Source organism: Rosa rugosa, chromosome 4 (assembly GCF_958449725.1).
Source record: "Rosa rugosa chromosome 4, drRosRugo1.1, whole genome shotgun sequence".
Taxonomy (NCBI): domain Eukaryota; kingdom Viridiplantae; phylum Streptophyta; class Magnoliopsida; order Rosales; family Rosaceae; genus Rosa; species Rosa rugosa.
Window position 1 is genome coordinate 25,017 of NC_084823.1, and position 71,542 is coordinate 96,558.

Here is a 71,542-nt window from a genome sequence, read left to right on the forward strand (position 1 = left end):
ACTAGCTGTAATGCAGAGATAGATTGAGAGGCGGTGGGTCGTAGACGAACTAGCATAGCTGTATGCTATATTGCATAACCTCAAGTGAATATAAGAAGATTGGTGCGAATTACCAATGTCCGGGCTACCATCGTAGTAGTTTTCGCGAGACCAGTTGGGTGTGTACATGGGAATATGATGTCTAACATAAGTTCCAGTGCAATAACCATCGAAAGTCTTCGATGTAAACTCTCTAGCATTGTTAAGTCCAATTGACTTAATGGGATGATACGGGGAGTGAGCCCATCACCATATGATCTATGCTAGGAGTGTAGTATAAGCAGCATTACAAGTGGACAATGCGTTTTCGCATGGAATCCGTTGGCTCGAATGGCTCAATAGGGTTCAATTCGCCCTAGGAGCATAGAGAGTTTCTGTGACGGTAATCAAGGTGCCATTTGGCAAGTGGAATTTGGGCCATTCCATATCCTTGAACTAATACTGATGGCCCAGCCATCGTACTCACAAAGTAATATGCTCAGAATCAAAATGGAGTCATAATGAAAAGAACTCGAAATTTTATTCATAAGCCAACGGAGTACATTATTGTTTCTTAACCATTAAGAGAATCTAATCCAAATACTAGCTAATGCAAAACATTGGTAGTCGTTTGACTTCGTTCAGTAACTCCAAAATAAATATGACCAGGTGAGTAGAGAGATGTCGGTGGAGCAAAGCTCGCTGAAGTACCACTTATCTCAAAACCTTCCTAGACATCATACTCACTTTGGATGAGCCTAGTTGAAGAAAAACTAAACCAATGACATTTAGTACAAAATATATGGCAATTGCCTATTACATCTCTTGGAAAAATAAAGACTTAAACAGAATTGGCGATCTATTGATCCCAGCCAAATTTGAAGTCTTCAACCCTTCACTCTAGATCACCTTCTTGATCTTCTTATTCCACATTGTGAGTAACTCCAAAATAAATATGACCAGGTGAGTAGAGAGATGTCGGTGGAGCAAAGCTCGCTAAAGTACCACTTATCTCAAAACCTTCCTAGACATCATACTCACTTTGGATGAGCCTAGTTGAAGAAAAACTAAACCAATGACATTTAGTACAAAATATATGGCAATTGCCTATTACATCTCTTGGAAAAATAAAGACTTAAACAGAATTGGCGATCTATTGATCCCAGCCAAATTTGAAGTCTTCAACCCTTCACTCTAGATCACCTTCTTGATCTTCTTATTCCACATTGTGAGTTTCTCTTGCTTCACAATATGCTTTGTAGGCGGTGACAATATTCTCACAAGCTCTACAAATGTGTACCCAATGACTAGATGCTCCACATCGAGAACATACATTTCTGTGCTCAGACTCCATAGATTGAGGCACTTTGAAAGCGTCATTTGGATGACTCTCAGTGTTGGTGGCGCCACCAACATGGCCAAAGGCGTTGCCTCCCTCTCTCTTTCCACGTTGATCTCTTCGGTTTTGTACATACATAACTTGTAATCCCTTTAGGCCGCAAGGCCCAAACACATAGTTAAACATTTCAAGTGGACGTAGTCTCCCGCTAAGGCGGGAGGCGAACCACTATACTTCTTGTGTCTCATTCTCTTTTCTCTCTTTCTCTCTAACGTTAACTAGAGCCTTCGGTTCAAACTTTAACATTGGTGCCGTCTGTGGGAAGCCGATACAATGGCTTCGTCACTTACCATGCATTAAGTCAACTTAACAGAGCTTAAAAAAAAAAAATTCCCTCAGTTATTCAAATTCATCGCTCACTGAGCACCCATTTTCTTTAATCACTCATTCTTAAATCATCATTAGCTCCGTGGCAACTTATGCCCAACCATAATCAACATTACCCCAACGGTAAAAAAAAAAAAATTTGAGCTTCACTGCTAGCAAGGCTAGCGGTACCAGCCAACAGCCCAGCCCCTGCGGTAAACTCACTTAGCGGTAACAAAAAAAAATTTATTCGCTTATCTACACAAGAAGCTCACTCCGCCAGCTCAAATATCTTCCCATGAGAAGTTGGCTCTGTCAACGCCAAGCTGTAGTAGCAAATCACAACCAAAAAAAAAAAATCTACCGCTAGCGAGGCTAACCCAGCTCCAGCAGTACTAGCAGTCAGCGGCTCAGGGTGCACATCGCGTAGCAAGGCTAGAGTTCAGCGAGCTCCAACGCCAACCCGGCGCGCACAACACCTAGCTGCCATCGGCCCAGTAGTAGCGCCTAGCTGCCAGCGGTATAGAGGCTAGCGGTTAGCGACCGCCAACGTCAACCCAGCACGCACCAGCGCCTAGCGAGGCCAACGCTTGCGACTCCCAGCGGTAGCGGTAGCAAACGCTGACACCCAACCAGCTTTAGCGCCTAGCGAGGATAGCACTCCCCCAACGACAACACTCTTCACACCAAGATCTTCTCTTCACACCCTGACATTTTCTTTGGGCACCCACTCGTCCACAACTTTCCTCTTCAAACTCATAAGGCATTCTAAAGAGAATAACACATTTTGCTCTGAGCAGCAAATTCAACGAGCCAAAGTTGAGTTTCTCTATCATACTTTATCTTCTCACTGAACACTACACGAGCAATTAATAAACATTGATAATCTACCCATAAGTTGTGCCTGTGAGATGGCCGCTGCACATACTTATCAAGCTTTCTGTTATACACTGATACACATGGTTTGCAATGACATAACACCACGTATCAGCAACACCACACACCTACATGTCTCTGTTTTACACAACAACATGATAGATAGCTCTAATGCCATCTATTAAATAGCATGACATATTTGACGCCTTGCTCACCCGTGCAAATACCACGTATATTTATACTTCACACATGCTCCTCGGGCACAATTAGCTGCCGTCATTGGGTGCCACTCAAACTTGGACACCCAGAAATCTTCTTTGGGCACACCGCAAGCTCTTGCCTTCTCGGCACCCCCGAGCTTCACTCTCACGCATTCACAGCACCTCCGATCTTCGCGCTCTTGCCTTCACGGCACGTCCGAGCTTCATGCTCATAAGCTCTAACGCTCACGCCTCCGCAGCACCCCCGAGCTTCCCGCTCACCAGCGCTCACGCCTTCGCAGCATCCTTGAGCTTCACGCTCACGCCTTCCCGGCATCCCCGAGCTTCACGCTCACGCCTTCCCGGCATCCCCGAGCTTAACGCTCACGCCTTCCCGGCATCCCCGAGTTTCACGCTCACGCATTCCCGGCACCCCCGAGCTTCACGTTCACGCCTTCCCGACATTCCGAACTTCACGCTCACGTCTCCCCGGCATAATGCACATTAATGAAACATTGAATTCTTCTACCATTTGTCGTTTGCCACAAATCGAATTCTTTTCGCTTTCCATTAATACGAGCGAAAACCAAACAAACACAAGCGTTTGCGTAGTCATCGTTCATGAGTTACAAACTCTTGCCTTCACGACATTCATGCAACTTACACCTCACAAGCATAACCTCGTCAAACTTGACCTCGTTCATTTTCTTGCACGCATCACGCATTTATCATATGCAATCCGTATGCTCATTCTTAGTATGCTCACACAACCATATGCGTTCTTGAGTCTATACGTCATAATTGATCATACTCGGCGCCATTCGCATGTATATATCAACATGTATCATGCACCTCGTACATTCGTATATGCCAACGCATATCAATGCAACTCACATACGTTGCCCAATGCAACAAGCATTCTACATGTGCGCGCTTTTGTTTTTGTTGTGCAGGTTAAAGAGTCCCTTCTTGCTTAAGGAGTTCGGGGACTTATAGGGGCTGGGCGCCGCCCAGACGTCACTTATGCTTGATGACATCATGTGTATAACTCCCCAACCAAGAAGCTCCTCTTACTTGGGGACTTGTACATACCTCCAACAATATGAAGGATTTACTACATCACCAAGCATAAGTAACACCCTCTCTGTGGGTCCGCAAGCCATGGTGGGACCTAACAGCGATATACATCTCATAACCCGACATCCAACCTACCCCGTGGTAGTCGGAAGCGGCCAAGACCTGGCCGAAAAGAAACCTTCCTGGCCCTGCCAAGTTACCTTCACAAACATGCTTTCTAAGACTAGAATAGTGGTTTTGCATCCCACATTGAAGAAAATGTAAAGGAAAGGGGTTCCCTTACCTATAAAAGGGACCCCTCCTCCCACTTAAACATCCATCCCATTACATCTCTTGTAATCCCTTTCCGCAAGGCCCAAACACAAAGTTAAACATTTCAAGTGGACGTAGTCTCCCGCTAAGGCGGGAGGCGAACCATTATACTTCTTGTGTCTCATTCTCTTCTCTCTCTTTCTCTCTAACGTTAACTAGAGCCTTCGGTTCAAACGTTAACAGGTTCCGTGTTCGCCTATTTTGGCGGTTACCTTCCTCATTAGAGCGAGAATATGTACCAAAACGTCTAGAAATGTCCATAGATTTAGGGTTTCACTCTTTGTGCCCTCCCTTAGGGACGCGACTATAATTGGACTTCGAAATATGCTCTGTTCCCACGGGCCTCGAATTATAGTTCTTCACAAGGATGTTGTCATGCTTTTCAGTAACATTCATAGTTCCAATGAGCTCATGAAACCTTGTGATTCGTCCTGTAGTAACATCGATTCGATAGTTCTTAGCAACCATCAAAACAGAGACGGGGATGGTACAGAGAGTCTTCTCAATCAACATCACATCAGTGATATCTTTTCCACATAATTTCATCAAGGATTTAATGCAAAGTGCTTCCAAGTTGTAGTCAAGAACTGTCTTGAAATCACAGAAGCAGAGGCTATGCCATCTCACTTCTAGGTTAGGAAGTAGGGAGTCACGGACGTTGCCAAATCTTTCTTCGAATGAGACCCACAACCTTCTGGGGTCTTCTTCATTCAGATACTCGTACTAGAGCGAATCATCCATATGACGAGTCATTAGGATGACGATTTTCGCCTTATTTGCCTCCAAGGCTGCTCTATTTGCTTCCAAAGCTTGAGTTTGCTCAATAGTTAGCACGTCCTGGCTAGGCTCATAAATCGTTTACAGGATTCCTTGGGCCTTGAGATGCTGGCGGACATCACGAACCCACTTGTGATATCCAGAGCCAGTTGTCCTCAATGGATCAAAGTCCAATTTGTTCAAGTTACTCATCCTGAAAAGGAACAAGAAAAAAAGGACTGGTTTCGGAGCAAAGGCTACCACGATAACAATAGAAATTTCTGAGCGTAATCACTCCCAAGAAATTAGGAATTTCTGAGCGTGATCGCTCCCAAGGAAATTCAATTCCAAGAGATATTGGATTAGATCGAAATAACGATGTGTATGGTCGATTATATCTTCTCAACAAACTCTAAGTTTGGAGGTCTCAACAAGCTCTAAGCTTAAAGATAGCACGAACCCCACAGTTCGACTTAGGTCTCCCAATGAAAGAAGAAAGGGGGTAGAAGAATGGAGGTTGCAAGTCCCCAAGAAAAAGAAAAGAAATTGAAAGTACGGAAAGCGGGAACTTTAATGAAAAATTACCTTGAAAAGGACAAATGGGGGTTGTCGGAACTTTTGGTTGAAAGTTGGTCGAAAAAAGTTGCTTCTGGCTGGTGGTGGCCGGAATTGCCCTAAATGGCTTCTGTCCAGTTTTCTGCTTGCGGTTCAGTCACTTAAGAGGCTGGTTCGGTGGCTTTTAGACCGGTTCTTGAGGTTCTGCTTCCGGTTCCTGAATCCTGGGATCGAGACGCTGCTGCTGACAAAATTTAGTGGCAATCAGAGGTCAGGAAGACGGTGAATCAGTGAAGAATCTAATTCTGATTTTGGGGGCCGGTTCGGTACTTTTCGGGCCTGTTCTTGGGATTCCGCCACCGGTTCTGGACTCCTAGGATCAAGGTTTTTAAGGTGTGCGCCGGAGGTAGAAAGGGTTTCAAGGTATTGTATTCGGATTTAGGTTTTGGCTATTTGTTTCAGGGTTAGAGCTTTGTGCTAATAACGTGTTATAGGGGTCTCTGTATATAAAAGATTACAAGCATAGAATCAGAGTCTTACAAGGAACCATAATCATACAATGATTTGGAGTAGAGAGAATTGGGAGAATGAGTTGTGCTTTCATTGTTAATAGGGGTCTCAGTATATCCTATGCATAGATTCAGAGTCTTACAAGGAAACATAATCGTACAATGATTTGAATATCTACGAAGATATCTCCAAGAATATCTGTAAGATAACTCTATTACAACTCAGACAAGTAACTACACTTTGGGAGTAGTAGAATTGGGAGAATGAGTTGTGCTTTCATTGATAATAGAGGTCTCAGTACGTATATAGAGGATTGCATGCATAGATTCAGAGTCTTACAAGGAAACATAATCGTACAATGATTTGGATATCTACGAAGATATCTCCAAGAATATCTGTAAGACTAACCCTATTACAACTCAAACAAGTAACTACACTTTGGGCTAGACACACAATCTAGGTGTCCTTAAACAGTTTTTTCACAGTCTCGATATTTAATTAACATATCAACAAATTATCATGCGAAAATTCCAAACTTCGGCCCAAATTTGAAAATTTTGGATAAGGTAAAAAATTGAGGTGATTCAAACCTTGGTTGCCCAAGGCATGTAAAAAACATCCCAACCATCCCTGTTGGAATGTTATTTGGTTATTTTGTATACATTTATTATATATATATATATATATATATATATATATATATATATATATAATTCCTGCTGGGATGTTATTTGGTTATTTTATATACATTTTTACATGGGTGCGGCTATTGCCACCCTATCATTTTCTTTGTTCACTCTATTTGCTCATTACACTCTATATTTTAATTATAATTATTAAATTTACTTATTTAACCCATTTCTCTTTCCAAGAATATCCTTATATGACATATCCAATTAAAAAATAAATATTTTTAGCAACAATCTCTCATTTAATTTAGGATTAAATTCTGCTTACTACCTTGTACTTTTAAGGGTTCATCAGTTCAGTCCCTGCATTTCTAATTTAATCAGAAAAGTCCTTCCACTCTCCAATTTCATCAAATTAATCCAATCCGTCACTATTCCGTCAATTTTCGTTGTTAAAATGCTGACGTGGGACCTTCTCACAGAGAAAATTCCCAAACTACCTATCGCTAGGCAGTCCGTCGATGCGTTAGTGTTGTGAATGCAGATGAGTAGTTTGAAAATTTTGCCCGAAAATTGACGAAGTGGTGACGGATTGGATTGATTTGATGAAATTGGAAAGTGCAAGGACTTTTCTGATTAAATTATAAGTGCAGGGACTGAATTGATGAACCCTTGAAAGTACAGGGTAGTAAGCAGAATTTAGTCCTTTAATTTATACTCATAAAAAAAATTAAATTTATTAAAGTTTCCTAATAAAATCATAATCTGATTTACTCCCTTTTTTTAATTTTTTCTTTCAATTTCAATGTTCTCTATTTCAATTTATGTAAAAAGATTAGTAAATTTACAACTATGATCAATGAAGAAGAGATTAATTTTTTTCTTCGTGTTTTAAATTTTTACTTTCAATGTTCACAAAGAATATTGCAAAGATTTTGATGAAGTTAAAGGTAATGGTTTTGTGAATTGAATAATGAATTAACGATGAGGAGGCAACAAAAAGACAAAAAAATAGTAATAAATTCAAATTTGGGTGGAGAAGATAAAGATTAATGTTATCCAATGAGAAATTAAGTAGTCATTGTATTTAATTAATTACTTATATATTTATTTTTTCTTACATATTTGGATTTTAGAAAATTAGTGTACTTATTAGTCATTTTGCACTTGGGTAATGTAGTCTTTCAATAATTCAAATGTTTGTAGGGTGAACTAAGAAAATGGTAGGGTGGCAATAGCCGCACCATTTTTACATTTATACCTTCTACATATATCTCACCCTCTTTTCATTATTCCTTTTGAAAATTTATCAAAATCAGTACTTTCTCGACATATCTATTTTTTAGACTGTCAAAATTTCCTCGATAGTCGATATTTTGGTTATTGAACGGATTGACACCCCATCAATTACTCGAAAAAATATTTGGAATGTGTAATTTTCTATTTTTTATTAGTGAACGTGTAATTCTCTATTTTTTAGTTAACCTGCCTCTGTGAAGTTTCCGGTATTCGACACATGCTACTGCTTTCAGCCTCTATAGGGTTTTCGAGGTTCTTCCTCGCTGCTCTTATGGTTTTTGGTCTGATAGCTGTTTTGTGGTTGGCTTCTTCATTTATCGAATATATAGCACCGGAAAAATCCTTATCAATTTCAGAGTGAGGGTCTCCGATTAATTAATAGTAAGGAAAGCATGGTTTGGGGTTTCTTCCCCGCCGACCCCCTCTCAGGTAAGTAGTCTGTCTATTTTGTTTCTTTGCGCCGCTAGGAAACCCAGGAAATTGAATATCCTCATCCGAAAAGATTTTGATTACTTATTCTCTAGTATGGTGGAGTCTGATTCAAGTTAATTACTGTAACCGTGAATTATAATTTTCATGGGATATGTTAGGAGCTTTCAAACCTTTAGATTCATGCGAATCGTTAAATGTTTCTACCCTCCTAAAGCACATTTTGCATTGCGTATCTACCCTCGATGCTTTAGGTTCTTACAATTTGTCATGTGTTAAATGTGCTGGAAAGGATTTAGGTCTAACTGGTTAGCATAACATGGCAGGTGAGGATACATACTATATCTTTGCTACAGGAACTTACAAAGTGGGTCGGAAAGGTATGTACACTCTACATTACAAACATTTGACATGCACTAGTTACTTTTCTGTTCAGTACGTTTTGAAGGAAGTAGCTCCGATGCTGATTGGAAAATGTGTCGAACAGGGTGTTTCTTAATACAAAAGGGTGTGGGGATTTCTGGGTAAAAAGAAATACAAAGAACCACTTAACTAGCTTGGATTTTTCCCGATCACATTTCTTTTTTCTCCTGTGGGTATCAATTCCTTTTTGCTTCCTTCCCCTCTAGTAATGCTTATGTTACAAAAGTTGTTTGTTTTCTCTACGTATATTGACTCACTGACCTTATGTAAATGTAGGTTGTGATGTAAATATTGCAAAAGACAAAGGAGTTTCTAGGGTCCATGCAGAAATAATTGTTGATTCAATGATATCAGCTCTCCCTCGGCAAACTAAATATTCTGTTTTATCCTCCAAAGTCCGAATTAGAGATTGCTCAAAATATGGAACGTATATTAACAAGAACCTTACATCAGTGGAGAAGATTCATGAGTTACCGAATAAAGAAACATCATTGAGAGATGGGGACATGGTTTCATTTGGAACTGGTACTGCTGTCTTCAGGTAATTTAACTAGGTTTCCAAGGTTTAGTATCTGCTTATGTAGCATTGGCAAGAAGCATAAAGTAATACAGTAGTTTTTGGACAACATGTTTTTATATGGTGGCATCTTTCAGAACTCAGATTGTTATGTATGTTTATAAAAATCTAACTGCTGCTGGTTGATGCCAGGAGCAGCTCTTTCTGCTGATTAGGAATTCTATCACATAAGACAATGCACTGCTATCACATAAGACTTGCACATTTGCACTGCTACAATTTTTTTCTTTTCTTTTAGTACTGATATGCTTATGTCTTTTAATCCAACTATGGCAGATTTTCCTTTGTTCCCCTTATTTTGTTTGCATGCTGCCCGGAAAAATCTCAAGTGAATCATCCTCTTCAAGAGAAAATTTCATCAATCGGTTAGTGGCTAGTGAGAAGCATATTTATTATATACCTGTTGATTTCCATGTTTACTTGCCCGCATGTTAACTTTAATTGTTATAGTTTCATTTGTAATATCTCTTGTTTTCATATGTGTGCTTCCTAATACATATTAAAGTGAAACTCTATATCTAATAGATATTGATGCGGTCTTATTATGTTCTTGAAAAAAGAAAATGATTACAGTATCAGCCTCATTTTTTTTTTTCTGAAAGGAAACTGAGATGCTTTAGATAAGTAGGTACACAACACAAAGAAAATGAACCAACTATCTACGAAACCGACACTGAAGCAAGACAGACTGCAATAATCTTAAAACAAAGACTGAAACAATGTATGCGTAGACACCCAAGCAACAAATGCACCAACCAGAAGTAATTAAAAGATAAAAGCTTAAGAAATAACTGCTTATCAATCCACGTTCAGGAGGAAGATAGGACACCTAATATCAGAATTGACCTATTCCCCAAAAGCGAGGCCCAAAATTTGGCTTTGACCACGACTAAGTCACTGCTTTTCCTGTAAGCATTTGTTCAAGAAAGAAATTGACCTAGGAGGTACTTAGCCTTCCATATTGTGAAGGATGCCTCGAAAAGGAGGGAAGGTGATCATCAATTAATATACTGAAAAGACTTCTAAGAGAATGTACGTAATGACTCACAAGACCTTTTGTCTAATCTTGAAGAAGGGAAGTATTTTCAATCAAAGATAGGAGAAAAGAAATCTCCTCAACCTCAAATTTTCCAAATATTAAAATCCCACTCTGAGAATGGAAATGAAGTATTAGACATGTTTACGGACATGTTATAAGTGAAAGAAACCCTACACAATCAGGGAAAAGAGACACATAATAGAGCATTCCCTGTCCGTTTCTGAAATTCAAACATGGATGGAAGAAAACATAATATAGCCCTGAGAAATATCTCTCTATGGAGTGGTGTTGAACCTCTAACCATTATTTTAGAGTCTCACCCATGTAATTTGTATTCACTCCGGATGACTGATGCCGAAGAGTATTAGACTCTGCCAGGAATATCTAGTAACCACTAACCAAAAGGAATTACGTTCTTATGTGTTCTCAGGTTATTTCACTTAGAAGATGTTGTCATTTGGGGTTTTTCCTTCCTAGAATGTAATTCATTTGTAGTGCTGCACCTTGGAGTGTTTTTAATTCTTATGGTTGATGACTTACAGAAATTGGGGAAGGAGGGGGGGTGGCTGGGGTTGGTTGCTTGTGATCAATGTTTTAATGCAAATGTGTAAATGTGTATACCAAAGCGTTTTTGTTTCATCTTCTGCCTCCAAATTTAAGCGTTGAGGCATGAGCCTTCAGTGACAAGGATTTATTATGTTTATAATGTAGTTAAGAAGTTCAATAACAGGTACACTTTGCATCTGTCAAATATATTTCATGGGTGTCCTCCAATCTAATGATTTTAGTTTGTTTGTTTGTTGTTCTTTTTTTTTTTTTTTTGGGGGGGGGGGGGGTGATGTGAAAGACTTAGGCATATTTCGCTGAGGAAGCAAAGGTGTTTGTAATTGAGAAACACACTTGAAACAACATCGTTTCCTGTCCCCTCGATGACACATATGTCTCTCGTGCCTTTATGACAGAGCAATCCCTATGGTTATTTCCTTTTGCCTCACAATGAATGGCACCTATAGCACTATCTTGTTGCTTAATGTTCTCAGGTTTAGTTAAGGATGTGATTTTGGGTTTAGGAATGGAATGGTGGTGTTGTTTGAAGGCCAAAGAGACGTTTGGGGGGCTGTTCCTTTCTCCAATTTCTGGTGTGGTTTGACTGGAACTGGAGGGCTTTAGAGTTATAGACTGTTCTATGTCAGACTTAGATATCAGTTTCTGATATCTTTATTTGAATACACTCAGAGGCATATTTAGTAAAATACAAGACTGTATAATACAGGAAATATACTTGCATGTATTATTTGGGGTACTTCATCTAATAGTTCTTTCAAAAGCTCAGCAAAGCATTCTTAATTAATCATTTACTTTATTTTTAAATTCTCAAATATTCATCTATTCATTTTTGTTCAACAATGTGTAAAATACGGAAAAAAAAAACGTAAAGCTGTGTATAAACGTGTATAATACTTTTGGATGCAAAAGTACGGGAAATTTAACGAGTCCCTTTCAGAGGAGATGCTCACACATTATTGTTTTTTCTGTGACGGTTTTCATTGCTCTCTTGCATGCTTAGGATGCATCCCCTTGGGTGCTTTGGATTTAGTTTTACTTATTCACCAGAAAAGAAAACTAATCATCAGTTGGAAACATCATAGGTTTTGGTTGGGCAGTTTCTTAATCTAGTTGGAGAGTTATACTTACTTGTTGCTAAGTGATGTGTGCTTCTGATGTTAATTGAGTGTTTCTGTAATGTTTACTAACTATAATGGTTTCATTAGGTGCTCGCATCACCTATCATTGGAGTCAGGAGTGCACGCATGTGCTTGTTGACCAAGTCATGCCAATGAAAGAAGATCTACTGGATGGTATTATGGAGAAGAAACCTTTCGTAGTTGGAAGTTGGGTTGAGGTAGGTGAAGTAGTTGAATTTTTATTTATTTATTATAATAATAATAATAATAATAATAATAATAATTATTATTATTATTATTATTTTATTTTACTTTTTTTGTTATTTTTGTTGGTGTGATGTGATGCATATGCAGTATTGTTTGGTTGAACTGGTGAGGGTTGATTCCTTCAAGGACCTCTGATTTCTGTTTTGTTTTAATTTTAGTTTTTTAATTTTTCCCAGGATATCTTGTTTTCTTTCCATGCGGTCAGGGAACTGTTCTTCATGGGCCTTTCCCCCCCATGTTTACTGCAATGCAATACTTTCCCAAAAGATTATTGCAATGGCGTGATTAATATTGCAAGTACAATAATTTTCTGATTTTGGAAGTTTTTTTTTTCATGCCAATATTGAGCATATTTTCCTTCCTACATCCATTCCTTGCATTTTTCTACTTATAGCATGCTCCTAAGAAAAAAAAAAATATTTAGCTAGAAACAAGTCGATACTCAATATTGTTGCACTGCTACATTACTGCTGTACAGTAAAGTAACTGCATGGGAAAGAAAAGTGCTGACCTCAATGGGAAAAAGTCTGCAGAAATGACCTTATGGTTTATTTTCTCAACTTGGTAGATCTTATTAATGTTTCAATGGTCTGCAAGTTCTTGGTTTTTCTACTTCTCCTAAGTTTCATCTCTTCTCATATATGTGGCTTTTACTGAAGTTTAAATGAGAAAGAGAGGGAATAATAAAAAGATATAGCAGTGTCCTCTGTGTGACATAGCCAATTGTGCAATGTTGTTCATTGAGAAACTATAATATCCAATTGTAAAATCAAAGCTTCTATCTAGGAAGAACGAAAAGCTGGAACAGATGGTCAACTTCAGACATACTTTGAAAAATGACTCATCTTAGTTTTAATCATGGTGAATTATGGGTGCTTTATACATGAAGGCTGAATCAAGTTCAATAAATCTTAAGGTTAATGTGACTCATTAATTTCCAATATCTTTGGATTACAACACAGAAAAGGAAGATACGTAGGAACAAATTATTCCCAATTGCCAGTTTGTGAAAGGAATTGGAAGGGTGATGGTATAGATGCAGATCTTTGAGGTTTCATGCAGTAATATCAAGACACTCCATGAAGTGTGATTCTAACGGATACTTACATGTGTCACTTAAGAGTTAAGACGTCCCAGGACTCATGGTTGCTTTAAAGGGAAAAAAAATTTCGACGTGGAAACAGTTGGTACGATGTTGCCCTTATTATATAATTTTATGACACGTGGGAAATAATGTGATCAAATTCGTAATTCTTTATTTTTATTTTTATTGAAATGGTAATTTATTAACTCAAAGGGATTACATCAAGATGTGGATACCCTGTTCTCCAAACGGGAACCCCCAAAACTCAACCAACCTAGTTACCATTATTCATGGAGCCACTAAGGCTCCTGATCCTTGCAATTCATAGCTTGTGCTAATGACAATGCAGATCTAGCAAGCTTGTATTCAAATTCGTAATTCTAATCCCAATTTAGAAGGACCAGTTATTAGGTTTTAAAAAAAAAAACATAATTGCTTGGAATATAGCTGGATTGAGGTATGCTTTTTTAAACTTTTGAATGTATCTTGTTTTTTTGTTCCTTTGATTGACCACAATCTGTCATCAGAGATCTTGCTTTCACTATTTGCCTGGTTGTTTCAATGTTGTTTTGTAGAGTTTATGTATTCTTTTTTTCTTTCCTTTTTTTTTTTATAGTTTTCTTTTGAATAATATCATATCTTGTTTGCATTTGAAAATGAACACATGTATCACAGCATGATGACAAAGTATGTTTAATTCTGCTATTATAACTATTTATTACTACTTTGATGGGAATTTTGACTGAAACATTTGTTCTGTTATTGTTCCATGACTCTATTGTTAGTGATTGCTGTGGTTTATTTAGTTTGTTGCAGAGAAGAACATTCTCACTGAGTTTCCTAGTTACACACCGTGAGTGTTAATTCTTAATCTTGTTTTTGATATATTTCTTTTTGATTATCAATGGTTGTATTGATACAAATATGTTTTCTTTTATCCCTTAATCAGCTTTTCTCCAACAATGACCGTGGAAGGAATATCGGTCAAACTTGCGGACCCAAGAAGTCGAGAAAACTGTTTAAAAGGATATACATTTTTGTTGGACTCAACACTAGTGGTAATGTTGCATTCCTTTAATTCCTCAGAAGATTTAGTATCGTTCTTTTTTCTTTACCCACAGGAGTTTAATTTTATTTGTCATGGCATTGCAAAAAGGAAATAAAATTTTATGAATGTTTGTTCTACGTATGTTAGTTTGCATCTGTGCATTCAGCTTTAGGTAAATTTACACCCAAAGACAGTTCAGTCCTCTGCACTAAAGTATGATTGTAGAATTGTAACTTGTCTTGGGCTGATGTAATGAGTAGTTTAGTTTTGTTTCCAATCGTGATGTTATGTTTGAGAGCTCAAAATCCTCATTGTGTCTTTGCACTGTATGCTAATGTATTGTACTCTTGCTCTTTCAGTATAAATTCGGTGATCGGTTGCAGTCCTTACTAGAAGTCAGTGGTGCAGAGATTCTTTTAATTGAAGGATTTAAATCAAAAAGCCAAGTATGATCCTCTGTCTTATAATATGTGCACATACTTGCAAGATATATCTTCTTAGGGTTGTTGTTTCCGGCGAACTTTTTGTCCGCCTTCCTACAGAGGTTGCTTAGTTTCAAAAAAAAAAAAAAAACAAACAATAACAAAAGTTGATTGTAGCTTGTGGAACTCTTTTTACCTGGCCAGTCAAAACTTTGTAAAGTCTTGAATAATACTTGTTAATGAGTCAAATTTACACGTAGATATTATAATCCTGAAGACTTAATATTTCACGGTCTGATTTTTAGTGAAAATTCAAATGCCACCCTTCGATTTACTCTTAAATTGAAACCCAGTAAATTTCAAGCCTTATTCTGTGGATGTACCGAACTGCGCATTCTCTTTCCTAGTGTAGCAAGTGAATGTGTCCTCAAAGCAAGTGATATCAAAATAGATTTGCAATTCTTATTCTCAATATGTTATTTTTCTTTGTCTTTCCTTTTAGTAAAAATGTTGTAGCTGTTGGTGAATTTGGTTGCTTCCCTGTATTTTGAACATCAGCTGTCATATCATGGTTCATACTACATTTTCAAGGCATACAATATATTTGTTTAGGGCTAATTACATTTCACTGCCCTATGTTTTAGGGTCGATTACATTCCAGTTACTGTAGGATTTAGGGTTTACACTTTGCTACCTACTGTTTCAAAGAAATAACAGTTTTGTGCCTCCATCAGTTTACAAGTTAATTGACCATCAACTGTGTTGTGTGGGGTTACGATCTAGCCCATTTTGATTACTGTATGTATTCCGCAGAAGACCAGGAGTCTACCCACCTACAGAATTGGATTCCTTCTGATGGAGGTTATTGATGCAATCCCATTTTGGTCCAATAAGTAAAGACTAATTGATAAAAGTACTTGTTGGTTATAGAGAATGACAGGCAGTTGCCTACAACCAAAAGGAATTAGGTTATTTTTGTGCCTATATAAAGGTGTTGGGCTCTTTATGTCAGTGGCAAGCAATTGCTAGCAGGAGGGGCTGGCAGGCAGCTGTTAGCAAGCATACTACACCAATGAGAGTGAGGGAATTACACTCCAAGGAGAGTCAGAAATACCACTGAAGAAGAGAGTGAGGGATAATAGTGGAGGGAAGAGTGTGAGAGAGAAGAACCTTATTCTTGATCTGTCTACTATTCTACTTGTTCATCGAGTCTTGTGTTAAAGGGTTGTTAAGATTGTTATCCCCATTATAGGTATAGTCCCAGGGATGTAGGCACACACTGAACCACACTATTTCTGGTTTGTTTAATTTGTTTTGATTTTCTGTTCTAATCAATTCCAACAAACTGATGATATGGCATCAAAAGTGACCACAAAATCAATATACAAATTACATTTTGTCACCTCCTGAGTTCACAGTGGTCCTCAATGTGCTCATGAGACTCCACTGAGCACATCAAAACATAGAAGGTATGCCATGTTTGTGGTTTCTGCAAGATCGGGTTTGTAGAAGGTATGCCATGTCATTATTAGTGCTTAGACTGAGGATAAAGTGACGGAAGTATGAATTGTTGGAGTTTAAAAACAGTAGGTTGCATTGTGTTAGAAAGATAGGGGCGAAAATGAAATGTTCTCAAGACCCATGGTAGTGAAATGTAATTAGCCCACATGCCCAATATATCATAGTTTCAAGTCTCATATGCTTGGTCTCCGGGTAAAGAGATTATAATGAAGTAGGATTAAATATCAATGCGTCTCTGTTCCTGTTTGCTTTTTTCCTCCTAGTTTGTTTTGAGGACTTCTTGTCCTCCGTTGTTTCTTTGTGATTTTTTTAGCTAAAATAAAATTCAGTTTCTGTCTCAAGGAAAAAAAATGCATTCTGGTCAAGGTAATTTAAGCATGCATTCCCTATAAAACCAAAAACTGTGTTTGCAATTCTTGTGCTTAGGGTAGAATCTAGATGAATTACTCTTTTTTCAGTATCATATTGTCCCTCCTTTATCCGTTTGCCCCTTTTGACAAACTGCTTGGCTTAAAGCAGCCAAGTTTGCTTGTGCCAGAGCAAAAGGGTCTAAACCCGCATTTCTCAAGTAAGATATTGCCATGGAAACAAGCCCAGCCTTTTCTCAAGGTTTTCCAATGGGGCAATGGTCCTACCCTTTTTTACTTTAATGCCAGCTTCATCACAAATTTTCTTGAATTATCCACCTCTTTCATGAAACAATGGAGTGAATTGCAATTCGGTGTGTACTGCATGTACAGAGAACTGCGTGTATAGACACGTGACAAATGTACATTTACCTATCATTCTATGGGGCAAATGCCAATTATGGTACCTGGAGTATTAAGGATTGAACAAATTAGTATCCAAATGAAAAACGTGGATACTTGGGTAGTGTAAGATATCAACTTTGAACAATTGAGGACATCTGTCCAACTTCTGTTAAAATCAGGTGCAAAATTGATGCAGGACCAATAAAGCAGAACTCTAGAACTAGGATTTCTTTGCAGCAGTCTCGATTGTAGAAAGAAAAGGGATTTAGAGTAAGGGAAATTAAGAAAGGGATAGGGCTACTAGCATCACACCAGTAGGGTTTCTAGGCATCACACCCAGAGGTTTTAGGCATCACACCTAAGATTAAGTTGCATCACACACACCTGGAGAGAAGCAAAAGCTTTCAATTTTATTAATCTTCAATCTGAAAATAAAAGACTACAAAGGCCTCTATATATAGGGAGGATAAGATAATTCTAGAATAACTAGGAATATCCTTAAAGAATCCTAATAATTATAAGAATCCTAATAATAAAAGCCTAGATTTATTTGAACTACTTTCCAAATCCTGACTTAAAATAGTCCGCTTGTATTCTTCATCAAAAATCATCAAACAAACTCTTGCCAACCGAAATGTTATACTACCCAATAAAAAGCCGTCATGTGTAATCTTTTCCCATATAACATTAAAATATTCAAAATCATGTTCCTCACTATGCATTCAAATCTTACGGCAATTATCATTCTTATTACTATTATTTTTAATTGCCATTTCTTCATGTCTTCTCTCTTCTGCTCCATCTGCTCTTCAAATATATGCAGTGGCAATAAAGCAACAATCATATTCTAGTTAGGAATGGTTATTATAACCATCATATTGCAATTATGGTTGTGAGAGGGGAGTGATTGATGTGCGGAGCAAAGCCAACATGATATGAACTAGGCACATGCTTATACCATCCGTCGATGGATTGAAGAAAAAGAAAAATGTTGGGCAAACCTTATTTGATTTGCCCAGAGTCCCAGACCCACCAATTGGCCTTTAGGATCTATCTTCTGTTTGTATCTGCAACCATATGAAAAATTCTGAAAGAGATGCAAACCTTTTATGAAGCAATCAAACATCAGTTCTGGTGAGAGGAAGAAAGTTTGGGTGGACAACGAGATGGTGGAGGAATTTTTTTTTTTTTAGATGTGGAGAGAAGGGAGGAGAATAAAAGAAAGAGGGGGAGAAGGGGACAGGTTTAGGTACCAAGTTTTCTGATGTGTGATACTACTCCATGTACCATATTTGGATTTTACCCTCTTTCTATACATATGTATCCTGATAACTTGCCTAACTACTTTGTTTCCTCATCGACATCTGTGATCTCATGTTGGGTCCTGCTCTGAGTCTGCTGACTACAAATTGCTTGGTTGTATTTATTACCTGATTCTGAAATGAAAGCTATAAAAAAGCTTACATTGCTGATTTGTCCGGTGATTTATGTAAAAATTGTACACCAAAGCTGTTTTTATAGGGTACAGATAATTAAGAAAGTTATTGCTTGATGGTAAGTTGATTTTATAGCAAATTATTTATTTTGAACATTAGGTCAGCAAATTGAGTATGTAGTTTACTTTCTAAATCTTTTTTAATGTCAGATCCCAGATTGCGCAGTCAGTGATCGTGTTGTGTGTGTTGTCCCAGAACGGGTGTCCGATGATTGCTCTGATAAGCTTGGTTCACTATTACGAGTAAATGAACTGGGCTTATTATGTGCCATATTGAATGGACGGCTGGATCCATGTCTGTTAAAATCACCTTGCGGTGAGTACTCTTATTACCTTTTGCATAGATTTGCAAAACTTGTCAAAAGTGATCGACGTAAATAACATTATGTATTCTGTTGTGATGAACAATTGCATATACTCTTTTTTTTAATTTTTTTTAAATATTTTTTATTAATACAATTTTAGAGGTTTCATATACTTACAGTTGCCATGTATTAACAACTAAATCAACTTTAAAACCTCATATTTTGAAAGCCACTTGAAGGTCTTATTGACTCAAAACATGTGCCTTGCTTCAGAGTCTCAGATTGTGAGTCAAACAGATCTCAACATCTGACCCACCAAAGGCAGATTGCATTTGCCTTAAAAACAATTTTAGAGCTTACATATACTTACATTGTCCTCATGGATTAACAACTAAATCAACTTAAAAACCTAAATATTTGAAGGAAAAATGATCAGTCTTGTTGACTCAAAACATGTGCCTTGCTTCAGAGTCTTAGATTGTAAGTACAACAGATCTACCAACATCTGACCCACCAAAAGCAGTGAGAAGACATGTTAGATTGTAGTCCTCAAAAAGATAAACCAAACAAAGTCTCAAATGCTAAAGAGTCTCCTAAATTTTCAATCAAGAAAGGATTTCGGTCCTCTGGAGAGGTGAACAAGTCAGCGTGATGACAGTATGCTTGCTGACATGAGGAAAGGCTTGCTTGGATTTCTAAGAAGACCCAAAGAAATAGGAGAAAAGAGATGGAAATCATCAACTTTGATATCAAGGTCAAATTTCCAAAATTTTCTTCTTTGTGTTTGAAAAAAGGTTCTAGAAAGTTATAACATTAGCATGCACTTGGGCCCAGTAATAATTATAAATGGGAGTCCAACATACAATGATACCCAATAGCAAATAGAGAGTAATAAAAATGTCTATAATTCCAACAGGTTAGATTTAGCCGCTAGACTTGTAAGAAGCTAGATCTTTTCAAACTAAAAGTTTATTTGATGGACTACTTTATTTGCTCTACAAAATACATTGGTTTCTGTCCTCTCAAGCTAAGCTATCAAGCTGGACTTGCATCATCATAACGAAGACTTCCTAATACATCTATGTTTTGTAATCAAGGACATATCTGTTTTTGCTCTTAGTGGTTAGTTTATATATGTTATTTACCAAAAGATTCAAATACTTGAGTCAATAATACTTGTGGATACAAGCTCTTTGGATTGAAATTCGAATCCTTCTAACTGAACTGACTCTCATCTCAATTATAGCAGACTTATTACTAAAATATAACTTCTTTAGTAGTTTGCTTGTTGTTGTTGTCGTTCTCCTTTTTTTCTTGCATTTATTCTTTTTATCGATTCTAAACTTGTTTGGTTTTGGCTTTCTTTTTTCGGTTAGTCATATTTTTTCTGTTAGTCATACAAACTCTTTTGCTTTTCCATTGAAGTGAGGGAGAATATTTATCCACTACTTTCTTTTTGCAGTAGTTGTCTCATCTTCATGCTCCACAGATGAAACTGTGGTAGCTGATTCTGATGTAGAAGAAACAGCCACATCAGTTCTGGCAACTGCAACTGTTGGCACTGGAGTTGTTGAAAATGTGCCCCATGCAGTTACCAAATCGGAGAATAACTTTGTCATGAGCTCTAGACGCAGTAGTGACATATCCACCATAAGAGGCAAGCTTGATGATTCTGAAAGTGGGATTGCTGATATTATTTATAGCCAAGATTTGATTGCACGAGATAAGAGCATACCTTGTACCGTTGTGACTAGTGCAAACAACAGATTCATAAATTTCAAACGCTTCAGAAAGGTAATGGACCTATGCTTTCTCAGTTGCATTTACCATGCAGTAACAGCTTCAGTCAGCATATGTCCCTTAATTTGTAATTTGGTATCTCGAGAGATGATACATTACCAAATCCTGTGTCCTTTAGTTTTGAGTTAAGCTGAAGTACGTTTATAGAGGGTTCATTTTGCCTTTGTCTTATTTTATATTTTTCAGGTACAGAAATAAGACATTACCAACTTATGTTTAAGTTGTGTAGTTTTTAATTTACATGGTTCAAGTCAATCCCAGTCTTCAGGGAGCTATTCCTACAAGTCATTCTGCACTCCATTTTCTATTTTTGAACTTCCAAAGTTACCCCAAGTATTGAGTTCTAGACCGTGCTAGTTTGCAAAGCTGACTGGTTGAGTTTGAGGGAAATTCATGTTCCTTTTTGGGTTTCTTCTGACTTAAATGATGGCTTGGGGAAGTCCTGTTGAGCTATTGCTTGTGTGGGCTTGCAGCTCTGTGGAATTGGAGCCAGTAACTTGTCACTTGAAGCATCTGAGGCAGCATTCAGATGATTAGTTTACTAGTATTGGCTTTAAACAGCAGTGGTGAGATAGGTTTGGAGGCAGAGCTGAGGATCATGCCTGCTGCTTGACGACGAAAATTGTGGTGTTTTGTTAGTTAACTTCGGAGCAGGCAATCAGTATCTCAAATCTCAAAATACTGAAACTTAGGGTAATTTTGGAAGTTCAGTAATATAAAGTGATGGAGTGCTTCAGTACTTATCTGGAGTATGAACAACTCCCTTTCTTTAAAGATATGCCCATCGGCATTTGGCTTATCTGAGAAAAGGAAACTTACTATTCTCAATTTTTCATGTCATTGGAAAGATATAGGGGACTTCATGTCCATTCTGTAACTTTCTTGTTGTTTTTTATTATCAAATTTATTGTTTAGTTTTCAATATGCTGATTTCTAGCACAGTCGAATATAATTGCCTTACGAATTCTAGAGTGTTTATAAAGAGTGGCGTGAATGCATGCCTGTTAAACTACCATGGATTTTGAAATACCATCTCTCTTTCTCTCCCTCTGTGGAATCGAACTGCAGACAAATATTCAGTCTGGGAATAGCTTCAACAATCTTATTCCATTCTCCAAGGACCCATATAAGTAAGAACTCTTTTACAAAGCCTATCCGATTCTGTATGATGTGTTTGTAACGTCACCAGGTGTATAATTTTTTTGTTCTTTGTTTCTTTATAATAGTGATTCTGACTATGGGAGTGAGGAAGTGGTTCAGTCTGTGAAGGACGAGAAAATGAGAAAGCACATGGAAGCCATCTCTGAAGAATTATTTAATAATGAACAGTAAGGCATCTCTTTATTTGCTCAGCCAAAAAGTGATATGACTGAGAACTTACAATCTGTTTCAATGATTTAGGGGTCGACGTCGTGGTGTAGCTGGTTCTCTTCGTGGGATTCTTAGTCATGGAAAATGATGGAACCACCAGCTCAAAGAGAAACAGAAGGTGAAAATGTTATCTTGGATCTTGAAGGTGTATATGTTAAAGAGTTGTTAGACTTTTCTGCTAGGCAGGATTAGAATTGGGTAAGAAATGGTGAATTGTGTGGACTTCTTTTGGGGCTCATTTAACCGGTGGACCTTTTCTTTTGGACAATTCAACCAGTGGATTTAATTTGCAAATGAAACTGAAGCCAGTTTTGGTATAAGCAATCAATCTATTAATGAGTTGCGATGGTCATTTTAAAGAGGAAAAAATAGGACACTGAATCTGATATATATTATATTGATTAGAAACATTAGATTAACTTAATTTGTGTTTTTTTTTTGTTTTTTTGTTTTTTTTGTTTTTTGGCAAAACTCTTAGAGGTCAGTGTGACTATATGGTTTGTGGATGAGTAAAAACAGTGTGTTTTTATTCCCATTGGTGGTTGATCTGGTGGAAAGAGCAAGGGAGATGCAGTTGATAGAAGGCTTGGGAGTAGGAAGAGAAGGCATGGAAATTTCTCATTTGCCGCTTGCGGATGATAAAATCCTTTTCCTTTACTATGAGAATTAGCCAGCTTCCCACACTGCAGCCTAGAAAGGGTCTCTTTGCCATGCTGGCATTAAAAGTAAGTAAGGGCTACACGCAAATGGCTGGGATACCAATTTGTAATCCAAGGTTCAAGCCGAAGTCTGTGGAAAACTCTTATCACAAGGAATTAAATCCTTTTCTGCTTGTTGCAATTTTGTGGTGGGAAATGGGGAAAGAGTGCGGTTTTTGGAAGATAGAAATAGGTAGAGGTCATCTTTAAGATTGCTAGGAAGTGTGTTAGTGCTTATATTTTTCCTTTGAGTCGTGATTTTGATGAATTTGAATGATCCAGAAGTTGTGGAGCTTTTGTTATAATCCCAGCTTGTTGGAGACTTCTGGTGAATTTTCCTGCAAATCCTACTCTAGGGGCAGTTGATGGATAACCCATCTCATAGTAAAGGTATAGCACTTGGATGGGCAAATATGTATGTGATTTGGTTCAAAGGAGAAGACCTCATGCTTGTATGTTCCCTTAGCTCTACTTGTGTGAAATATGCTAAAAAGAAGCCAGGAATGTAAATGATCTCTTTTTGCGTCGTCCCATGTAGGGCTATTGGGTTGAGCTGGTCCTAAAAATTGGTAGAACCGAACTTGAACCCGTACCCGAATATTTTCCTACAAAGGTACCTGCAAGTGATCACATTCCAAGATCAACTTTTATTTTCCGACATTTTTTTATTTTATTTATTTTTTCTCATTTATTAAAAAGAGGATCAAAGGGTTTCACTCCTGCTCCCATGGTGATTTGAACTCATGACTTCGTACATAGGTAGTGGGTGCTCTAACTACTGAGCTAACACCACTTACAACATTGAAGTTGCAATCCATGACAATATACATAATAAAATATATAAAATCAATTCCTCTTACGGTCCGATGGTGGGTATGGGGCAGCAGCTTCGGTGGTGGAGGCACCGCCACTCTCTACCGGTGTTGGAGGTTCAAGGTATGTGTAGGGCTGGGCACGGGCCGGGTTCAATAAGAATTTTGCTGGGCCCGGGACCGGCCCGTTTTTTACGGTTCGGGCCTAAAGCCCGTTTTGCACCCAACAGGGACCGGCCCGTTTTATTTCGGGCCGGGCTTCCGGGTTTACGGGCCCAACAGACTTAAAAAAAAAGAAAAAAAAAAAAGACATTGACATCAGTTGCATTTTTTGGCCGCCACCATCAGTTGCATTTTTTGGCCAACATTAGTTGAATCATGAATCTGGGCTCACATGCTTTTATCCTCCCAGTAGAGCAAAATACTAAAACCCCCCAAGACTCTTCTACTTTGCTTAGTGCCGACCCCAGCAAGCATCTTCCTTGCCCCAATGTTGATCTCACGGTCCAAGACGCAAAGCAAAACCCCAAGTTCCAAATCCTGCAGTCAAAGCAAGGTAAGGAGGTTTAGCTGCTAATCACCACAGATCTTAAATCAAAGCCAGAGAAATCTGAGATCTGGGATTCTTCTAACTTAAAAATATGTTAATAAATTCAAATCAATTTCTGGTTTACTTTTGCTTCATACCGTGCAGGTGAAGTGAAGAGGGAAGGAGGGAGGGAGAGGGAGAGGGGAGGGGGAGGGAGGGAGAGGGAGAGGGGAGGGGAAGAGAGAGTGAGAGAAAGCAGTCTCGGCGTTCGACTATGGGGGATATGGGGGAGGAGACTTGGACCGCAGAGGCGCAGACTTAAGACTCAGAGAAGAGGGAGAATGAAGGAGGCGGCCTCGTTCAGGTCGAGAAGAATTGAAGACTGAAGACTAGTCAATTAGGTTTGGGTATTTGACTGAAGAGTCTAATTGAGTGTGTCCGATGCTATGATAAGGATTTTGAGCCTTATCTTAGGACCAATAATACATGGACATCTGTCTCTTTTTATTAAAACGGGCCTGACGTGTTTATGCAACTTTGAAAGTTAAGGCCCGGCCCGAACCGTTTGTTTGAAAGTCAAGGCCCGGGCCCGAACCGTTTTGATGGAAAAAAAAATGGGCCCGGCCCGTTCGGGTCGGACTTTGACGGGCCGGTCAGGGTTTGCTGGTTTTCGGGCTTAAATGCCCAGCCCTAGGTATGTGCAAAAGTTCAAATCCGTGAAGACATTCGTTCTTTGGGTTTTGCTACCCTTGCTTTCGGTAATGGGTAGGGCCCTGATTTTCAGGGTTCACCCCTTAACAGAGGGATAACTAAGGAGTCGGAAGCCCCATCTAACCTGGGGAGGGAGGGAGTGTTACATGGTTTGGATGGTGTCACGGGCTGAACTTTGTGATGCGGAAAAAGGACCGTGCGACACTTGCTAGCAAGCAAGTCAGCCAAGTGAGTACCTTGCAAGGAACAATGAAAGCCACACGATATTAAAATGGTGCTAGCGGCAAGCAATAACACAATTATATAAATGTTGGGCAACCATGAAGAACAAATGAATCATCGAAAGAAAAGATTAAGGAGCAATCTCACGGGACACAGATGATTGAATAATTCCTTTTTTATTGATGGTAAGACGCTAAGGGAGGCAAAAGTACATGTGCTTACCTATACTAGTTCCGTAGTCCAAACTATGCCGACTAGGAACCCCTCCCTAAAGAGCATAACAGGCTTAAATGACCAAGGCAGTGGGAAACGTGCACTTGGCCGAGGAGACTAAATGCTAAATAAAATAAAATACATAATTTATAAATTACCAAAACACCCCTGGCACACAAGCAACCAACCAAAGGCTTAACTAATGACCACGGACAAGGTTGCTTGGGGCATTACAAGTGCGGTCCCTAACATCCTCCTCCACTTAAGCTGTCGGCACTCTTGACGACTGCCTTGGTCTTGAAGTCTTCAATCTTCTGCTTGAACTTCTTCTTCAGGGCTTCAGCATTCGCCCAACTGATTTCTTCATCTCCAAGACCCTTCCACTTGACAAGAAACTACTGGCGCGGGCGTTCAGACACTTTGATAATTCTTTATGCAAGGATCTCCTCCACTTCTTTCGGCTTGGGCGGACGGATGTCGGCGTGCTCTCGAACAGGCTAGTTTTGTGCTTGATCTTCAAGGTCTGGCTGGTGCGGCTTGAGGTTGCTGACATGGAAGATGGGGTGAACTCTCATCTAGGCTGGAATGTCGACTTTGTAGGAACACTTCCCCACTTTAGAGATGACAGGGAGTGGTCCTTCATACTTCCTGAATAGTCGCTTGTCTTCAGTTGTTCCGGGAGTAACTTGACAAGGACCATGTCTCCTGCTTTGAACTCTCTAGGCTTGCGGCCTTGATCTGCCCACTTTTTCATTCGCCCTGCCGCTTTCTCCAGATAGGCTTGCGCAATTTCAGCATTGGTCTTCCACTATTTTGTGAAGTTGAAAGCAGGCGGATTTGCCCCTTTGTAAACTTCTTGCACAGTATATAAGGCAAGAGAGGCTGTTAACCAGTGACCACTTCGAAAGCACTCTTATTGGTAGATGAGCTCTTCTTCGAGTTGAAACAAAATTGTGCAACATCTAGCAACTGCGCCCAATTCTGTTGATTGGCATGAACGAAATGGCGCAAGTACTCCTCTAACATCCCGTTGAATCTTTCTGTTTGTCCATCGGTCTGGGGGTGATAACTCGAAGATATGTTGAGCTTGGAACTAAGTAGCTTGAATAGCTCGGTCCAGAATGTTCCTGTGAACCTGGTGTCCCAATCACTGACAATATTCTGAGGCACACCCCAATACTTCACAATATGCTTGAAGAAGAGGCTTGCTGTATCTTCTGTCGAGCAATACTTTGGGGTGGCATACTTTGAAAACCTGTCAACCACAACAAGGATGCCTGATAAGTCTCCCACCTTTGGGACGTTAGTAATGAAGTCAAGGGAGACACTCTCCTACGAGCGAGAAGGAATAGACAATGGTTCCAATAGCCCTGGAGCCTTCTGACACTCGATCTTATCTTGCTGGCAGGTTAGGCAGGTCTTTGTGTACTTTGTGACATCGTCTCGCATCTGAGGCCAATAGTAACCCTGTTTTAGAAGTGCGTGGGTTCTCTGCCAACATGACCTGCCCACAAGGTGTCATGACACTCCCTCATGAGCATTCTCCATAGTCCATCAACTCGTGGACAAACAATTGTCCTCCTTTTGTCATCAATATGCCATCGTCCATCCAGAACCGACGACTCTTCCCTTCCTTTACCATTTTTATGAGGGATTGTGCCACAAGATCTTTCTCCAAACTCTCCTTGATATGGTGCCTAATATCTGTGGCAATGGCACTATCGAACAAAGTGGCCAACATTCTGAGGGTGGCAAGGTCGGCCTTGTGTCTTAGAGCATCGGCCACTTGGTTAGTGCGACTAGCCTTGTGTTAGAACTGAAAGTCGAATTCTACAAGAAACTCTTGCCATCGAGCTTGCTTCGGAGTTAACTTTGGTTGGGTCAGGAAGTGGCTGACGGTAGAATTTTCTGTCTTCACAAGGAACTTCGACCCCGACAAATAGTGTCGCCAAGTCCTCAAGCAATGAATCACCGCTAGCAACTCCTTCTCTTGAGCCGTATACTTCCTCTCAGCTTCCTAGAGTTTATGACTTTCATAAGCAACAGGATGGCCCCGTTGCAGTTGGGCTCCCCCTAAGGCGAAGTCGGAAGCATCTGTCGGAACTTCAAATGGTTGATTTAGGTCAGGTAGGGTGAGGACTGGATCTTCCATCACAACCTTCTTCAAATCTTGGAAGGCCTTCTCACAATCATTGCCCCAATTCTATGCTACTCCCTTCTTCAAAAGCTCTGTTAAAGGAGTTGTTTTCTTTGAGTAGTTCTCAATGAAACGTCTATAGTAGTTGGCCAACCTAAGAAAAGGGAGCAGTTCTTTCACGTTCTTGGGATTTTGCCACTCCTTTATAGCTTCCACTTTCTCCATGTCCATCATGATTCGACCCCTTTCAATAACGTGACCCAGAAACTTGATGGTCACTTGCGCGAAGGAGCACTTTTCGCGCTTGACATACAACTGGTTATCTCGTAACTGTTGGAATACTAACTTCAAATGTTCTATATGCTCTTCCAAGGTAGAACTGTACGCCACAATGTCATCCAGCTATACCACCACAAACTTGTCCAAGTAGTCGTGGAAGACTTGGTTCATCAAGGTGCAAAATGTTGCTGGCGCGTTAGTCAGTCCGAACGGCATTACCAAGAATTCGAAGGCGCCGTAACGGGTGACGCACGCAATCTTGGGCTGGTCTCCTTCCGCAATGTGGACTTGATAGTACCCGGAGCGCAGATCAAGCTTGGTGAAATACTTGGCACCACTGAGTTGGTGTGGAATTAGGTACTTGTTGCGCATTGTGACTTTGTTAAGAGCCCGATAATCTACACACAATCTCCAGCTTCCATCATGCTTCTTTTGGAACAACACGGGTGCACCTAAAGGAGCCTTAGAAGGCCTAATGAACCCTGCCTTGAGCAAGTCTTCGAGCTGCTTTCTAAGTTCTGCCAGTTGCGGATGAGCCATTCTATAAGGTGCTCTTGCAGGTGGCTTGGCTCCCGGAAGCAACTCGATCTCATGGTCCACACTCCTCCTTAGGGGTAACTTCTTGGGGAGTTCAGGTGGCATCACATCTACGTCGCTCTTCAATACTCCCTCAATTTCCCTCGGGATCACTTCCTTCTTAATCTCATCCTTTACCAGAGGCACTGTTACATATGTGGGCTCATGGCGCTTCACGCCTTTCTTGAATTGGAGAGCAGACAAGAGGCGGGGTTCACTTGGTTGCTCCATTCTTGCCGGAACCACACATAGCCTTTCTCCCATAACGAGCAAGTGTTGGGCATTAGGAATGGGAATAACTTTGTTCACCAACAAGAACTCCATCTCCAAAATGACATCGAAGTCGTCCATCTGGACAACTACAAGGTTGGCCTTTCCCTCCCAATGACCCAACTTCAGCTGTACCCCTCGGGATAGTCCTGTTGTGGGTGAGGCCTTGGAATTCACAGCTTTTATGCGGCCAACATCCTTCTCCAACTTCAGCCCCAACCTGCGTGCTTCGGTCTCCGACACAAAGTTGTGAGTAGCCCCCGTGTCAATCATCACTCTCTTGGCAACTTTTCCATTAATACAACCATCCACGAACATCAAGCCCTTAGCCTAGGACTTCTTGGATGATTGTGGTTGTTTCTCTACTGCACCCAAGAATCTCAAAGCTCCCATGTGGCCAGGCTCTTCATCTAGCTCTTGCTGGTCTTCTGTTTCTTTTGTTTGGATATGAGCCTGTAAAGCAGACAGGGCTGTCTTGTGAGGACACTCGTTCACTCTGTGAGGTCCTCTGTATAAGAAGCAAGCCAATGGTTTAGGATTATAGCCTGAAGGATTGAAGGGTCGAGGGGTTAAGACCCCTGTCGAGGCAGTAGGTTGGAAGTTGCTGTGTCCCTCGCATTAGCTGTCCTCCTGTCCCCTCCTCTTGAGTTGGAAAATTTGGACTCCGCTCCCCCACTTCTACTCTATCTGAGCCTCATGGTTCTGTTGGCATTTACATTAAAAAAGGACTGGGTCTTCCTAGTAGAGTTCTCTTCGAATGTGTAATTTGTCAACCTTTTAGCAGCAGCCTGAGCTGATGCTAAATCTTAGACCCTCTGCTGTTGGAATTCTGTCCTGGTCCATGACTTTAAGCCTTCAAGGAAATAGAACAACCGGTCTTTCTCTGACATGTCCGGGATGTCGAGCATGAGCACCGAGAACTTGTTCACAAAGTCCTTGATGTTGTTGGTGTGCTTGAGCTCTCTTAGTTGCTGTTTGGCAATATATTCTACATTCTCGGGGAAGAATTGAGTTTTGAGCTCCTTCTTCAGATCTTCCCATGTGTCAACAGTGCATACCCCCCTTTGGATGTCATTGTACTTGGTTCTCCACCACAGTTTAGCATCTCCTGACAAATACATTGTCGCCATGTTCACCTTTACCTCTTCCGAGTCGGGCTTCACTGCTCGGAAGTATTGCTCCATATCAAATAAGATGTTCTCAAGCTTCTTGGCGTCTTGCGCCCCTCCATAAGCTTGAGGTTCTGGTATCTTCACCTTCCTATAGTCCGTCACAGGTTGGTTTCCCATCGCACGATGGTCAAGTTGAGCTTGATATTCATCTCCACCAGCTCGTTTTTGAAAGCATCAATGGTGGCTCAGACATCTTCTGCCATAGTGTCCACTGTCATCTGGAGTGTATCAAGGGCATCACTCATCGCCCATATCTGCAGTCTGCTTGTTCGGAACGGGAGCTTCTTCTTCACTTCTCTCCATTCCGCTTCCTAGAGCTTTTGATTTTTCAAGGGCCACAACTCGGTCCTTTAAGCCTTCCATCTCAGTCATCTGTGCCGCCAAACCTCTAGGTCGACGCGGTCCAACAAGGCAGTAAGATCAATCAATTTGTCGGGCACCCCCGCAAGTTCTCCGAGTTGTTGGTCATACCAATCGAATCATTATTGGTTCGACATTTTGCCAGTCATGGTGGTGAGCTTCTTGAGCCGAGTTAGCTCTGATACTAACTGTCCCAGGCCGAACTTTGCGATGCTGAAAGAGGACCGCGCGGCACTTGCTAGCAAGCATGTCAGCCAAGTGAGTACCTTGCAAGGAACAATGAAAGCCACACGATATTAAAATGGTGCTAGCGGCAAGCAAGAACACAGTAATATAAATGTTGGACAATCACGAAGAACAAATGAATCATCGAAAGAAAAGATCAAGGAGCAATCTCACAGGACACAGATGATTGAATAATTCCTCTTTTATTGATGGTAAGACGATAAGGGAGGCAAAAGTACATGTGCTTACCTATACTAGTTCCGTAGTCTAAACTATGCCAACTAGGAACCCCTCCCTAAAGAGAATAACGGGCTTAAATGGCCAAGGCAGTGGGAAACATGCACTTGGCTGAGGAGATCTAGACTAAATGCTAAATAAAATAAAGTACATAATTTATAAATTATCAAAACACCCTTGGCACACAAGCAACCAACCAAAGGCTTAACTAATGACCCTGGACAAGGTTGATTGCGGCATTACCAGTGCGGCCCATAACAGATGGCATAATGAGCGGAGAGATTGGTTATGCTATTGTTACGTTAATTCTATCTAGTTCTTCAGCCAAGAAAGGGAGGAAGAGACAACTTATGGGTGGTGCTTTGAGGGCCAAGGCGTCTTTAGGTTTCAAAAGAAGATCTCATGCTTCTTCGATGGGGAAGAAGTCATCCCCTAGACACAATAGATCCCGTCTGACAACAGTGCCCTATGGACGCGTCGTTGGATGAAAGGAGAAGCTTTTGTCGAAACCCTAGCAGAAAGATTTTTTGGCAGAGAAGAAACGGTTATTTTTTGTCAGTCCTCTTGTTTTTTCCCCACTACATACTTTTTACAAGTTAATTGGAGGTTTTCCCATATGACTTGCGTACGGGACCCCGCCAATCTTACCTAAGTGCACAGCCCCGCCGCCCTCAACCAATGCCTAGGAGGTGGCAGAGCTAGTGGGGATTGTTGGAATTAATCGATGTTCACATGGAGTGAAAATACGGAGAAGGTGAATTAGGGTTAGTATTTTGGTTCTGGTTTAGTGCAGTGGCTGTAGGTGAAAGGGTTTTTCTCCTTGTACTTCTAATAAGCTATACTAAATTATTTGGTTTTTGATGTTACAAATAAAATGATGTAGAGTTGACATGGCATGTCATAAAGAGTTAACTCCTAAAATTTTATATCTTACGTACAATGGAGCCACATTCACTAATAATTAGAAAGAATTAATTAAAAATAGTATACAGAAAGCTACGTATGAGAACGACATAGGTATCATATAGATAGAATCAATCATCCGCTACTTATGAAATAGCTAGCGGAAAATTTACAAAGAAAATCCTCAAAATCGAATTTGGGAAATATCAATGGGATGAAATACATAAAAAAATTAATACATATGAAGGAATACACAGTATCAAATAATGTATGTATGTATGTAACGCTGTAAAAGATAGAACTAGCTAGGGAAACTTCATAGCCTAAGCCTGAACTTACAGCTACTGCTTTGGATTCTAATATCGTTATTCTCTGAAAGACTGTCAACCAACAACCTGCACCTGACTACAAACTTGATCTTTGGGAGCTTGAGGCTGCCAAGCTTAATCCTTACGGGTTGCCGAACCCTGAGAGTGAGCGGAACGCTGCCAGTTTGTTGCTGCTGTTGTTGGAGTGTGGTGAGCAGGCCGTTTGCATCTTGAGTTTGTCCACTGAGTGGTACTACAAGTTCAGTGGTGTTGCGGTGACCCTGGTAGAATTTAGGCAAACCTCCTTCACAAAGCTTAGTGTTTGTGTACCACACATTTATGCGGCTCCCGCCTTCATAGTATATGCCGATCTTTTTGTTGGGGTTCCGGGCAGTGATGCTCACATCGAATGTAGCACTTAAGCTCTGATCATCGTTGAGATTGAACTGGGTTATCTGCAGTTTGCTCACCGTATACTTGGGAAGCTTTGGTCGGAACACAAGGTATATAATTCCACCGGTGATTGCAACCACAATCACTTGCAGCAAGAGCAGGCAGATAGTCCAGCACAGGCACTTACGAAAACAACTTCTTTTCTTGGGTGGTTTCGAGTGCATCACGGGGATGCTACGTCCTTGGAATGGAGAATAATATTGCCCGGCCTCCATCTCCCTGACCGTTTGATCGCCTTTATCCGATTTAGAAGATCCTCTTGGTACCAAGGGTGCCTCTGGGGCGTGCGGTTGTACTGCTTCAACATCTTGGACTGGATGGATTTTCTGGTGATCTGCCATTTCCTGTCTTCCCCTCTTTCTAGCTTTCTTATTAAGTCGATCGATCTGCCTGTATGAATCTTAATGTTCCATATAACAGGTCTTATATATATATAACAAAGCCTTCACACCTTGAACGGGTAGGATTAGGAAGAATGGTGGTAATATATAACACGGTTTCAGCGTGAAGCATCCTTTTCTTGACTTTGTAGGAGTAGCAGGTGCGTACTAGTATATTGGGGAAGATGTCTCTGATATAAGCCTGCCTTTTGCAACAGATATTCAACAAACTGAAACGTCGGCTTGCAAAATCTATTGATTTTTTCTTTTGTGCGTAAAAAAGTTGACTTTGAGTGCCACAGAAGACAGAACCTTCTTGCTTAACGTCAAAGCAACATGTGTTGACGCGTTCCGTATTAGCAATTCAATTCATCTACAAGATCTATAAACTAGTCATTTCTCAGACGTCAGATCCTTCGATGGAATAATATTTTTTTGTCCAAAAAAAGATGGAATAATATTACACTTTCTTCTGGATAGTACTTGGCTAATTAACCAGGTGTGGGTAGCGTCACGTGTCCTTCCTTTTATCTTTTTATTCCTACTTTCAAATACTAAGCAAAAATTAAATTTCAGAACTAGCCTTCAACATGCTACAATTTCACCTAACGACATCCTGTCTAAATGGTTACTTAACAAAGCGGAATCACTGCTGTTCTAAGCTTTGAGAACTAATCTAAGCTTGATAAATGGTAGGATTAACATAACATAAACTACAGATATTTAGCAAAATTACTAAAAAAAATATATTTTTTGGTGACGGTGTACTGGGCTCGCAATAGAATTTTATTAATTTATTCAAACATTAATACAGACTAAAAACCCAGAGCCTCACTCTTGGGTAAACAGCTAAAAACTGTTTTAGTTACTCATAACTTGAAAGTACAGGTACTTACTTGGAATGGATACACCACTTCCACATAGACTCTTACAGAAAGAAAAGAGTACACTGCTAATGCTACTACTTTGGTTGTCTTACTTATTGAGAGAAAATTATTCTGCTCAATTTTTCTAATGCCTTACACACTGAATCTAAGGCTCCTTATATAGAGAGCGGAACTCAAACTAGAATTCAAAATATAAAAATGTACAGGAGGTTTCAATTATTTTATGCTTTTATGAGTGCTCCAGATGACTGAGGTCAATTGACAAAAAGCAGATTCCCCTGTGGTGAAATGTTTTTTCCCCGTTCTTTTTTGAAAAGCAAAAAATGCTTTCGGTGCCTTTCTCACCTGCTTTTTCACATGTTTTCGTCTGTTTCTTAATTGTGGCCTAGGACAAAAGAGTTGCTTTCCATCCTGGCTTTGGTTCCATTTTCCTCTACATATGTATCTTCGTACATTTTGTAGTGGTTGTCATTTTCAATCTTTTCGATCCACTGAAAACAGGCTAAAGTGGAATCGATTTCCTTTTTCTTGAGAGATAGAAATATGTCACTGCTAACAACTTCAGGATGATCATTAGCAGTGATTATGATTTTCTCTCCTGCTGCCAGGACTGTATTTTCAGTATCTTTTTCTATGATCTTTTTGATATATTCTAGAGACATAGCCTTCATCCAAGGAATGATAGAATTTGGTTGGCCGTTATATCCTTCACATGTAGGCTGAAAATATATCTTCCTTGAATAATTCTCACATAATGGTATGGAGAAATATAATCAACTTCACAATTTTTCTTCTGGATCCATTCTAGTGGAGTAGATCTAAACTTCAACCTAAGAATGCAGTCATTTTTTCTAACATTCTTAACTGTGTTTACTATGATGGTTGGTAGTCCTTTGAGATCATAATTTGTTTTTGTCCAAAGATTATGAACAAAACCATTTCCAACAAGCCAGAGCTTGTGTTCTTGAGGATGTTCACTCTGAACATTGACTATATATCTTCTGTTAACGTTAGAATCCGGGGGGACTCTAGTTAGCATCAAAGAGAAAGAGATAGAGAGAGAGAGAGAAAGAGTTGACACGAGATGTATAGTGGTTCGCCTTCGCATGAGCGGGAGACTACGTCCACTTGAATGTTGTACTAGTGTGTCGAGCCTTGCGGCCTAACATGATTACAAAGGATGTAATGGGATGAATGAATGGATGTCGAATGGTGTTTAAGTGGGAGGAGGCATTCCTTTTATAGGTGAAGGAAGCCATCTCCTTTACATTGTTTTCGATGTGGGACAAGTAACAACTATTCTAGTCTAGAAAGCCTATTTGTGAGGGCATGTTGACAAGGGCGGAAAGGTGGCTTCCCGGCGTCGGATTTGCCTCTTCCGGATACCGTGGCGTAGCTTGAACATAGGGCTACAAGATGCAAGTCTCGGTTGGGCCTCACCATGGCTTGTGGGTGTCCCAAAGAGGGTGTTACTTATGCTTGGTGATGGAGAGAACTAGCTTGCTAGTGTAGGTATGAACAAGTCCCCGAAGTCCCCGAGTAAGAGTAGCTTCTTGGTTGGGGAGTTCAAATCATGAAGTCATCAAGCATAAGTAATATCCGAGAGGCGCACGGCCCCTACATCTTCCAACAGAAGGTCCAGGGACAATAAAAAGAGTTTGAGGAGGGTTTGAGTAGAGACTTCCAATACGATTATGAAAGTCGAACCATTCTGATTCTTTTAGTGCTAAAACAGGAACTCTAGCACTTTCTGGAGCTTCAAGATATTGAATTTTTTCATTCTGGACAGCACTCTGCTGTGTTATATCTTCATGAAATTCTTCGAACTGTGGTCTGGCATTCTCATGAAGTTCTTCAGCTAGGGAAAACAAAGCTGGGAACATGAGTCTACTGTTTCTTTCCTGAAAAGCATACAAAAGGTTATCTAAAATGGCCTTCTGGTAATATGCTAACCTTCTACCAGTTCTAAACACAGGTTCTTCAAAAGTTTTTTATTCATAATTAAAACCATTTATAACTCCAGATGAATTATTTTGCTTTTTGGCAAAGCAACAACCTTAAACGGTCTTGATGAGCCTTTACTGTCTGCCGTTTGAGACGGGCTAGCCAATCCTTTACCCTGGGATTGATCAGTTGTGGCTAGTCCTTTTGAACTTAGCAAAAATCTTTTGAGGATTTTTTTCTTTGGATTCCTCAATATTTTCAGGTTCTTTTCCTGTTCTCTGGTTTCTGGGGTTGCGACCTTCATCGCCTTCTTCTCTTCGGCTGAACATTGCCATTTATCTTGTTAGGGCGTCTGGAAGATAGTTCTTGTTTCCTGCAATTAATTCAATATTATAATCATATTGGTTAAGAAACAATTGCCAATTTGCTAAATCTTCCTCTATCAGCAGCTTTATCAAGTTTAAAATTTTTAAATTTTTTTACTCTAGTACAATCGGTGCGTACAGTAAACGGTTTTCCTAGAAAAGCTGGAGAATTCAAAATTGTTTTCTTGACAACCAAGATTTCTTTTTCTCCGGTAGTATAATTTTGTTCTGCAGGGCTGAATTTGCCACTACAAAATTTACAGATCTTTTCAATATATGTTAGTTGCAGGCGTTTTTGCCAGAACAACACCGGACCAGTAATTATCACTAGCGTCAGGTTGGAGAATGATTTCATCATTTTCTTCTGGTTGTTGGAGAGGAGGGAGATTTTTGCAGAGGGCTTTTATCTGCTTCACAATTTTTTCATCATCTTCTGTGAAATTCCATTTTTTTTTTGGAACTTGTCTTAGGAGATAACATTGCTGTTAATCCTGAGATTTTGGGAATGAAATCTCTCCCATAATTAATGACTCCTAAGAATCTTTCTAAACTTTTAGCGTCAGGAATTTTATCTGGAAATTTTCAGATTTTCTCAAGGATATGGGGTTGGAGTTTTATTACTCCATTCTTGATATTTATTTATACCAAGAAAATCAACTTCCTCTAGGATAAAGAAGACTTTCTTTTCTCCTAAGATGATTCCATACTGAATTATTAATTTAACAACCTCGTAAAGGTGTTTCATGTGTTCTTCTCTGTTTTTGGAGAAGACAAGGATGTCATCAATATAGACGACACAGAATTCAGCCACATGTTTAAAGATGTCATCCATCTTTCTTTGGAAGATTGAAGACATTACTAACCATTCGTAATGACCTTGTGGTGTTCCAAATGCAGTTAGAGGAACACTATCTGGATGCATCTTGACTTGCCAAAAACCTGACTTTGCATTGATGAATTTTGAAAAGACCTTAGCTTCTTTGAGCTGATTGATCAAGACTCTTGCTTGAGCTATTTGGTAACCATCTTTAACGGTTTTCTTATTGACGTTTTTGTTGTCAATCACCATTCTTGCTTTTCCTCTAACATTTTTTGCATGGTTTCTTACATAAAATGCTGGAATATGATGAGGACTAGTAGATGGTCGAATTAATCTATTTTTCAGGAGATCTTCTATATCTTTTCTGAATTCTTTTTGATCTTCCTCTTTGTACTGAGGAATGGCTTTAACATGACATATAGCATTCATATCATGTAATCTTAATTCACAGACCACTGGGTCTTTTTCTCAAAATTTCTGAGGGTCGACATCTATATTATGTTCAAGCATTTTCTTGATTTTGTCAAGCGTAGGGATTTTCTGAGTTTTAAGCTTATTTTGAAAGTGCTTGAGGTTGTGCTCATGTATAAAACTAGCTTCTTCATCTTCACTAGTTTCTCCTTTTTCTTCATCAGAAGATTCTTCAATAAGTAGTTCTTCTTGTTGTTTGTATTACACCACTATTTCATTGCGATTTCTGATATTAAGTAGTAAAGTTTGGACCTACAACACTTTTTGCTTGGGTAAGCCTGTCTGCCTAAAACATTCTATCTCCTTTTCTGAAGCCTATACCTTCTTCATCTTGAACAAATCTCTGTTGGAGAATAAAATCATTTCCTAACAGGATATCTGATCCATGGCCTTCTGATTGCCAAATAGTGTTGATGATAAATGTTCCTCCACCTATGGTGATGTGAACATCCTTAGCTACCTTATTCATGGTAAACTGGCTTCCGTTAAACTGAATACCAGTAGCTTTTCTTTTATCATCTTCTTTCCAGAGTTCTTCTGGAATTGCAAATCTTTTTGCAACTGTGAATCCTGACCCATTATCTACGAATGCATGTAGATGATATTTTCTGTGATCAGAGAATTTTAATCCAATCTCTATGTAGTTGTTGTATCTACTAGTATAGATGGTCTTTGATTGTTGAAGCTCGTCCTGAGCCTGTTCTTGTGGTACAAAAAGTTTGCATCCTTCTTTTGGATTGTTTTCTAGTTCAACTAGTTCTATATTTTCTTCTTTTATTTCTGGAGTTTCTTCGATCTTTCCTTCTTTCAGAGAAGATAGAATAATTGTTATTTCAGTAGTTTTGTGATCTAAAACTTCTGAACGTTTCTTTTCATTGAAATATTCTTCATATTCTTGTTCTACTAATTGACTGATAGCACCATTTTTTGTCTTTCTTCTTAGTTCAGCTATGAAACATTCTTTGTGATAAGTCTTTTTTGACTTTTCACAGAACATAGGGAATCCATTCTTTTCATGACATAGGCAATAGTCACAAATGAAAGTACCAGGGTTAACCTGATATGAAGACATTATTTCTTCTGTCTTGCTTTCTTCCCAGTTTTTTACTTTAAGAATATTCATCTGTCTTGATTCTAAAAATTCTATTTCAGAATCAATTTCAGAATCAGATGAGGATTCTTCTTCTTCTTCTTCAGACCAGGCAGAGTAAACTGACCTGTCATCATCTTCTTCATCAGAATAAGCTACTTCATAGCCTTTCATATTTGTTGTTTCTACTATAAGCTCATAATCTTAATAGAGATTTTGTAGATCTTTTATTTTTTTCTGGACATTCATTGGCATAATGTCCTTCAGCTTTACATGTAGATACCTCTACTAGCAAGCTAGTTTGCTATCTCACCAAGCATAAGTAACACCCTCTTAGGGGGCCCACAAGCCATGGTGGGGCCCAACCGCGACATACGAATGTAGTCCAACATACAACCTACCCCGTGGTAGTCAGAAGCGGTCAAGACCTCGCTGGGAAGGAACCTTCCCGGCCTTGTCAAGTTGCCTTCACTACATGTTTTTGAAGACTAGAAAGGGGGCTTTGAGTCTCACATTGGAAAACAAGTGAAAGAGAGGAGGCTCCCTTACTTATAAAAGGGACCTCCACTCACTTAGAATCCCACTCCATTACATACCTTGTAATCCCTTTGGGCCGCAAAGCCCAAACCCATATAGTGCAACATTTCAAGTGGACGTAGTCTCCCGCTAAGGCGGGAGACGAACCACTATACTTCTTGTGTCTTGCTTACCCTCTCTTTGTCTCTAAAGTTAACTAGATTCCCGCGGATCCTAACGTTAACATTGGCTCTGTCTGTGAGAAGCCAACACAAAAGCTTCATCACTTACCATGAGTTTAAAGAATTTTTTTTTTCTTATTTGAGTTATCTACTCACTGGGCATCATCTTCTTTGATAAGCAAACCCCATCCTTAGTGGTAATAAAACATAATTTTGCTTCTCTGCACAAGAAACTTGCTCCGCCAGCTCAAAATTCAAACATCTTACTCCACTAAGCAGTAACTCCTATCTCAAAAAAAAAAAAAAAATATTGAGCAACTTGGGCGCCTAGCCTTACACCAACGACACCAACGTCAGGCTGCACATTAGCCTCTTACGGCAACATCATGCTAGCGGTCTGTCAAAAAAAAAAAAAAAGAAGAAGAAGAATTAGCGTGACTGCGAGGCTAACCCAGCACCAGCGAGCGCTAGCGACGCTAACACTCCACCAACACCAGTGCCAAGCACTAATGATGCCTGCACTCCAACCTTGCGCACACCCACCAATCTCCCTTGACTACGATTTCTCTCTAGACCAAGAAATTTAGTCTGGGCACCATAGCAACTCTCATCTTCTTCAATCATCGTTAACCGCCAAAGAAAGTTTGATCATCATCAACTTTCGGCGAGGCTAAAGCCCAACGCCGGCACGCCAACCCAGTGCAAAGCAATCACAGCAGCCTTGATGCAGCATAACAATCGGGCCAATCAGAACAGCCAAGCGCCTTAACGCAGTGCCAACGTCAACAAGCAGTGCTAGCGGGCGCCAGCAGCAAGCGCAATTGACGGACACCCAATCCAAATCTGATTTGGACACCCATGGCAACTTTTATCTTCTTTTTCGATCAGCGTCAAAGAGAATTGTCCTCACCCATGAAGCTTTTGATTAGCGTCAAGAACCTCATCGATTAGCCGTCTGTCAACCACCAACGGTCAACCGCCAAGCGACGGGGTCAACCGCCAAACGCCTAGCTGCAACTCCGCTAGGCAAAGCTCTGCTAACCACTAGGCAAAGATCCGCCAACCGCTAGGCAAAATTCCGCCAACCGCTAAGTAAAGCACCGCCAAGCAAAGCAGAGCCATCCGCCAAGCACCATCCACTAACAATCTTGATGCATGCCAGTGCAGTCTCGACATCTCCGCGAACCACTAGAACGTTCTTTGCCGCACACCAAAATCTTCTTTTCAGACCCAGACATCCTCTTTGGACTCCTACTCATTACTATCTCTCTGTACTGAGCAAGAAATGAGTTCTCAAGAGGCTCCCAAATCCCAGTAGCACATTGCTCCTAACAGCAATCTTCAACGAGCAAGCATGAGCTAAGTCTATACTCTTCTTCAAAGTTATCAATAATCATATGCCTATATATGTTTGTTGCTCCTCGTGCAATTACCGTCCACAATCCCAGTCTCTATGCATCAATCTGTTTTCCTTTTGCCACTGCTATATACTCGTATAGCTTGTTCTGTTTCTGTTGCTAAACGAATGGCTACTATTTACTAGTTAAAGATGCATGCCATGTAGAGGTGTCTTTTCAATATGCTGTCTCTATATGTGTTTTTCTAATATGCAAAGACTTTTGGCACATGAGGTTGCCCACATCTCACAAATTTTCAAACTAAACTACCACAATCTTAAGTACTGCTTTCACATGGAACACTACTAGAATTTTGGCCTTAGACATCACGACAATTACATCGCTGAGGAATTCACGCGATGTAAAAAAATGTCATTAACATCGATTCCTCAAATACCGATTTCTATGGATATTACTAACATCGATATTTGCTGTTGACTGATGTCTAAACTTTGATTTAAATTTTCGCGGAAAGGCTGAGCGGCCAAGTTAATTTTTTTTTAAAGAAACGCGGGGATGAAAAGTTGTTTCCCACACTTAGACATATTTGGACTAAAATTGACTTAAGACTGCCCTAATTACTATTTGACAGCCTCCTTTTCCTCCTCTTCGTTCTACGCCTCCGACCAAAACTCTCATCCTCTTGGTTCTTCGAATCCAACCAGAACTTGACGCCTCGTCCTCCTTCTTTTTCGCGTCACACTAGCTCCTCTGCTCTAAGACAGTGAACAAGATCGAAGATCGAGGCCGCCGTTTCGGAGAAACTTTGAGCTTCTGAGTCATAGGTAATTCACGAATCTGTTCAGTACATGTCTTTGAAGGATTTGTGAGTTCTGAAATCACCGATCTGAGCTTTTGTTTCTTAATTTGCTTCCAAGGATTTGTGTTTCATCTACCAAGACATTCTTCATTGAGCTGGGCAAGTTCGAAGCTTGGTGACCATGTAACTGGAGCTTTCTGGGCATTCTTTATCTCTGGTTCGCTCTTTCTCAATTCTTCTCATTGTTTGTGACTGATTTGGGAAATTTTGGGGCTTTTGTTGAGTTTTAGGTTTCGGGTTTTGCAAATTTTGGGGCTTAAACTAAACCATAAGCTTAAATTTCCAAACTTTGATGGACCCATTTCACCAAACGTAACATACATGTCCTTGAGTGGTCCGCCAATGTCAAATTTTGCTTGTTTATCAACTAAAAAGCTTCACATTATCGATGTGATTTACTTCAAGGAAGGTGCATGCTTTTGTGTTTGAGCTTCACTGATGGCTTCGATGGTAAAGTTTTAAGCTTTGAGATGAGTTTTGATGTGGGTTTGGGTTGTTTTTATTCAGCAGTTTCTGGGTTGCTTCTGATTTTGTTCTTTACCTACTGATTGTTGGAATCTGGATTATAATTGCTCTTTTAGGAAAGCTGTTTAGAATTTGTTGCTTCTAATCGATTTTCAGATACTTGGAACCTCTTGCAATTGCTTTGGACAAGTAGAAATGGTCACAACAAGCTTAAGGAAAGGTACCTGTTTCCATTTTCAGCATTATCTTTGATAGGCTTGTAGACAATGGTAGGTCTTACCAAGAGGCTACAAATCTACTCCTTTTGGATTATGCAGATGATGGATTTCGAACTCTAGCATTTGCTTATTGAAAACTTGACGCTGTCGAGTATGAAAAATGGAACTCAATATTTACTGAGACTAAGACCACAATCGGTCCTGAGAGATAAGAAGTACTAATAGATGCATCTGAAATGATTGAAAAGGATTTAATTCTATTAGGGGTTGCTGCTGTTGAAGACAAGTTACAAAAAGGGGCTGCTATCATGAAATTTCCACAGGTTGCACTATTTTCTTCCTTTTTGATGTTGGGATAGAGATCTATTTACATTTTTATGAAGAACTTATTGTCTCGATAACTGCACATCTTTCTCCTAAAGTCAGCTGCTATATCCTGGCTATTTACCTTTTCAAATTCCAAAATTTTAAGCTTGCGATGTCCGTCATGATGTAATAGATGTAGTAATTGTCTTTCTTGTCACTCTTTGCATCTCTCTCTCTCTCGCCCTCTCTTATTAATGGTTTCTGAATTGCTGTTTTAAATGTAAGATTTTGATGTTGTGTTTTGGCTTATATGCATGAATCGCATTAAACTTTTTTTAGTTTTTTTACTTGTTTATTTATTTTATTAGTATTTGGATATAGAACTAATTTCCGAAAGATATCTCATTAGTTTAGTTGAGAACATTGTGTCCAGTATTATGATCTAACTACTTCAAATCAAGGTTATACCAAGAGGCTAATTCTGAAGACCTGTAAAAGTTATTTTACATGATTTTGAACATGACAGTTGTCATTGACTGTTACATGTGAAATTATCTGGCGTAATATATGGTGGTTGATTGTTATTGTGATTATCTGTTGTTGAATTGTTTTCCTCATGGTCTTGATCTCATTGTTTATGATAGGATGGAGTTAATGTTATACATGTTACTTTGTTAGTAATGAATGACTTAGTACATCTAACTTTGAATTTTATGATTGTTGCAGAATAAGACAGTATCTGTTTTTGAGACTGCCATCCGGGTCCTCGGGGGTTTGCTATCCACACATCTTATAGCAAGTGATTATGCTATGGTAACAATTAGTTGCATTTATCATTTGTTTTAATTCCATAAATTACACTTTTATGCCATGAAATAACAGGGGACTGTGCCCTTTGGGTTAAGCTAGAGTGAGTGTGTGTGTGTGTGACAGTGTGTCACACACACACACTGTCACATTGTCACACACACACACACACGCCATAAAGAAAAAAAAAGGTTGGGTTAGTCGTAACGAAGTGTATATCTGTATATAGCATAATAGCAATGTAACCTTTCTTAATTGATGGCTGTCCAAGTGTACTAGTAGGATCTAAGGTTCTTTCTTGTTATTAGTCCGATAGACTGCAGCAGTATAAAATCATAGAATTACGTATTTTGAAGGTCAGATTGAATCATTCCTACACCCTTCTGTTACAGGGCATGAGAATTCCAACATATGACAACCAGTTGCTGAACTTAGCTGAGGATCTAGGCCGACGATTGTTACCTGCATTCGACACTCCTTTAGGTGTACTGTACTTACTAGATTACCCCTTGTTGTTTGATGTACACAAAAGTCTATGCAAGATCTTTCAGGCTGAACTCTCATTATTTAGCATTCTTTATCACTCGCAAAGTCGCAATGTTTCAGAGGATTGCTCCTAATATATGACTTTGGGTACCTGATGACATGTGTTGGTATATTCTGTTGGGAACAAGATTATGACTTATTTTAGTATTTTACTCTGGACCAATAGTAGTAAAACAAGCACAACACAATTTATGTTGAGCAGCATAAATTGATGGCTGATATGGAATTGGAGCTTAAGGAGGCATAAGTGGTTATTATTTTCTGTATTTTTTTTTAATATTTTTAATGGCTTAATATTATTATAAGTAAACAAGGTGGCATAATATTTTTTAATATTTATTTAATTTGCGCATATCCTTTGCTGCTCTGAATTATGTGGTCTAGGCTTACTTGTACTGTGACTTACGATCTGTATCTTACATTTTCAGGCCCCTTGTCACATTTAGCTTGAATGTACTGTCAGGGAGGCACCACAAAGGCGCGGATGTTTGGGTTGGAGATTTTTGAAGGGCTACCACATAAATTCATGGGAGTTGGGTATGATTATGAAAAGATATGAACATCTTTCTTGCCACTTGTTTTGTTTTTGCTTCACATATATTCTTGTCTATCTTGGTGTAGGTAATGAGCTCTGTGGTAATGGTGTTGGAGCTAGAGTTGGAGCTGAACAGTATGGAAAAGACATGATGAAGCTTAAACAACTTGTCAACCGGCCAGTTGTACAATGACTCCCACATAAAGCCTGCAATTGTAGGACCTGGAGGATTCTATGATCAAAAGTGGTTTGCCACGCTTCTTCAGGTTTCTAGTTCAGGTGTAGTCAATGTTGTCACTCAGCATCTTTACAATCTGGGTCCAGGTAAGTTTTGCATGTCAAAAATCTAATAATTGCACAGTATGTAAGTTTCAAGAGTGTGTGCATACTCACCCACAAAGTCCCTTGTGATGGATTACTTTCCGCTGTAAACTATGTTGTATTCCAACCACCTTATTGATTAATTAGAAGGATGCATCCCAATTATATAATGGCCCATACTAATTATTTTTCCTCCAGGTCATATTGAACTATTGGCTTCAGGAACCCTTCCTCTATTTTACCTAATAGTCTCCAAAGAAGATAATAAAAGGGAAATCCTCTTTATGTACTGGTAAAGAGGTCTAGATGATCAAATCTAGTCAAATTTATACTGTGGGGAATATATAACAGTTCAATATATTCATTTAACTCCACTTGTTCGGTCATTGGGTTATTTGGGTAATAAATAAAGAAATACATATTAGTATATTACCGACCTTAACTTGAGGTTGTCCTGTATCTGTCTCTCCAATTCACCGCTCCAAGAGAACAATAGTGGCTTGTATTTGTATTATATTTGGAGTTAAAACGCTTTTTAATTGCTGTTTTATGACTTTGAATGAAATATGTGATTTATTTAAGTGCATTTGTTTGTGATAGTCTTTGATGTACACTTCACTATTTACTGATTTAGCAGGTTACTGTTTTTAAGTGTTTTGTTTGCCTATAACATTTATTTGTGCTTTGTGAACAGATAGTTGGAAGCAATGGGTTCGAAGAAGAAGGAAAAGGCTGAACGAGAGAAAAAGTCAAAGAAAGTTGTGTAGTTGTTGATCGGTAAGGAGAGGAAATTTGTGGTCTGTTTTAGTATTTGGAAGTTGAAAAATGTAGAGTTGGAGAAGAATTGGGGGCCTTTACCTTTCAATTTTGCAGCGACATTATGTTTGGATTATAGGCTTATATGCAAGGAAAGTATTGGGTAGAGAGTTTGAAGTTATGAATTACTTTGTTTTGGCTGCGTAACCATACTGAACACCTATTTCTTTTCAATTTTGAGGATTATCATAATCCTTTATAATGCAGGGAATAGTGTACAGTTGCAGGTGAACTAAACTGCATATAGTTATTGTAATGGTCTGTTTTGGGCTGCCTTGATGTAGGTTGGGGTGTTTTTGCCTATTTTTGGAACTATTAACAATTCTAATGTTTGACAGAAATTAATGCAATGCCCCATATTCAATTAATTCGGAATTTCATGTTGTCGAATGTAGATTACATCAATTTTAGCAGCAATTACAAATTTTCTGGACATCATCTCATATAAAGGATATGATGTATATACACTCGTTTCAAATCAGTGTTAAACTACAAAAACAATGTCAATAAAGAGATAATACATCAGTTTCGAAATAAAACTCAATGTCTCGTTTTTCATGGATATCGACGTATTGAGTAAGAAGCGATGTTAAAAAAACTAATGGACGTCGATGTAAACTACAGGGAACGATGTCTAGTATCAATATGGACATCGATTTACAATTTGGAAAACGATGTATAGCATCAATATGGACATCGATTTACAATTTGGGAAACGATGTATAGCATCAATATGGACATCGATTTACAATTTGGGAAACGATGTTTAATATTAAAATGGACATCACTTCATAAAAGGAAACGATGTTTAGCATAATATTACACATCGTTCATACAATACTAAGGAATGTAGATTGAATCTTAAATAGTGGGATATATGGAAAATATGCGTGAACCTCACAAACAGCAGGCAAAATGAAAAGACACTAGGCCAATAACCTGAACACACGACACTTTTTACACAACGAAAAAAAAAAATTTGTTGTGTGATAAAGGAAAATGAATCATACAACACGTTTAAAAAACTTACGTCGTATAAGGCTAATAAAATTCAGAAATTTTTAGCTAGAAGGTCATTACACAACACTTACGAGAATGGTTTGTTGTGTGAATGAAAAAAAAATGAGCGGCAAATTTCCCTCCTACCTCGACTCAAATTCGGCTCCAAATTTGTACTACATTGCACAATAGTATAGTTATATATGTTGTGTGAGTATAGCTTTGCAAAATGTCATACAACAGTTTTTATTTTTGTGTTGTATGATTAAGGAATATATATTGGGAGGTTTGGATGTCTCTCCAAATGCCCTCAAAACCTACAAATTTTGATTAACGTATATGTCATGATTGCACCAAAACTGAAACTTTGATTGCACATAGCGGGAACTTTCCCTGCTTACAGTTCTTAGCTCAAATTTAATGTGTGCAGAATCAGACAACGTAGCTTCATTTATGTGTTGTCTGACTCATGAATACAAAATAAAAAGACCCAAATGCCCGAGTTTTTGACAACTTAACTAGGTTAAACTTTTGTCTTCCACTTCATTTATTTCCAACACTCGAACAAAACACCATAAAACACAATTTCTTCATCAGTCTTATTCTCTCCCCGAAACACAAGTCATCACCCAAAAAGCCATCCCTTCTCGACTTGAGATTAGTGAAGGAGGATTCTGCAAATTGAGAAGAAGGATGAGGTTCTTCAATCTATTGAAGATTAAGGTTTACAACGTCGATTTTGGAATTTGTGGGCTACTCGATCTAAGGGTTTAAGAGCTATTCGATTTGGGGTTTCACGGGCACTTGATTTGGGGATTTGTGGGCTACTCGATTTAAGGGTTTCACGGCTGCTCGATTTGGGGGTTTCACTAAGTTCTTCTCTGTTTCTCTGTGCTTTGATTCGACACAACCTAGAAGGAGAAGCAATCATAGTTCATGTTCATACTCGCTCCTTTGAGTATGGGTTTTGGGATCGGCAACCTAGACGGAGAAGCAACCGCAAACCCTTTCTATCTGTTAGGCGATGACGATAACGATGACTTAATTCAACTTGCTGCTATAGTGGTGGTTCCTGCTGCCACCCAGCCCAAGAATATTGTGTGTCTATATTCTGGCATTATAGTTATTTTATGATCCTTATATAAACTAAAGAATTGCAAGTGCCTACATCTATTTTAAATTAATCTCCCATCTTTCCAACCGTGGAATGTATTTAGATGAATTAGGAGTGGTAATGATACTTGCATATCTGCATGTTCTCTAGGAATACTTCCATTGACTATATCAGTTCCATAAAAACCTCCTCCAGGAACCGCTGGCAGCCTCTGCTCAAAACCCACGTCACCCACTGCAAGGACCGGGTATGTGTCACCACTGTAGCATCTATGTTTCACTAAAGTCAACTGCATGCTGGTCTTTGTATGTGTCTAATGAATGGGAAATGTGGGAGATCATGTCTGATTTAGATGCATGTTTGTTTGCTTTATTAAGTTGTTCATGATGAGGATTTTGATTTACTTATTTTGTTTCCATTACAGTTCCAAACGTTGCGCTCAATGTTACAAGCCAACCCACAAATTTTACAGGTATGCATATGAATTGCATCTTTTCACATTAGTAAATGCGATGGTTTCTTTTTAAGCATTCTGCTTTTGTTACAGCCCATGCTGCAGGAACTTGGAAAGCAAAACCCACAGCTTTTAAGATTAATTCAGGAGCACCATGCCGAGTTCCTTCAGTTAATAAATGAACCTCTTGAGGGTTCTGAAGGGTGAGCATTTATACATGCGAATTTCTTAAACCATAGTCATCAAAATGCCTAATTAATCCTCAAAAAGCTTAGCAGACCTGAAAAAGAAAATGTGTATTTGGTTTGCTATATTGACTTCAGTTACCACTGTTTTTAAGGACCATTCCATATGATGAATTGGTTAGCTGTTCTATAGTGAGGCAGGCTTCTTGAGTTTTCTGGTCGCTAATCTGTGTTATATGGGCGTGGATTCCTTATCCATCTCTCTCTCTCTCTCTCTCTCTCTCTCTCTCTATATATATATATATAGATATATATCTGTGAATAATTATTCTACTTTACTACATTTGTTTCATATACTTTGCATGATTTATGACATTAGCTTATGCTATTAGGAGCACCTGAATTTAATTTTTTGCATGTTTTGCTGCTGAAAAGTGTGCATTGGGATTGGACATTCACCATTTTCAACTCTGCCATTGACTAAAGCAAAGTTTTATTTTTGTAAATTTGCATTTGTTTTACATACTTTCTGTTAATTTTTAACATGTATACATAATCATTGTACTAGTTATGTAAAGGATAAAGTTGATTCTGGCTATCTGGTTTTTGATCATTGAGATAACTTGATGAACATGTGTGTGTCATTGTACTAAGTTCTACTTTGTCCAGGACTACAAACAATTTCATGAGACAACTAAGCATGCTCTTTAGAAGTTTAAATCTTGTGCTTTTGTTCTATTCTGTTCAGGACCAAAAGGGAGAAAGGGAGCAGGGGTAGAAGCTTGGTATTTTCATATCTGGAATGAGGGGGCTAAGTTTGTCGTCAATACATATATCTAGGAGCTATTAGAATTATTTTTTTGTCTTAATGTATGGATGATTGGGAAATACATCCTTTGTAGACACATGTGATTCTTTAATGTATGAATCGGAGTACTTCAATTGATGAATTGGATTCAAATTTCTTTTCAATATTGATCAGTACCATTATTTAGGTAATCATGGAGCATTAATTTTGCCCAATTCTGATCACACAATGATCAGGTAACAATCATACCACACTAGTACTCTACAAGCTGTTGTGTGAGGAGTAATGAAATAACAGAATAATTCTAACTCATGTTGTCTGACAAGCAATCAAACGACAGACCAGACAAGAACTCAGTTGTCCTAATCTAAATCATACAACAGAAAAATTAAAAAAAAAAACGTTGTCTGATAATGTTTTCCAACAACATCTTGAAACAAGTTTCGTTGTCTGATGCATGCACCAACCATGCACAGCATGGCTGCGTGACAGCTCTGCCTACCATCTGCCGAGGGAAGGCACAACGCTGATAACAAGAGTATGTCGACTGTTTTTATATCATACAACGGTGCATCACCGTTGTGCTATTTTTCATCACACAACGCGCCGATACACAACGGTGGCTGTCCATATCCCACAACGAAAAATATCGGTCGTCTGTTTCATTTTTTGGCCTAGTGAGAATTCGATGTCTGACACCATATAAAACATCGTTTCTAATATGAGTAACGATGTTAAAATGAATACTTCTGCTATTGGACCTATACTTCATTAAGCATTAAATGCCAAAATATGAAGGTTTAACAATATCTAAACACACTAATATGTCATCATAATAACGGTTTTACATCGGTTTCATAAGCTTATTCGATGTCTATTGTTGAACTGGACATCGGTTTTTGACCGATGTCTTTTTGTTCGTGATCTTTAACATCACCCACTAAGACATCGGATGGTTTTTTTTTTAACATCGGTTTCTGGCCGATGTCTAAGGCAAAAATTCTAGTAGTGGAAGCCACGTCCTATCTTCACCCTTGCACAGTTTACTGACACGTCTTGCAATTACTCGGAAATATGCATGTGCAATATCAGTTAATGTGATTTGAACGAGTTCATATAATAAGCATGATAAGTCTCTATCTTATACAAACTAGTTGCTACCACATATTACAACATATATGAGAAACGTTGTGACAGCTTCTCTCTTATGCATGTACAAGCCCATCGTGATAGCTAAACAACTGTAGCATATATATTAGCATGCACAAGCATACATAGACACTTGTTCAATGTTAATCTCACATGCTCATAGTCATCTTATCACTATCACCATTCTTCTTTAAGTCAAAGCTACAACATGTTTCGAGGGCCTGCGACCAATATATTCTCTCTGCCTATACTTGTTACAAAGCTGCATTTTGGCTCATAATTGATATCATACTCAGATGGGCATATAAGTCAAGCATAACCCCTAGCATGATCACACCAATCTCATCTCTTCTCTGCCCATGCTGCTTTACTCCGCTTCATGATTGATATCAAATATCATAATTACCAAAGTCTGCATATCATGAAGCATTGCTAGCATCCATGAGTACTCTTTGTTTATTCATTGATAGTTTGATACAATGTCATCAAGTGGCCTGATTCGCTAGCTGCCAGTTTTTTAAGGCACATTATTTCCATACAAACACATTCTATATGTGCAAATATATTTGCTTCACCTACCACATAAGCTGCATATATAAACAATCTGTGTGATATTGACAATTTTACAAGCTTATATATATTAAATCATCCAATTTGTTTCAAGGAACTCCCACTACCTTTTTTGAGCATTGCCACTGCTACAAAAATTGAAACACACCACTCATCACACAACAAAACTTAAATTTGCTGTTGTGTATTAACACAAACTCTATCATACAACGGTACAAATATGTTTCTACTGTGTGAATGTAAGCAAATTGAAAAAAAATTTTTAGGAAGATATTGCACAACTAAGTTAAGTAGTTTCCATTGTGTGAATGTGAGGCCTAGATGGAGGGAAACAAGCACATAATTCCCTCCTAGAAGGAGCTTAATTCAAACTATCCACACAACAGTTTTTTTGATATCTGTTGTATAAGAAATGTTGTATGAACTTTGAGAAATCCTCTAGGTACACCTAGTGCAAGATGCACAAATTTGTACAACAGATTGTCATACTTTTGTTGTCTGAGCATGGAAGCAACTCGATCAGCAAGTTGCATAGCGCGGCAAAGTTTCAATTTGATGAAACCTATATAGGCAGAGGCGGCAAATTTTCCCTCCCAACCTGCTTTTTCATCATACTCTCACACAACGGTCATTTTCATCTGTTGTGGGAGAAACTTGAGACAAATTGAAGTCTCCCACCAAACAATTTAATTGAAGCCCGACAACCACTCTTATTCCTTTACTTTCCCCCAATTACTCCCACCAAGCCTAACAATCTCTAGACCTAGCCACATCTCGACCTAATTGTAGAGAAAAAGAAAACAAAAGCTCTCGACCCTCTCAACCTTCTCCCTCTCAGTCCTCTCTCAGTTCTTGAACCCTCTAGGTCCTCTCTCTTTCTCTCTCTCTCTCTCTCTCTCTCTGACCTTGGCGCCGATGGAGGTCGCGGTGTTCGTGCTGAGCTGGTGGGAAGACTTCAATGAGTTGACTCAGTGGCAAGACAACATCTTCTACGCTCTCTGCACAGTCGACGCTCCATGATTCCTCTGTCACTCTGGTCTTTCTCTATGTCCTCGATGTATGATTCGATTTCGTGCTTGATTTTCTATGGATTTGAGTAGAGGTTTGGGATCGATGAAATTGATGAATAGAAGTTATATCATTGTGTAGTGCAAATTCGATTACCCAAATCCTCTACTCCGATTTACTCTTATCCTTGAAACCCTAATTGACCGGTTGTTCTTACTCTCCAGCGAGAAATAAGGTTCGAATTGGGGCTCGCTTTTCACTTCTCCAAACCCACCTCCAAGTCCGTCTACCCAATTGATAATCGATAATCGAAGCTCCACTTTGCGTTACCTTCAATTTCTTCTTCATCGATTCTCATCATTACTCTCTCTCTTTCTCTCTCTCTCTCTCTCTATCTCTCTCGGCTCTGTCTACTCCGGAATCTTCCACACTGCTTCTGTGGAAAATGAATACGGTGTGTTTTGTTTGAGCTCTTTAGTGGGTTCAATGTGTTTTGGAGAATGGTGTGGAATTGTTGCTGGGTTTTTGGTTTTCTGTGGAACTATATCTGGGTTTTCATTTTCTTGAAGGGTTATGGTGATCCTGTTGTTTGGGATCAGATAGTGTCTAATCTGGGTTTAGTTATTGTGTTTGTTCTTCTTTCTAGGTTTTCTAAAGAGTTAGTGATCCATTGTGTTGAACTAATGGAGAATTTGCATTAATAAGAAGATAAAAACTTTGCAGTTGGAAAACTAGAAAATTGGATCTTTAGGTGTAATTACTGGGGTGCTTTGTGTGTGTGTGTTGTAGACAAATTTATGAAGAGTGAGAATCTTAATTGTGGGCTTTTGGTTTGGTAGGCATTGTTTTGATGAAAGCAAGGATGACTAAAAAGGGAAAATCTGATGCGAATGTAGCAAATGGGGAGTTGATAGATACTCTTGTGATTCTTTCTAGTGACCTTGTCCAAGTTGTTACAAAGGTATGCAATTCATGGCATTCCTTCAATCTGCTTCTCACATTGAACAATAGTGCGTGATGTAAATGTTGCTCTTTATATATAAATCATTCAGGGAGTTTTACTTCCAGCTGATGGTGTTGCTGGAAATATGTCTGGTGACAGAACTGAAGCTGTTACGGGTATTGCTTCTTCTTGTTTGAGCCCAAAAGTAATTTTGGCAAGATCCATTAGTGGATTTAGCGTAGCAGGCCGATACCTGCGGCCCAAAAAATAAGTCTACTTAGGATTGGGTTACAGCTTCACTCATTCCGAAATCCATAAGGAAAACGAGCCCTTATTGGAGTCAGGTAGCGGAGATTGAATAGGAAACTTCAATCAATAATCCTTCTATGGCAAGGAACAGTAGGTATAAATACCAGGTTTCAAGGACGAATCAAAGGACAACTCTCAAATCAACTAATCTCTACGATTACTCAAGCCTCCCCGGAGCAAACCTTTAACCTAGTTGAAACCCGGCGACCGTACTTCTAGTCCCAGTCTCCCCTGGAGCCGACTGTTAGTGCTACTGCCACCGATACTACCAGCGAAGCAAGGGTAACGCCCTCGCAACCCAGCGAAGCTCAAGTCACGCTTTAGCAAACCCGTGCTTTCTCAGAACTTCCCAGTGATTGCTCTGTTCAACCTACAACGTTGAGTATCGATTCAGTGACGCGAAGAGATCACAACCAAAGCCCTTATCCATAAGGCAAGAAGTCCTTTCTCGGAAGGCATAGAGAAGAACCTTGTGACGAGGTTGGTGCTCTCCTCGTCCACAACGCTTGAAGAAGAAGTCAGGTCAAGGGACTCCCCCGACGACTGGACCCCACGGTGCTGGTACGCCTGCGCACACGTTCAAAAGAGACAGTTTGTACCGCACTGGTTTTCGTGTCAAACATTTTGGCACGGCCAGTGGGACCTACATAGTATCTCTTCGCGAAAGTAACCATTGGGAAATCAAGCGAAAACCCTTACCAAAACGTTTACGCTAACTGCCCGAAACACAAGACCTCCAGTTACAGGCCGCATACTCGAGCAGACTGTCGTGGTCTTTCGGAGGAATAGATAATTCAAGAATTTTCTCTCAATCCATCATCGCCCGCGATGTCGACAGAGCAGGGAGGAAATCAGCCACCCATCATTGAGGGTGAGAAGTCGGCGCAAAAGTCGACGAATGAGATAGTCAAGGCCCCTGCGACTACCGAAACTACTTCCATTGGTGATACCATTGAAGTTGACGAGTTCGAGCCACTCGTCATTCCACCAGATGCTAGCCTGGACGAGAGGCTTCGCATCCTTACAGAGCATAGCGAAAATTATGGGAAGCATATGGCAGCTTCGATCGAGAAAACGGCACGACAAATTCGTGCGTTGGATCAGCGTTTGATCCGGATTGCCGAAGAGGGTAAAACAAATGCACAAAGTTTCGCCACAACGGCTATAATGCACGCGGACAGCGTTGCTGCGACAAATCGTGCTCAGTACCAAGAGCTCTTGGGTGCTGTTAACACAGCTAATACCCAGAGCAAGGAAACCACGGCATCGATCGCGGCCATGCGGAAAGACGGATCAAACCTCGCGATCGAAGTGGCCATGCAGAGGGCCGAGTTGAATCAGACTAGAGAGGTTCTGAATAAGGCTTTGGGTGACCCCAATGCTATCCTTGGGTCGCTTGGCCAACCTTCGGGGACTGGCAAATATATACCTCCTAATGCTCGTGAAAAGGGTAGCAGCAGCACGGCTACACCTTCTGTAACGACTACTGCTGCGGCAGTCAAGAGTAAGGAGAGAGCCCTGGTAATCGGCGGTAGAAAAGAAAAGACCACTCAGGGCGGACAAACTACCTTCTCTGTTGGACAGAAAAATCAAACCTCAAAGGCCAACGAGCGTATCTCGTCCGATTCTGCCGCATTTGTGCAATATGACAGTGATGGGGTAGAAAATATATATGAAGAGCTGACAGGAGACTACTATGGCATTGATCTGGCTGGCAATTCGATCAAGATAACAGCTCTGGTCAAAGAGGCAGCCGTGCCAGCAATGACTCTTCAGCAGTCTGCGAATCCCCGGACTATTCGTCTAGGGGAGCGAACAACGAATACTATCCAAGCCATACCATTGCAGGTTGCTCGCCAGAATGTGGCGATACCTCCTCCTCCTGGTCCTGAGTTTGTGAGGTGTGAAGAGGTTGAGAAGATGATCAGATTGGCTAACCCTAGGGCCCAAATGGATGGGGTCTATGAGGGACCTTTCTCGCCGCATATAATGTTCGCGCCTTTTCCTAGGGCCTGTCCGGTAACGTTTTTAAAAATGATTTTTCAAAAACCGATTTTGAAAATGAAAACGAGAAAACAAGATTGGATTTTTGAGATCCGAAAATGTGTCCGGTAGTTTATTCCGAAAACAATTTTCAAAAACGAGTCCGGTACTACCGTATGAAAATACAAAAAACAATGAAAATGTATACATATATCTCCGTTTTTTCTAAAATATGAGAATGAAAAGGTGAAAACGTCTATTTGTTGTTTTCCTGTTTTACGAGTAAAATAATAAATCATTTTCAATTTTTATTTTCTGTATTTTTGAAAACAGACCAACGAACGCATTTTCAAGCCATTTTCATTTTATAAAATGAAAAAGATGACTTGAAAACGTTACCGAACGCCACCTTATATTTTCTACTTTTTCAGGAGAAGACACTGAAAATGCTGCCACTCATCTGGCCAGGTTCCGAGTGCAATGCGGCCAGTATCAGAATGATGACGTCCTCGTCCTCAAGTGCAGGATATTTGGCACTTCTCTTTCCGAGGCTGCCTTTAGATGGTTTTCTAAGCTCTGCCCAGGAACAGTAGCAGATTGGCCTGCAATGGAAAAGCTCTTCCGAGAAACTTTTGGAGCTCTAGAACCTGAAGTCGACTTGGCTTCTCTTACTCAGATGTCCCAACAACCCACCGAATCTGCGGTTGCCTATCTTCAACGCTTTCAGATCCAGAAAGCCAAACTGAGTATGATCCTGCCTGAAAAAGAATTAGTCAAGCTAGCGATCAAGGGTTTGGAGCCACGCCAGCGAAAGAAGCAACATGGCAGCATGATCCAGTTAATGGGAGAACTGATCACAGAGGTGGGTAGCTTTGAGCATCTCCTAAGGGAGACTGATGCTAGGAAAAATGCGTCCAAAGGAACATATGTGCCAGGGAAACACCGCACAGTGGCAGCCCTTGGATACCTACAGCCCACCTATGATCCTTACTACCGCCATCAAGGGGAAGTGGTCTTCCAGGGCGAGGATGAAACTGAAGAAGAGGAGAATGACGTCTCCGCGTTAGAGTTGACAGGTAGGAAGAACTCCGCCCTCAAGCAGTTAAAGATATCTAAGGAACCTGTCAAACTCAAGTCTGCGGCTTTCACCAAACCTGAGTTCGCGACATATACATATGATGCCAATAAGGCACATGAGATTTTAGATGAGATGATCGCCGCGAAGATGGTGAAGACAGACTTTGGCCCTTTTCCTCTACCGGATCAGCTGAAAGGAAAGAAATATTGCAAATTCCACAACTTGTGGAACCATAATACAGCTGATTGTGTGAAGCTAAAGGACCAAATTCAGGTATGGCTCAATAATGGTAGCTTGCAGGTAGAGCCTTCGGCGACCGCGACAACACTTGTAGACCTGAACCCTTTCCCGGACACCGGCGTCGGTATGGTTGATGTGAACTGGCCCAAGAGGAACCAGAGGAAACCAACCCTGGATTTGACTACAAAGGGGAAGGAAGAGAGGGATGAAGAGGAGGAAACCCCTATAAAGAAGAAAGCTAAGCCCATCAGCGAGGCCTCACCAGTGGTCCTTTGCTCGCGATGCAAAGAAGAATGCGGCATCCAAGTGTCGCACGCAGAAGTCGAGCAGAGATTTCGTTTTGGTTCCCTCCCGCCAATCAAATGGGCTTCACCATCACGAAATTATCAGCCTTCTAGCCCAAAGGCGAGAGATGAGGTAAAGTCACCACCATCCCCAAAAGATTCCAACTTGTTCAAGAAATTGAAAGCGGCCGCGGCCGATCAGAAACAAGAAGGAAGGGCTTGGAATGAGCACAAAGATGTCGTGACCAAACCTTACATTCCGCCTGCTTCAACGCACACCATCAAGGAAGGCAAATGGTACACCAGAGAGAAGGGGAAAGCGGTGGAACTCAGCCCTTCCAAGAAAAGGAAATTGCAGCGCAGGTTCGGAGAAGCCAAGCGCGCTTTAGAAGCTCTAGATCAAGGCTTGATCAAGCCGTCGCAACTGGTTAAATCTCCTGAGCAATATCAGAAGGAGATGGAGGCATTAGCTGCGAAGCCATTGGTGGCTCCTCGCAGCTTTCAAAAGCAGGCGCGCTCAGAATCAGGGGCCTCTAAGCCTAGTGTTTTTTGCAGGATCACGACAGAAAGGACACCTCCGCCAGCTAGGAAAGACAAATCGCCAACTAGGCGGCCACATGTCAGGCACAGGTTGTTTAGAGAGGAACCAGAAGCCAAACCCTCAGTTTTTGAGAGACTGGGGGGCAAGGGCAGCACTGCAGAAGCTTTACAGTGGAAACCTAAAAAAGTCCAAAGTCTGGTGGTTGCGCCCCCAAAGGAGATACAAGTAGGGGAACAACGGTCAGACTCGCCAGTGCAGTCGGCCGTGCTGCAGGAACAAAAACAGTGTGAGGTAAAAGGCCTTACAGAAGAATCATTGGTAGACCGGCTGGCAAAGCAGTTCAACACTGACATCCCGGTTGGAGAGCCCAAGCTCAACCTGGAGGACGACATAGACGAAACTGAAACGGTTGATACTTCCTGCAACATGGTCTATGTACTTCCCGCGAGATATGTTTTGCCAATTGCCGCGCAGGAGTGTGTGGAGAATGAAGAAGGTACCGATCAGCCTCTGCAGATCACGTCGGCTGCAACAACACCTATAGCAGAGGCAGTGGTTCTTGAAACTGAAGATGCTGATGGTAAAGGTTTCTTTATGAGCTTCACAAGACCAACACCCGCGATGGTTCAGCACATGCGACCTTTATATATAACGGTGGAATTTGCTGGCACTAAGGTCAGTAAGGTTATGGTTGACACAGGGGCCGCTGTCAATGTTATCACTACAAGAACCATGCATTTACTTGGGATCAAGAAAGAAAAGATCCAGTCTACATCCCTCACGTTGAAGAACTTCGCGGGGATAGTCACAAAGACTTTGAGCTTATTGTTTCTACGTATCAAGGTAGGACCAGCAGAAGGAGTCTATGCTTTCTTCGTGACAGATTGTTACGCGGCCTATAGCGCCATCCTAGGGCGCGACTGGATTCACCGGAGCTATTGTGTTCCTTCAACTCTCCACCAGGAACTGGTGATGTGGAATAGGGTAACAGATCAAGCTGAGGTGATCAAAGCGGATCCTCGTCCATTTCCAGTGTTCGCGAACTATGTAGATGCCAGGTACTACTTGGAGCCAATCACTCCATTGCAGGTCAGTGGCATCGATGATAAAGGCCGCCCCACAGGGGTGACGGCCTCTGAATTGGCACAGTGGGGGCTTACGCTCGCAAAGGAAGGCTTGGAAAGGCCTAGCCACGCTGTGCCTAAACCCTTTAACGATTAATGAATTACGACCTTCCAGAGGAAGGGATAGAGGCCTTCCACTCGCTGTACGAAAGACTATCCTCGTACCTGGTGGAAAAAGAGGCCTTTGATCGTGTCGCAACCTTGGAAATTGTCAACGAGGAGTTCTCTGACCAAGAACAAGAAGACGAAGAAGAGATTCAGCTGGCTCCAGCAGCGCTGGATGACACCCCCCCAAAGGTCAGCGACCCTACCGAGAAAGTCAATCTTGGAACAGCAAATGAGCCTATGGAAGTGGCCATCAGCGCTTACTTAGAGCCTAGTGAGAAACAGAGGCTTATTGACTTATTACTGGAATTCAAAGACTGCTTCGCGGAGAAATATGAAGACATGCCCGGCCTGTCACCGGACTTGGTTTGCCATCAACTACCAACACTCCCTGACAAGAGGCTTGTGAAGCAAGAGCCGCGGAGGATGAACTCCGAGACCCAAGTTTTGGTCAAAGAGGAAGTTGAAAAGATGCACAAGTCAGGCATCATTAGGGTGGCCAAATACAATCAGTGGCTGTCCAATATCGTGCCAGTTCGTAAGAAGAATGGTAAGATGAGAGTCTGCGTGGACTACAGAGACCTTAATGTCGCTACGCCTAAAGACGTCTATCCCATGCCGGTCGCGGATATGTTGGTAGATGCAGTAGCAGGGCATGAATTGGTATCCTTCATGGACGAAACTGCAGGGTATCACCAGATCCAGGTTGCGGAGGAAGACAGACACAAAACCGCATTCCGTTGTCCAGGGTTCGCGGGCGTTTTTGAATACGTGGTTATGCCTTTTGGACTGAAGAATGCTGGGGCAACGTATCAGAGAGCCATGAACCTGATTTTCCACGACATCTTGGGGAAGATTTTAGAGGTTTACATTGATGACGTGGTCGTCAAATCCAAGCAGCGCGGGGATCACATCACGGATCTCAGGAAAGTCTTCGAGAGAATGCGGCTGCACAAGCTCAAGATGAATCCCGCCAAGTGCGTTTTCGGAGTTCAAGCAGGGGATTTTCTGGGCTTCATCGTCCATCAAAGGGGTATTGAGGTCCCTGAGGATAAGGCAAGCGCCGTCATCAACGCATCTTCCCCACGAACAAAGAAAGAGCTACAACGATTGCTGGGTAAGATCAACTTCCTAAGACGTTTCATATCTAACTCTGCAGGTAAAATCCAACCTTTTTCCCCACTACTGAAACTACAAGGACAGAATGAGTTTGTGTGGGAACCTAAACACCAAGAGGCTTTTGACAAAATTAAGGCCTATCTGGCAAGCCCGCCAGTACTCGTTCCACCTAGAGTTGGATTTCCATTAAAGCTGTATATTTCAGCAGCTGAGGCTTCCATTGGCAGCCTACTCGCCCAGGATGATGAGGAAGGTGTCGAGCATGCCATTTTTTACCTCAGTAGGACACTGACGGATTGCGAAACCAGGTGTACCTACATGTACATTTGCAAGCATAATTAGCTATAATGAGCTACGCTCATTGTACCGCCAGAAGTACCAACTCCCACCAAAGCAATGTCCTACGGATAGACAGCCAGGCGGGCTTCCGTCTGAGCACAGGATCGCCCCCAGATCACCGCCGACGCGCCGCCACGCGCTGCGCCAAGACAGCGTCAGAAGCTACTGAAACTGAGAACTGAAGCATCAGTCCCACATCGAAAACAGAGAGAAGATCAGACCTCCCCTCACCTATAAAGAGGTCCTCTCCTCTTTCTTCATTAATTACGCATTCAATACTTATTCGACTATGCTTTCTATATGTTTTGACTGACTTAGGCATCGGAGAAGTGAAGACCGCCCAGCGCGGTCTCCCTCTGACGCCCTATCCTCCGTCTGACAGCTAGAGAAGATCATCAAGTCAACCGAGTAGCGGTCCGCCCACCGAACTCGCATCATACCAAGGTTCGGTTGCCGCCGGACTTCAGCTACCGCCAGACTTCAGAACATCAACACCAGGTATACTCTCCCATACGGAAATTGTGTCTTACATTGTACTTTTCAGCATGCAAGTTGCGACACTACATGTTATCCTTTACCACTTGCATTATCGCTCAAACCGACCTGGTTAAGTACATGCTGTCACGGCCTATTCTGAGAGGTTGTATTGGCAAGTGGGTACTGGTCTTATTCGAATTCTCGCTACAATACGTTCCACAGAAAGCAGTGAAGGGACAAGCCATCGCAGACTTTCTAGCACATCACCCTATATTGGATGTCCCCACAGTGAAAGAGTTAGAGATAGCGACCGCAGACATAACTCGACCAGATTTGGCGCACATTCCAGAATATGCTTTATGGTATCAAGCCACAGTCTCCCTTCAACCCTGGGTATTATTTTTTGATGGCTCAAGAACAGAAACACTAGCAGGGGCAGGGATTGTTCTGGAAAACCCAGCGGGCGATCGTTTTTCTTATTATTTCCAATTGGAGTTTAAGTGCACCAATAATCAAGCAGAATATGAGGCCCTCATTATTGGCCTAGAGGTGTTACTGGAGCTAGGAGTAACAGATGTCCAAGTGCGCGGTGATTCTTTGCTTGTCATAAATCAACTTCAAGAAAAGTATAGGTGTGTCAGCTGCTTGCTCGTACCTTATTTGGGTCGCGCCATTGAGCTTCTGGATCAATTCGATGACGTGAATTTGGAATATATTCCTCGCGAGTGCAACTTTGCGGCCAACGAACTTGCTCAACTGGCTACAGGCATTACTTTGAAATATGGGGTTCGCGAGCGAATCCTGAAGGTTGAACGACGCACACTGCCTTCTTGGCTCGCACGACCTGACCCGCCAGACGATCCAGTCGTCGCGGTCCTCGAACCTATTGATGTCGACTGGCGCATCCCTTTGATTGATTACCTAAAGCATCCAGACCCCACTGCAGACAGAAAGATTCGTTTTCTTGAACTAAATTACTTCCTCAGAGGCGATGAGCTACGTCGACGCGGCGAAGATGGCATAGACTTCCGGTGTGTGTTTGGCCGCGATGCAAAGCGCTTGATGCGAGAAGCACAAGCAGGTGTATGTGGAGCCCATCAAGCAGGTCCAAAGATGCGCTGGCTCATCAGGCGACATGGATATTATTGGCCTAGTATTTTGAAGGACTGTATCTCATTCGCGAAAGGCTGTCAAGATTGCCAGGCTCATGGACCAGTCCAGCATATTCCCAATATTCCCATGCAGCCTATTATTAAACCTTGGCCTGCGAGAGGCTGGGCATTGGACTTGATTGGAATGATTCATCCTCATTCGTCACTCCAACACAAGTTCATCATCGTCGCTACTGATTTCTTCACTAAATGGGTGGAAGCTGAGCCCTTGAAGGAGGCCTCTGGAGCAGCCATTTGCCAATTCATTTTTCAAAATATTATATGCAGGTTTGGCATCCCTGAAGTTTTAGTATCGGACAGGGGGGCAGCGTTTATGGGTGGTGACATAGAGCAGCTCGTCAACGACTTGGGCATACAGTTTGTCTACAGCACACCTTATTATGCTCAATCTAATGGTCAAGCAGAGGCCAGTAACAAGATTATCATCACCCTACTGAAGAAGATGCTTGTTGCAAACCCTCGCCAATGGCACGAGACATTGTATGAAACGTTGTGGGCTTATCGCACTTCCAAACGAGCTCCTACTGCCACGACGCCCTATGCACTCATGTTTGGTCACGACGCGGTGTTACCTCTGGAGATCAATGTTCAATCCCTGCGCGTCCAAGATCAGCTTCATTTGATTGGTGAAGACTACGTCCAGGCTATGTGGCAGGAACACGAAGACCTTAGCGGGCAGCGCTTGGAGGCTTTGGACAACTTAGTGATGGAAAAGCAACGCATAGCTCGCGCCTACGATAAGAGAACTCGGGGCCGCAGTTACAAAGAGGGCGAACTCGTTTGGAAGGCAGTCCTTCCATTTGGCGAGAAGTTGACCGGTCGAGGTAAATGGACCTCGCGTTGGGAAGGGCCCTTTGTGATTCATAGAATTCTGGAACGCGGGGCTTTTCACCTCAAAGATTTGGACGGCGACCTCCACCGCAACCCTATCAATGGTAGGTTCTTAAAGAAATACTACCCCAGCGTTTGGGAATTTGAAAATCCCCCAGATTCTTCCGTTGCTGGGACAGGGGGGCAAACATAGTGTCCCTTGGCTCGCCTCATCCCTTATAATTACACCTTTTTATGGTGGCCTCGTTCATCTGTCTTCGCTCCACCTAAGAACACTAGGGGGGCAACATTCTATGCATAAAGGCCTTTATTGTGGCCATTATTTTTGCAGTTATGGCCTTTATTGTGGCCATTATTTTTGCAGTAATTCATCAAATTTTTGTACATTTTCGTTCAATATCCTTGACAATATGTGTTAGGAATATGTGTAAGGGCCTATACCAGAGGCCTTATTATATCATAATGTTTAATAAAACTCAGAATATTTCATTCATAAAGTGGCTTTGCGGCCAAAGGCAGTACAATGTGTTCGAGAAAATTACATTTACAGTATACAAAGCCAGAAAGTGGCTGAAACAAAACATATGGATTCATGTCTTCTAAGACCTTTCGGATCTTACGGCAAGAAGGGTTGGTGAGATGGTCACTCTTACTCTTCCTCTCTTCACCCTCCTCTGATCTGAGTCGCAGCTGCTATCATTTGTGCTGGAAGAAGAGGGAAGGAAATAATCCATTGCAACCCTTCCAGTTGCTTATCCTCCGGGATGGAGACGGAATCAGCGCTGGAGTGCGACCCAGTTGCCTCACCTACCTCTAGGGCGAAAACAGAAGTCAGCTCATCAGACCCCGGAGGTAGGCCGCGGAAGAAGAACGACCGGCCTCGAGTGGCCTTTCGCCCTTCTTCGCTTTGCTCCACGCAGGGAAATATGAGGAGAGGGACTCCCCAGAATGTGGAACCCCGCGTTAGGAGCTCCTCGTGTTCTTCAACCTACCCAAAACCTAGGATGTTCCATCCAGGCTTTCATAGACCAAAGATACGAGGTTGCCTGAGATTAGGCCATAAGGCCAACCCAGACATTGAGATTAAGCCATAAAGCCTAAGATCTAGAGGCTAAGGGCGAGATCGTAAGGAGAAGATTTGAGGAATAGAAGGAAGAGGAGAAAGGCTTGCAAGGTCATTTCTGGGTAAGCCATGTTTGCTTAAGTTTTCACCTTTCCAAAGTATTGATATTTATAGAGGCCTGCCTCAGTGGCCTCAACCCTGTGATATGGGCAGTTGAAGAAGTTTCAACGCCATCAAGGGGAATATCAATAGAATTCAATGCTGAGATCTCGGAAATGAACGGAATTGAATACGCGTGGACGAGAGAACGGTCTCCAAGGAGGTAACTGCTCCATTTCGAGATTATCTTTTTGAAACTGTTTTGCGCAGATAAAGCAAATTTGAACAGAGTTATTACTTACGAGATAAATGAAATTTGGGCCAACAAAGTGGGCTAAATAATTAATAATGTTAATAGCCATATTGTTCGTACAAATTAATGGGCCTAATATCAGAGGCCTAAAAGTCTTCGGCCTGCATGAGTTAAGCGAAGAAAAAGTTCATCCAGGCGAAAGCTGGCATCAGCGGCAGCTTGTGCGGCCTGTTGGGCCACTACACGAGCTTGGGCTAGTTCTTGGGTCAGTGTCTCGAAAGCGGCAAGGGGCTGTTCCAATTGAGGTTCCGCGTGAGCAAGCCTAGCCGTCACATCAGTTAATTGGGCCTGAAGAGCCTGAATCTGGGACCGCAGATGGTTTATCTCGAGCGTCAGATCCTTGATGAGATTAGCCCGGTCACCCAAGAAATCACACGCAGTGTCCGTCTGTTGAGCAAGAGTCTGGTAGTGTGTTTCAGTCTGCCTGGCTTGCGTGGTCGCGACCGCCCTCTCATTGAGCCCTTGAGGGAGATCCTGCAGCAGTTGGTCAACCTCTTGAAATTGGTCTTCAGTGATAGCACCCTCGCGGAGAAGTACCCTCAGATACTCCAAAACTCTCGCGGGCGCGCCAGGAATCAGAATATCAGGGCCCAGGAGGCGACGAAGGCCTTCTCTGGCATCATCCACGACCCCAGGAGGGGTCACTTCGAGCACACGAGCTAGCCGTTCTACAGTGGACGGAGGCGGTTGCTCAGCGACAGGAGGGGCCTCAAGAGGCTCCGCGACAGGTACTGCCTCTGGCAATGGTTCAGGGTTTTCTCCTACTCCTCCGACTTCAATGACTTGGGGGGCTTGGGGGGCAGGTTCCTGACCAACCACATTGAGAACAGGTTCAGTAGGATTCTCGGCCGCTATCTCTCTGGCTGCCGCTTCCTCGTTTGGAATAGCATTTGGTTCCTAGAAAGAGGCATTGTCAGAATAACCAAGCCAGGGGTTAATGCTAAAACATTTTGTCAAGAAATATACCTCTTCAACAGGTGGCTCGCGGAGAGTTGCTGTTGGCACTGGTTCTTGGGCAACCTCGCCAGAGGCTTGAACTGAATCAGGCGCTGCTTATTCCAGAAGGAGGGTTGCGATTAGTTGATCGTGGGAGGTATCAGGGAGCGACGTCTGTTCTTCAACCTCAGGCGAGTTATCATCTATGACCTGTACCGGGACCATAACCAGCTGCATATTGTTTGCAGCATCGATGGGAGAGGGAGGATTGTTAGAACGATTTGGCTTTTGAGCCTGCGAACCAGACGCACCTTCGCCAGCAGCGGAGGATCCTTCCCCAACTTGTCTCGATGACCTACGACGTACCTGCTGAGGAGGAGTGTTATAGAGTCACACATAACAAAACAGAACATAAATGCTCATTTTAGAGGAGTATTACCAGTCGATCAGCGACTGGTTCATCTTCTGCCCATGGATCAGTCCGGGGATCAGCACGACTGCGTTTGCGGGCTAAAGCGGCAGCAATCTGTCAGGATTAAAGTAAACTCAAAATAAGCTTCGAAGAAGATGTCAAAATTATGAAATTTTAAGACAAAATCCTTACAATTTGTGGGTCGTCATCATCAGAGGAAGAGTCTTCGCCTTCTGGCTCTGTTATTTTTGCTTTTTGCTTGGCAGCCTGACCCGTGGCTGGAGAAGCGTCCACTGCGCGATTGCCTGATGACGGTACACATCCCTGCTATAAACTTCGAGTTAGGAAAAAAGAGTTGGAGATGAAAGTAATTAAGAGAACAAAGAACATTCCAAGGCAATTACCTCTGGAAGGGGCTCGCGAATTACGATCCCAGCATGGACTGAACGAGGGGCTCGTGCGGGTCGCGGAGCTGGTTCAGGTGGCGGAGAGGCTGCTTCGTCTTCAGGAAAGCGAGCGAGTACTTCAGTATCAGTGTCGTAGGGATATCTCAACTCTTCGAAAATGGTCGCGAAGAGCTCGTCGTCCCTTTGCCTCCAGCAGTTAACAGAGACTTCCTTCCACCATTGATGTAACGTCCTGTATCTTAATTTACCCGTTTACTAGTCATTTGGACGGTAAACGACAATTACTTTCAGTTTTACCGTCGTTTCGATACTTTTAGTGGCCCTAAATTGTTGACTTTTTGTTCGGGTCAAAATTTGAGAAGATGTTCTTCATGAAAGTTGTAGAGGACGTTAAACCGAGCGCGTGGATATGTGGTACGTAAAAATCGGAGTTCGTACGTGAAAGTTATAAGCGAAAGATTAAAGTTACTGTTCACAGTTACTGTTTATGGTAACTTTCTATATATATGGAAAGTTACTGTGGTAGGTTTCCATTTTCGGAAACCTACCCCCCCCCCCCCCCCCCCCCCGAGATTTTTTCTCTCTTTCCTCTTTCTCCCCGCGTCGGCCCTCTTCCCTTTCTCCTTCGATTTGCCGTCGTCCGGCCATCAATCGGCGAGACCTTGGTGGCTGCCGACTCGCCTCCTCCTCCTCTACATGTTGGTGGTCGTGGGTTGTCACGATTTGGCCGGAGAAGCACGATTTGAAGCTTGGAAGTTTACTGTAGCAGTTGACGTTTTCCGGAAATTTCCGGCGATTTCGGCCATTTCCGGCCACCAAACCACTGTCGAAGGCGCGGTTTTTGCCAAGGATCGTTTTGCCCCTAGCCTTGAGCCACGATTTGCAGTGTAGAGGGAGAATTGATCAAAACCCGATCCTAGGGTTCTTGAGTTTCTGGGTTTTTCTTCACCGGTCGATTTCGTGCACTTAAAGGTAAAATTGGAACTTGTTGTAGTTGTGAAAAATGTTGGGTCTGTTGAGTAGGTGGTGCTGCCAAAATTTGGTGGCCATTGGAGGTGGTGGCCACCGGCGCGTGAGCCCCACGCGCCGCCACTGTGGGTGGCGCGTGGTGGCGTGTAGGGCAGTGTTTTAATTCCGATTTTTAACCCATTAAATCCTATAAATTGTGTAGAGCTTGTATGTGAAGTTTGGTAATTTTTGGAGAAACTTGGAATTAATTATGAATTTTGAAGTTTAGGGTTTCGATTATCGAATTACGAGAATCTGACCGTCGGATATCTCTCGGTTCTGCCTTGGAACCTTTAAATTAACGAATTGGTATTAGTGGTATAATTTGGGTAGAATCCGAGGAGAAGTGGAGATGTAATTATGAGGAGTTGATTTTAGGAATTGTATTAATTTGTTGAATAATTATTCACGGAATATAATCGTGTACAGGATGTCGTACCGAGCTCTGGCTCGATGTAGGAACTCGTATACGTGATCGTCGGAATAGTACTGTGAGTGGACTTTTGTTTTTAAGTAAATGATGCATGCATTTATTTTGAAATTATTGGTTTATTTAATTACCGTTTTATTTATCGAGCATGATATTTTGTCTTGGATTATAATTTGACATTGATTTTTCATGAGTTTCGGATATGAACTTATTATGCTCGGATTTGGATTTATGATTTAATTTTGGAAATATGATTTATTTTCGGAGATTAATTATACATTATTTTCAATTATGATTCGGAAATGGATTTTGAGCCTTCGATAAGTATCTCCGATATATGACTTTTATTTGAAAGCATGATTTTCGACGAATTATTTCCGAGGTGATTTCCGGAATTATACTATTTATATTATGTTTCTATTCATCGATTTGAGATTTCTGAGAGATTTTCGAAATGGGATTTCGATGGAATATTAGTTCATTATTGAACTTCCTTGCTTATTCATCATTGACTCGAGAATATTTTTGGCGTGTGGGACACGCCGTTGATTTATTGATATTTCTTGTTTATTTATTGACTTTCGGTTTTGGCATTGGGAATGCCTTGATGATGATTTTGGAATTGGTTTTGTTTCGATTTATGGAGATTATGATTTATTATTATTTCTCGCATTTTTGCTATTGATTTGAGATACTCTTGGCGTGTGGGACACGTCGTTGGAAATTCATTTGCGAGAGTTGGGGAAGCCTTATGTATTTATGGATTTATGGTTATCGGATTTCCCTTTTGCCATACTGTGGGTGACTATTATCATTGCTAGCATTGATCTTCCGCCTTTGTGGCGAGGTGATGGGATCACCGAAGCCCGTCCGCCTTTGTGGCGCTGGTTACTGTCTTTGTGACAGTAATGCTGAAGCCCAGTATCCTAATCGCTACACATAGTGGCGTGTGGGTATATAACGGGAGTATATGGGAGTACTTTAGCCTGGGAGGCTATCACCCGAGCCTGGGAGGTTCATTCGTATGGCTATCATCTTCCCCTACTCATTATGTTATTGCTGGGCTAGCGGGGTCTAGTCCGATTCCCTTAACCAGCGGGGCTGGTCTTATTTTCATGAGTATCAGAGTTCTTTCCTCTTTGCTTGGTTGTGGCTAGCGGGGTTAGTCGGTTTTCTTGAGCTGAACTAAAATTGTTGTGTTTCTTTAAATTGTTGCATGCATCGGGTTTTTAAAGAGATAAATGTGGGAAAGTATGAAATCTTTTTCTTTTTAAATTGTTTATTTTTGTCCACTCACGCTAACGTTTTTACGTACTTTCCCCTGGGCCCTTCGGTTTTCAAATGCCTAGTTTGCAGGCGAAATTAGATGAGGTCGGGCGTACATGGAGTCGAGGCATAGCCAACAGCATTGCTTCCGCGTACTCATGATTCTATTTCTGTGTTCTTTGTTACCTAATGGAATAGTATTGCTCTGATAACTTGTGAAATTAATCTTGTAATGTGGGTTGAGACTGTTATCCGATGAAATTGGAGTTGTGTTTTGGGGAGCAGGTGGCTCCAGGAGGATAAGGATGGGTTGATTTAGAAGTGTAAATGTTTTCCTACAGGGTTTGGGTAGCCTACTTTTAGGGGAAGTTCTGCCAAATTTTTGGTAGAATTTCTTCTAAGGTGGGCCCCGCAGGGCCACTTCGGATTTCGGGGTGAAATCCGGGGCGGGTCCTGTCAATTGATCATAATCTTCAGCGGTCCCATCCACGGGGACGATGTTATTAGCCCAGTCAGGAAGATCAACCAGTACAAGCATGCTTTGTACTGGCGGAGGCCCAGTCAAGGGGCCAATTCTGCGCCAAGAGGTATTGTAATTCCAGGCATCGTAGAGGGGGAATGGCACCAATTGGATAAGACCAAACTGGCGAGCGAAGTGGTTGGGAGCGTAAAGCTCATAACTAAGTTCATCAGCAGCAAGCCTAATGTCTGAACAAGAGATCGCGCGGCGAAAAGCCAAGCGCGCGCGATCACTATAATTAAGAGCCCCAAGAAGGAACCCATTTTCAAGAGGAGTAGGGAATCTCCTACTAAGTACCAAATCGCAGTAGGGCATCTCATGCAGAAGGTACAAGTATGACAAACACTCAGAATAAGGTGGGGAGGTGTACCTTGCCTTGCGACAAAGCCATTGACCAAGAAGGGCGTCAGCTGGTGGTAGCAGTGGAATGTCGTTGCGGCGGAAGAATGGAAAGTAAGTTTGAATCCAGAAATCAAGGATCCAAAAAGGGCCAGAAATGCTAGTCTCGAAAGGGTGCATGGTGGCCTGGTATAGAGTACGGTAGAGGGCACCCAACACTGGTTGTCCTAACCCCACGCGGCGGCCGTTGTAAAGGGCTGTGGCCAGGAAAGTCCAAGGACCAGTGGGCTTATTGGCGGAGATACAGAAGATGAACTTGCAGAGCCAATACTCCAGAAAAGCAATGCCACCAGTCGCATTGCGCTTTTTGCGATAATAGGCCAGCCACCGCGGATAGGAGCTGCTATGAGCGCTGCGACCGGTTTGGGCCATAGTTGATGCGAAGGTGTCAGATTCGAATTGGCCATGCAGATAGGGCTCGCCATCGATGGGTAAGCCAGTAATGGTGAGAATATCCAACAACGTTATACTCATTTGGCCAAATCGAAAATCAAAGGTGTTGGTGGCCGTATTCCAAAAGCAAAGAAAAGCCGCGAGCGGTGAACGATTACCACCGCGAGGAAGGCGAAAGCATAAATCGATAGTATGGGTAATACCTGCCGCGTTCCAGCGAGCCAAATCTCGTGCTCTCACTTCGCGATACCAGAAAAACTCATCTGCGCTGATTCTGGATGGCCAATGCCCTATTTTTTGCTCGATGTTTATGCGCACCCCAACTACTGAAATCTCTAGGGGTCCTTCGGAGGACCTGAATGGGTCGACGAATAGGCAGGCTATAGAGAACGATAGCGTCGGCCGGGATGGAATCTCTCGGTGCCGGACCCAGTCTGGCGTGACGATTGGGAAGCCTGCGAAGCAGAGGTCTCTGGACGGAAGTATGGATATGACAGCGGGCACCGATGTTGGTTCCCCAAGTGTGAGCGACGTTCTCGTCGAGTTCTTCTTCCTGATCGATAATCATTTTCTTTGGGGGAGCCATTTCTGGGTTTCTGCGAGAAAGATGATATGGAAGAGGGTTTCTGGGTTTAGGAGACTAAAAGAGTTTCTGATGTGACAGGTCTGAAGTGGCTGCGGGATTTAAATAAGAGATTTTGTGAGGGAAACGATGCGATGAAAAGACGTTTTTCCAAGCGAATAGACGCAACCCTCATTAATGACATCGTTTCGATCACCAGACATGTCGTTTTAGTCCCCTTCAATCAGTTACGTTTTAGCGGTCCCAATTTCGGGGCCTGGGGGGCAATGTTTGAGCGCAAAAGTAATTTTGGCAAGATCCATTAGTGGATTTAGCGTAGCAGGCCGATACCTGCGGCCCAAAAAATAAGTCTACTTAGGATTGGGTTACAGCTTCACTCATTCCGAAATCCATAAGGAAAACGAGCCCTTATTGGAGTCAGGTAGCGGAGATTGAATAGGAAACTTCAATCAATAATCCTTCTATGGCAAGGAGCAGTCGAAACCCTAGGTATAAATACCAGGTTTCAAGGACGAATCAAAGGACAACTCTCAAATCAACTAATCTCTACGATTACTCAAGCCTCCCTGGAGCAAACCTTCAACCTAGTTGAAACCCGGCGACCGTACTTCTAGTCCTAGTCTCCCCTGGAGCCGACTGTTAGTGCTACTACCACCGATACTACCAGCGAAGCAAGGGTAATGCCCTCACAACCCAGCGAAGCTAAAGTCACGCTTTAGCAAACCCATGCTTTCTCAGAACTTCCCAGTGATTGCTTTGCTCAACCTACAACGTTGAGTATCGATTCGGTGACGCAAAGAGATCACAACCAAAGCCCTTATCCGTAAGGCAAGAAGTCCTTTCTCGGAAGGCATAGAGAAGAACCTTGTGACGAGGTTGGTGCTCTCCTCGTCCACAACGCTTGAAGAAGAAGTCAGGTCAAGGGACTCCCCCGACGACTGCACCCCACGGTGCTGGCACGCCTGCGCACACGCTCAAAAGAGACAGTTTGTACCGCACTGGTTTTCGTGTCAAACACTTCTGATGAGTGTTCAAAGAATGGTGCGAAGAAGTCAAGTGAGTCTGCCATAAATAAGAAGAAGGGTGGAAGGTATTTTCTCAAATTTAGACTTGTATGTACCTATATCTGCATTGAATAGTTTATACTGTGTTGAGTGTAAAACAAGGTCTTTAGATTGCTGATTGGACTGAGCATGTCGTTTCCTCAGTTTTTGCTCAGTATGGCAACTGATTATACTGGCAGATAGTTTCTGCCACTGCTTGTCTTACGAATGGGTTCCTTGTTTAAATCTGTTTTTAAGCTATTATTCTTGATTCAGAGTTATGCATTCGTATTTTACTCATTTAAGCAAGGTGTTAATGCAAAATGGGAATAGCTTTCATGGTGTTACACCCACAAGGGCTGGCAAGGAACATGGAGGGAGGAATATGCCACTGAATCATATTGAGAATGCCTCAGAACTTGAAAATAAGAGAAGTGATGAGGTAAACTTATCAGAGGTAATCTTTTTTTTTTTAGGCATCATTTTTGTTTCTTAAAACTTGATGAACTTAGTTCTACCTAAAGTCAAGTAGTTTACCACATCTCGTTCAAACTTGATATACGGAAAAGACATATCGAAAATAGAAAAGATAAAGAAAATAAAAGAAATGTAAAAGAGGATAGGAAAATAAAATCAAGAAATGCAACAGCATTGCAAATCCGAACCTCATGTATTGGTATCAATTGACAAGT

At 41.2% G+C, this 71,542-nt stretch overlaps 3 protein-coding genes and 2 long non-coding RNA genes across 10 annotated transcripts; 4 read left to right on the forward strand and 1 right to left on the reverse strand.

Annotated features, from left to right (window-relative positions):
• Nucleotides 1–8,131: 8,131 nt before the first annotated feature.
• LOC133743248 (nibrin homolog) lies at nt 8,132–23,497 on the forward strand. Of its 6 annotated transcripts, none has more exons than XM_062171115.1 (14): nt 8,134–8,366; nt 8,693–8,746; nt 9,066–9,330; nt 9,643–9,731; nt 12,178–12,308; nt 14,248–14,294; nt 14,391–14,499; nt 14,849–14,935; nt 18,830–18,995; nt 20,447–20,778; nt 21,853–21,914; nt 22,011–22,112; nt 22,186–22,273; nt 23,136–23,497. In XM_062171115.1, exons 1-13 carry the CDS (start codon nt 8,330–8,332, stop codon nt 22,241–22,243), a joined length of 1,539 nt encoding a protein of 512 aa, XP_062027099.1. In that variant the 5' UTR covers nt 8,134–8,329; the 3' UTR covers nt 22,244–22,273; nt 23,136–23,497. The 6 variants fall into 6 exon arrangements, with proteins under 6 accessions (XP_062027101.1, XP_062027099.1, XP_062027098.1 ...); XM_062171114.1 differs by lacking the exon at nt 23,136–23,497 and adding an exon at nt 22,634–23,129; XM_062171116.1 differs by lacking the exon at nt 23,136–23,497 and adding an exon at nt 22,641–23,129.
• Nucleotides 23,498–31,597: 8,100 nt separating this feature from the next.
• LOC133743871 (NDR1/HIN1-like protein 6) lies at nt 31,598–32,805 on the reverse strand. Its single transcript, XM_062171939.1, has one exon. The coding sequence runs from the start codon at nt 32,599–32,601 to the stop codon at nt 31,816–31,818; it is 786 nt and encodes a 261-aa protein (XP_062027923.1). The 5' UTR covers nt 32,602–32,805; the 3' UTR covers nt 31,598–31,815.
• An 8,073-nt stretch (nt 32,806–40,878) lies between these two features.
• LOC133742553 (alpha-mannosidase I MNS4-like) lies at nt 40,879–43,548 on the forward strand. Its single transcript, XM_062170237.1, has 4 exons — nt 40,879–41,289; nt 41,754–42,138; nt 42,848–42,934; nt 43,321–43,548. Exons 2-4 carry the CDS (start codon nt 42,052–42,054, stop codon nt 43,546–43,548), a joined length of 402 nt encoding a protein of 133 aa, XP_062026221.1. The 5' UTR covers nt 40,879–41,289; nt 41,754–42,051.
• Nucleotides 43,549–47,567: 4,019 nt separating this feature from the next.
• LOC133742620 (uncharacterized) lies at nt 47,568–48,858 on the forward strand. The gene is made up of 3 exons (XR_009862642.1): nt 47,568–47,731; nt 47,807–47,916; nt 48,647–48,858. It is a non-coding gene; the product is annotated as an uncharacterized LOC133742620 (long non-coding RNA).
• Nucleotides 48,859–51,815: 2,957 nt separating this feature from the next.
• LOC133743353 (uncharacterized) lies at nt 51,816–52,566 on the forward strand. Its single transcript, XR_009863077.1, has 3 exons — nt 51,816–51,887; nt 52,273–52,394; nt 52,486–52,566. It is a non-coding gene; the product is annotated as an uncharacterized LOC133743353 (long non-coding RNA).
• The last annotated feature ends 18,976 nt before the right edge of the window (nt 52,567–71,542 follow it).

Bases quoted from the DNA above. Each gene is read 5' to 3' on its own strand.
- LOC133743871 (XM_062171939.1), bottom strand. From the start codon at position 32,601: ATGGCAGATCACCAGAAAATCCATCCAGTCCAAGATGTTGAAGCAGTA.
- LOC133743248 (XM_062171115.1), top strand. From the start codon at position 8,330: ATGGTTTGGGGTTTCTTCCCCGCCGACCCCCTCTCAG. The intron at 12,309-14,247 runs GTAGGTGAAGTA...TGGTTTATTTAG, and splicing joins TAGTTGGAAGTTGGGTTGAG to TTTGTTGCAGAGAAGAACAT. The intron at 14,295-14,390 runs GTGAGTGTTAAT...TCCCTTAATCAG, and splicing joins GAGTTTCCTAGTTACACACC to CTTTTCTCCAACAATGACCG.
- LOC133742553 (XM_062170237.1), top strand. From the start codon at position 42,052: ATGATTGAAAAGGATTTAATTCTATTAGGGGTTGCTGCTGTTGAAGAC. The intron at 42,139-42,847 runs GTTGCACTATTT...TGATTGTTGCAG, and splicing joins CTATCATGAAATTTCCACAG to AATAAGACAGTATCTGTTTT. The intron at 42,935-43,320 runs GTAACAATTAGT...CTTCTGTTACAG, and splicing joins TAGCAAGTGATTATGCTATG to GGCATGAGAATTCCAACATA.